This window comes from Salvia splendens, chromosome 2, assembly GCF_004379255.2.
Source record: "Salvia splendens isolate huo1 chromosome 2, SspV2, whole genome shotgun sequence".
Lineage (NCBI taxonomy): Eukaryota > Viridiplantae > Streptophyta > Magnoliopsida > Lamiales > Lamiaceae > Salvia > Salvia splendens.
This window is the reverse complement of record NC_056033.1, coordinates 41,111,553-41,180,672: the sequence shown is the minus strand read 5'-3', so window position 1 is coordinate 41,180,672 and position 69,120 is coordinate 41,111,553. Positions and strand designations below refer to the sequence as shown.

At 37.5% G+C, this 69,120-nt stretch overlaps 9 protein-coding genes and 1 pseudogene across 13 annotated transcripts; 2 read left to right on the top strand and 8 right to left on the bottom strand.

Annotated features, from left to right (window-relative positions):
* LOC121766794 overlaps positions 1-128 on the bottom strand; it is a 2,781-nt pseudogene extending 2,653 nt beyond the window's left edge.
* A 5,717-nt stretch (positions 129-5,845) lies between these two features.
* On the top strand, positions 5,846-8,910 carry LOC121766779 (probable enoyl-CoA hydratase 2, mitochondrial). 2 transcript variants are annotated; one of them, XM_042163030.1, is made up of 9 exons: positions 5,846-5,942; positions 6,019-6,213; positions 7,067-7,236; positions 7,453-7,527; positions 7,699-7,789; positions 7,870-7,921; positions 8,013-8,116; positions 8,194-8,270; positions 8,639-8,910. In XM_042163030.1, exons 2-9 carry the CDS (start codon positions 6,060-6,062, stop codon positions 8,813-8,815), a joined length of 900 nt encoding a protein of 299 aa, XP_042018964.1. In that variant the 5' UTR covers positions 5,846-5,942; positions 6,019-6,059; the 3' UTR covers positions 8,816-8,910. The 2 variants fall into 2 exon arrangements, with proteins under 2 accessions (XP_042018964.1, XP_042018967.1); XM_042163033.1 differs by having other exon boundaries at positions 5,885-5,926.
* Positions 8,911-20,154: 11,244 nt separating this feature from the next.
* On the bottom strand, positions 20,155-20,505 carry LOC121779984 (ribosomal L1 domain-containing protein CG13096-like). The gene has a single exon (XM_042177491.1). The coding sequence runs from the start codon at positions 20,503-20,505 to the stop codon at positions 20,155-20,157; it is 351 nt and encodes a 116-aa protein (XP_042033425.1).
* Positions 20,506-28,284: 7,779 nt separating this feature from the next.
* Positions 28,285-30,724, top strand: LOC121792869 (transcription factor TGA3-like). 3 transcript variants are annotated; one of them, XM_042190990.1, is made up of 7 exons: positions 28,285-28,437; positions 28,938-29,153; positions 29,258-29,317; positions 29,455-29,532; positions 29,618-29,947; positions 30,032-30,259; positions 30,359-30,724. In XM_042190990.1, exons 2-7 carry the CDS (start codon positions 28,947-28,949, stop codon positions 30,512-30,514), a joined length of 1,059 nt encoding a protein of 352 aa, XP_042046924.1. In that variant the 5' UTR covers positions 28,285-28,437; positions 28,938-28,946; the 3' UTR covers positions 30,515-30,724. The 3 variants fall into 3 exon arrangements, with proteins under 3 accessions (XP_042046924.1, XP_042046923.1, XP_042046922.1); XM_042190989.1 differs by having other exon boundaries at positions 28,285-28,541; XM_042190988.1 differs by having other exon boundaries at positions 28,286-28,506.
* Positions 30,725-30,798: 74 nt separating this feature from the next.
* Positions 30,799-33,863, bottom strand: LOC121792871 (phosphopantothenate--cysteine ligase 2-like). Its single transcript, XM_042190991.1, has 10 exons — positions 33,352-33,863; positions 32,947-33,107; positions 32,746-32,863; positions 32,615-32,659; positions 32,426-32,511; positions 32,212-32,264; positions 32,075-32,134; positions 31,631-31,732; positions 31,274-31,393; positions 30,799-31,094 (listed from the first exon to the last, which is right to left on the bottom strand). Exons 2-10 carry the CDS (start codon positions 33,089-33,091, stop codon positions 30,858-30,860), a joined length of 966 nt encoding a protein of 321 aa, XP_042046925.1. The 5' UTR covers positions 33,092-33,107; positions 33,352-33,863; the 3' UTR covers positions 30,799-30,857.
* A 256-nt stretch (positions 33,864-34,119) lies between these two features.
* LOC121792872 (ATP synthase delta chain, chloroplastic) lies at positions 34,120-35,187 on the bottom strand. The gene has a single exon (XM_042190992.1). The coding sequence runs from the start codon at positions 35,011-35,013 to the stop codon at positions 34,282-34,284; it is 732 nt and encodes a 243-aa protein (XP_042046926.1). The 5' UTR covers positions 35,014-35,187; the 3' UTR covers positions 34,120-34,281.
* A 969-nt stretch (positions 35,188-36,156) lies between these two features.
* LOC121766773 lies at positions 36,157-39,371 on the bottom strand. Its single transcript, XM_042163025.1, has 6 exons — positions 39,157-39,371; positions 38,643-38,775; positions 38,422-38,525; positions 37,641-37,812; positions 37,416-37,556; positions 36,157-37,334 (listed from the first exon to the last, which is right to left on the bottom strand). Exons 1-6 carry the CDS (start codon positions 39,204-39,206, stop codon positions 36,321-36,323), a joined length of 1,614 nt encoding a protein of 537 aa, XP_042018959.1. The 5' UTR covers positions 39,207-39,371; the 3' UTR covers positions 36,157-36,320.
* Positions 39,372-40,064: 693 nt separating this feature from the next.
* On the bottom strand, positions 40,065-41,031 carry LOC121779977. Its single transcript, XM_042177480.1, has 2 exons — positions 40,348-41,031; positions 40,065-40,241 (listed from the first exon to the last, which is right to left on the bottom strand). Exons 1-2 carry the CDS (start codon positions 41,029-41,031, stop codon positions 40,065-40,067), a joined length of 861 nt encoding a protein of 286 aa, XP_042033414.1.
* Positions 41,032-42,382: 1,351 nt separating this feature from the next.
* On the bottom strand, positions 42,383-44,715 carry LOC121766763. Of its 2 annotated transcripts, XR_006043035.1 has the most exons (6): positions 44,555-44,715; positions 44,036-44,211; positions 43,861-43,911; positions 43,411-43,462; positions 42,923-43,135; positions 42,700-42,837 (listed from the first exon to the last, which is right to left on the bottom strand). XR_006043035.1 is itself a non-coding variant. In XM_042163017.1 (5 exons), the coding sequence occupies exons 2-5, from the start codon at positions 44,159-44,161 to the stop codon at positions 42,701-42,703; spliced, it is 366 nt and encodes a 121-aa protein (XP_042018951.1). In that variant the 5' UTR covers positions 44,162-44,211; positions 44,555-44,715; the 3' UTR covers positions 42,383-42,700. The 2 variants fall into 2 exon arrangements, 1 of the variants encoding a protein (XP_042018951.1); XM_042163017.1 differs by lacking the exon at positions 42,923-43,135 and having other exon boundaries at positions 42,383-42,837.
* Positions 44,716-45,649: 934 nt separating this feature from the next.
* On the bottom strand, positions 45,650-56,821 carry LOC121792868 (acetyl-CoA carboxylase 1-like). Its single transcript, XM_042190987.1, has 32 exons — positions 56,561-56,821; positions 55,522-55,906; positions 55,144-55,350; positions 54,889-55,047; positions 54,680-54,772; positions 54,500-54,595; positions 54,239-54,412; positions 53,946-54,039; positions 53,667-53,854; positions 53,535-53,585; positions 53,411-53,450; positions 53,162-53,286; positions 52,954-53,070; positions 52,788-52,862; positions 52,650-52,706; positions 52,449-52,553; positions 52,224-52,310; positions 51,951-52,142; positions 51,688-51,876; positions 51,361-51,471; positions 51,188-51,274; positions 50,915-51,091; positions 50,758-50,835; positions 50,540-50,662; positions 50,113-50,382; positions 49,703-50,028; positions 49,356-49,593; positions 48,926-49,269; positions 48,632-48,845; positions 48,369-48,545; positions 46,136-48,283; positions 45,650-46,052 (listed from the first exon to the last, which is right to left on the bottom strand). The coding sequence occupies exons 2-32, from the start codon at positions 55,894-55,896 to the stop codon at positions 45,996-45,998; spliced, it is 6,774 nt and encodes a 2,257-aa protein (XP_042046921.1). The 5' UTR covers positions 55,897-55,906; positions 56,561-56,821; the 3' UTR covers positions 45,650-45,995.
* Positions 56,822-69,120: the final 12,299 nt, after the last annotated feature.

Below are 69,120 nucleotides of genomic sequence, written 5' to 3'. Positions count from 1 at the left end.
CTAATTATGAAGAATATTTCACAAGCACAAAATCATGTACTTACCAATATGCGTATAGAATGTAGAAAGAGAAACCTGGATAAATTTGGAGAGGGAAGAAGAAAGGAGCGGAAATGGAGGGAGAGAGACAGCGGGAATGGAGTGATGTTAATTGGAAAGATATTTTATTTTGGGTCTTAATTTGGGCCTATAATTAATTGGGCCGTTAATTTTTTAACAACTAAATTGGTCGTATTATATACCGGGCCTTTAAAATAAAGGTCTGATTTTAATATTTTTAAATGTTAGTAGTTAACTTTGGTTTATCAATTAATGCTGCATTTTCTGTTTGTGTTAACATATTTTAATTGGGCCGATAATGGTAACTTTTAACAACTAAATTGGGCCCATTATATTCCAGGCCTTCAAAATAAAGGCCTGATTTTGTTATTTTACTTGTTAGTTTACTTTGGTTTATCACGAATTAAAAAATAATAATGCTGAGTTATCTCGTCTGACTATATTTTATTTTATTCGTTTATTTTTTGTTTTTTGTGGTTCACTCATTTACATGGTCACAATAATACAAGATGAGAAAATTTTATGCATGTACATCAACTCAGCATACCATTTTTCAAAGAATTTTGGAAAGTTTGTGATTCGGAAATTCATAACATATAGTACTACGCATGAATTTGAAATATATAAAATCACAAAAATTGTGTTAAATATTTATATCCAACAAATAAATCAAGATTTGTATTGGAAAAATATAAGTATAACCAATCCTGAGCCTTGTATTTTAGTGAAGTAGAAAAGAAAAACTAAATTATTACCAAAGTAACCCTTTGATGTTTGAATGATCAAAATGTCTCGAATACGAGTCCTACAGCCAAGAATGAAGAGGCTAATTGCCGAGTCCCCAAACATAAGGTTGGTAGATGAGCTTGAGCTGAGTGTTGGAAAGCAAGGCTTGTGAGTCGAATTGAAATCCTTACTCCGTCCCTGCATATAGGAAATCTATCGACGTGAAAAACAGTCGTCGATCTTCGTTAACACTTCCTAAACCCATCCTCTCGGTATTACACACAGTAAAAACAAAATCCTCTTCTCTTCAATTTATGTTGTTTTCATTTTGTTCAGGAGTTTTAAGATACATAAATTGCCAATAACCTGTACATGCATGATTGAATTGAATAATATGTAGACAAATTGAACTTTGAGATTATGCTATTAGCATGATAAATACATGAATAACAATTGAGTTTATATAGATTTAAATATCAGGTTTGAGAAATGTAATGTGAACAATAATACATAGCAGGACAACTGCAACAGTAGACATGAGAGTGATTATGCAATTCTACCATCAGTAGCCTATGTTCATTTAAGAACAATTCTCAAAGTCTTCTATGATTCCTATGTATATTTAGCAGATGAAAAACTATCATGTCAAACATGTACTTTGATTTAAATGATTTTTGGTTGGAAATTATGTGTTGCATTGTACCAATTTTGTTACAATATGCTTTTGTATTTTTTTCATTGTACCCATATACTTATTTACAACTTATACCCAACATTACAACTCATTAAATATTAATAATAATGTGGGTGTCATTATCCACTAACCTTACTTTAATTACTCTTCACCTCATCTTTCTTACTTTATCAACCGCGCATTAATTCACTTGTTATTTCAAATGTACATATTTTTACGGGACAAAGGGATATATATATCTTGTTCAAATCATAGTACAAGGTCAATTGCTAATGTTTACATGCGAGAGAACTTAGACCTTGCGTATGCCCCAATACTGGTTGATATTGAATCCAACCAAGAAGATGAGTTCATTATATTGGGTTTGCCTTGGGCTATGGGAATTCGTTTCCAGTGAAGAAGTAGTTGATATGGTTGCAAATTTATCGCATCCAGCTCTTCCTCCTCTTCTTCCACATGTGTAACATCCAGCTCCTTCTCCTGCACATAATTCCATGTTTCGAAATTATCTACCTCAACTATGCCACTATGAGACTTTCAACTTGTTTCTCACTAATACTTACTTTTCCCAAGTCCAGTGCTTGAATATCAGGTGAATCATCCTTCACCGGGCTAGCTGGACTTAGAGGTGCCCAAGGTTTACGGTTCTGGTGGTTAACCGCGAAGCTGTAACCGGCGGGTTCCGAACCGGAATCATGATAATTTACCCGAACCGAAACCGTCGATTTTAGAATCGCGGTTCGATTCAGGTTCGAAAATTTTCGAATCGTAACCCGTTCTGGAACCGCCAGTTCTGGGAGGTTCCAAACAGGGCCGGCTCTGGGCATAGGCAACCAAGGCCACGGCCAGGGGCCCAAATTTTTTTGCAGCTTCTCAGGCCCAGCAGGTCAGCCCAGGTAACCCAGCCACCCAGCGATGTCCTTTGAGGCTTTGAGTTGCCAGCCTGCCACCGTTCCACCGAGAGTCCGAGACGCAGTCGCCAGTCGATCCATACGAAAACGAACAGGCAGAACAGCCCTTGACCTTGCCGCCTCCAAAAAACGCTGCGCCTCCGTCGTCTCTCAGATCAGATCGCGGCACGGCATCGCACCTTCGACGCTGCGTCCCGTCCCGAGTGCCGACCAGCAGGGACGCCTCAGCCTACGCTACGCCCTCCTGACCGCGGCCAGCAGCCCAACCTAATCACTGATTCACTGATCGAGGTTAGGTTATATACTAATAGGTGTCAAACTCTTATTAACTTTTTACTCAAATTTTTAGCGAATTCTCTTCTAGATTTCTGGACTTTGCATATCTAATTTCCAATACATAATTTAGGTGTTGGAATGTTGCCAAAGAAACATTTGTCTGGAGCTCAAAAAAGAAAAAAAAGAAAACAAGATGAATTGTTTGTTGAATCGCAGAGAGGTGCTTTAGACAAGTTCTTTTCAGTTTCTAGCAATGTTAGTGTTAATGAAGATCAAGGGCAGGAATCTGGTCATGAACAGGAACACGATCATAATTTAGCTGCAAAAGTTGAGGTCAATGAAGATGCTACAGCTCCAGGGGAACAAAGTTTAATAGCAGAAGTTGAGATCAATGAGGAAAAGAGTAATGAGGAAAATTTGCATACGGAAAATCCAAATGGTACGGCTTCACGGGAACCTTCTTTACATATTGAAAATTCAGATGGTCTTTTATCTATCGTTGATCCTAGTACATGGGAGTTTTTTGTTATAAGACATTGATAATTAGATGTAATCATAAATTTTATAATCCAGTATGGGGCCTTGACATCCAGCTTGGCCAAGGGCCCTTCAAAACACAAAGCCGGCCCTGGTTCCAAACCGGAACCATGAAAAACCGCCGGAAAACCGTAAAACTGAGTTGAAACCTCAAAATACCGCCGAAAACCGGTGGTTCGAAACCGTGAAAAACCATAGAAATTCGCTGGAAAACCGCTGGTTCGGAACCATTGGTGGATAATATCTCATCTTAAAAGTAATATTAATAACTAGTATATTGTTGAATATGTTGTGAGTATGAAAATTGTAGATAATTTGGTAAAAAAGTATAATAGATTGATGCATTAGTCGTGATATAGAGTGAGATAATATCTATAAATGAAAAGGAGATTAATTGTATTGACCATAGCAAAATATCAAAATGGGATTTAATTTGGGGCAGATATATGGGGGGAAAATGGCACATGTGGGGATATACTTGTATGTTTGGCAAATAGAGATTTGGTTGTGAGACATTTGATTTATTTGGATACTTTACCTAGTTAATGTGCACGTATTAATGCATTTATTACGTTCTACTATTTCATAATCACCGTCCAAAAAATAATCACACTCTTCTAGTTTGGTTAATTCATTAAATAAAATATGTACAGTATATATCTATTTATGATAAATTTCCTTTTTTAAAATATTATGAATCTCATTTTCAATAATGAATAATACTCCTAATATTTAAAATATTTTTTTTTCTTCTTATTTTAACATTTTGTATTAAAATTTATTTCAAGACAATTTTTTTAAACAAAGGTAGAGATCTGAATTCATGAGCGTGTCAACACCGTGAAATATAAATAACACCTAATTTTTCCTTTAAAAATATTGAAAGTGGATAAAAGATACATCCTCAATCCGCTAAATATTGACTCATTTTGTTATTTTTGGATATTCATGATTTAGACACATTTCAATTTATTTTTTAATAAGTACTCCTCATTAAATTATTATATGAGTAAAGTATTATTTTGGTCCTAAACATATGGTCAAAATACGATTTTAGTTCAGAACATTCACTTTTTGAAAATCGACTCCTAGATATACGAAAACGTTGTCGGTTTGGTCCCAAACATACGAAAACGTTGTCGATTTGGTCCTTTTTTTATGATTCCGTCAATTTTCTGACGGTCAACCGTGAATTAGCAAATATTTGACCAAATTAGTAATTAATTAAAAAAATTAAAATAAAATTTCTCTCACATCTCTCTTCCTCTCCCCTCTCTCGTCGGTAACACCCAATTCTTCACTCTCTCTCATCAATCATCAATTCTAAAATCTGAGATTTCTAGTTGTACCCCTAATTCCATCAAATTGCTTGGAACCTCCAACTCTAACTGTCGATTCTTCAATGGCGTTTCAACGATCTCCACATCCTCCCCCATGATGAAAGGATTTGATAATCCATTCCGAATTCAGCTTGCTCAGCTCACCCAAACACATCGCCACCTCCTTCATCGACAGCCTCCTTTCTCTGCACGACCTCACGCATTTCTCCGCCACCGCTGCCACCATCTTCCTTATCCTCGCATCCCAAGGCGTCGGAACCCTAGATCGTACACGCTCATGAATTTCCCCTTTCTTATCAGCTGCATTACCCAAAATCCACCACCAACGGGCGACGAATTCACCATATCCGGCTCTGGCGGTCTAGAGAGCTAATCGGATGCGGCGGGGCCAGGTTGGGGGGCGGGGATTGGTGTGGAGGACATTGTACAGAGTGACGTTGTACAGAGTGTCGTTGCTCATGAATTCGATGAAGAGGTGGCGACCGTGAGAGTTGGTGGAAAAGCTGAGGAGGTTGAAGAGAGACGGGCTGTAGAGGGGGGGGAGAGGATGCCGAACTCATTGTCGAGGTTGTTGGCGGAGGACTGGTTGACGGCGACAAGGCGGCCGAAGCGGAGTACCGCCTTGTAGACTCGGTCGTGGCGTCCTCGGCCAAGGAGCTTGGAGTCAGAGAAGTTGGCGGTGGCTAATTGGAGGTCTTTGTAGGTGAATTCTTGGATTTTGATGGGGTGGGAATGGGAATCGTATGTGGAGATGGAGGAGGCGGTTTTGCAGGAAAGGTACCACTTTAGAATAGATGAGGGAGAGATGAATTGGTGTCACCGGCGAGAGAGGAAGGATAGGAAGAGAGATGTGAGAAATATTTTATATTTAAAAAAAATATTTTGTTTTAATTAATTACTCACTAATCTAGTCAAAATTTGGCTAATTCACGGTTGACCGTCAGAAATTGACGGAACCGTATGTTTAGGACCAAACTGACAACGTTTTCATATGTTTAGGAGTCGATTTTCAAAAAGTGAATGTTCTGGACCAAAATCGTATTTCGGTCATATATTTAGGACCAAAATAGTACTTTACTCTTATTATATTTATATTTAATTATAAAACTACGGTAGTGTAAAAGTGATTTCCTCATGTGGCTAAGTAGTCTCAAATATTTTCCTTCCCAAAGTTCAATAATTTATCGACACTCTCAAACAGGGCCCTCGTATCGCAGGACCGATGCATAGTGGGCCGACTATATCTGTTAATGTGAGTTATCGGCCCAATCACAGGCCTAAATTTAAGACTACTTAAAATGACCATCTCCTCCCTCCAATCTCCATCCATTTCGCTACATCATCTTCCAGCTTCGCTCTCAAAATTTCCAACTTCACTGCGAGTATTAGTTCCGTTTGGTATTTGTTGAACTTATAAATTCAATCATTAAATTGAGCTGGAATTGCGTTTGATTCACTTGTGGATTTGGTTTAGGACTCCCACACATCCCTAGCTTCGTTGCTGGATTGGAGAAAATGGTAGCTTTTGCCGCTGCATCGAAATCCTTGAAGAATCCCAACTTTCAGAGCACTATTTCGCATCTGTTCAGATTCCAGAGTGCTAGAACGCTCTTGGTGCAGTCTGTTTCCGAGTCCGTGAAACTGCAGAAACTCGCTGATTCTGATTCTGGTAAATGTTTGTTATATTGTGCTACTTGATGAAATATTTATTGCCTGTTCTTCATTTTTGGTGTTTTTTAAATGGTGAATCGGTAGAATTTGTGCGCGAGTTTGATGTTGATACTATTATTAGTGAATTCAGTATAGTAGGTTTGAGCAGAGCAATATCTTTTTTTCTGGAGTGGTTAATCAACGGATAATAGATTACCTAGCCATGATTCATTTGAGATAGTCAATTTATGTTTAAGACGGTGTATTAATTCAACAGATTTTATGAATTTTGAACCAGATGTTTGCAATGATCAAATTTTGTGATTCTGAGTATATATTTGGGATATGAAGAACAATTGTGTTGAAGATTCCTATTGGAGAAGGGTGCTAGAAATGATCATTTTCTTAATGTGTTCACTAAGTAACATATTTTCTACAGTAAATTGATTCTTGTAGTAGTAATGTAGTATCGTGTTACTTTTCCTTGTCGAGGCATATGATGTCATACGAAGAGGAAGAGTGGAAGATGTATGTTGTATCAGTGAAATAATTTGAAAATCCGTATAAATATACTAGTATACTAGCAGTATTTAATTATGGATTGATAGAATAACTCCCGGTCTTTATAAGGGGAAAATGATGTACAAGTAGAATGGAATAACTAGAGTTCATATCCATTTAATGATGGAGTTTCCAAAGCTCTAGGGGAAGCAAGGATTGTGTATTTTAAATGCTGCATTACAGTCTTGAAAAGATGTAGTTTTGCGAAAAATTAAGCTGATGATTCATGGTCTTGAAGTTAGGGATGTTTTGAGCTTGGGTGCTTTTCTTTAGCTATTATTTGTCTTCTATCAGCCATCTATTACCTACAGGGATTTGGGAGGTTAACTTGGAAAGGCCTAGCTCGAAAAATGCTATTGGAAGAGACATGCTGAGGGGATTGAAGCATACACTTGAATCTGTTAACAGAGACCAGACAGCAAAAGTTTTGATGATCAGCAGTTTTGTCCCCAAAGTATTTTGTGCAGGTGCCGATTTGAAGGTAGATTACTTAATCTGGACCACATAAAACTTGTAAAAACTTAATAAACGGTAGAGTTTTAATTTGAAGTAGATTATGCCTTTTCTAACCTGAATTTAGAACTATAAGACTGTTTTTGTTGGTTGAATGAACTTAAGGTACTCTGCTATTTTTTTCGTATCACGATTCTGGTTTATATGCTCAAGAATTCACTTCCTTTAAAAAGTGAATTTGTAGGAGAGGAAGACAATGAGTCCATCTGAAGTGCGGGAATTTGTGAAATCACTGCGCTCCACTTTCTCCTACTTGGAGGTGATGCTTATCCTTCTTGTTCTTTCATGGCAAGTTATTTTCATAATATGATGGATCAGTTTTTCTAGTCGATTACTTAATATCAAGGCTTAGATTCAACCAAAGTGCTTGTTTGTGTGGGAGTGTCTATTGATCTCAGTCTCCCATCCTTTATTATCATCATCATCTCAGGCACTGTGTATTCCTACGATAGCCGTCATTGAAGGTGCTGCCTTGGGGGGTGGGCTTGAAATGGCTCTATCTTGTGATCTCCGGATATGTGGTCAGTCTGCATCTTTGCTTCCAAACATACACTGGAAAATTACTGCAATATCTTGATCATTTACGTATTGAATCGAACAGGGGAAAATGCTTTACTAGGATTACCAGAAACTGGGCTGGCAATCATTCCCGGGTATGACTCATATACATGGTGCTGTGTCATTTCACTATCACACATTTTTGGCTGCTGTTATATCTTAAATGCGGAGAACAACCTCTTTCAGGGCTGGGGGAACACAAAGGCTCCCTAGATTGGTTGGAAAATCGACAGCAAAGGAACTTATTTTCACTGGTCGGATAATTGATGGCAAAGACGCTCTGTCCATGGGTATGTAAATGTGAGTTAAGGTTTGAATAGCATGCTGCTCCAAAAATGAGGCATACTAACCAAAGATTTCATTGCAGGTCTTGTTAATTACTGTGTCCCGGCTGGCGAGGCTCACCTGAAAGCTCTTGAAATCGCTAGGCTTATAAATCAGAAGGTAACCAACCAATTCCAAACTTGATATTTCTGTCTCTTCTATCCATCATAGAGATGTACATTAAACATTCTCCTTCAGCCAATCGTGTTATGCACTGTTGTAAATACGCGGTACTTTGTCACTATGCCACTTCAAGAAACGGGCTTTTACTTCTATGTTAACAATACTGATGTCGTTGGATTAATAAATACTTAAAAACTTCATGTGGACCTGAGATTTTTTACCTCAACTATTAACCATTTTATCCCGAGGCCAACGCGCACACACACAGTAGGCCTCATACATTAATCATTTTACCACTAGGCCAACATACATAACTGAAGTCGTTGGATCAATGGCTACTTGAATTATAGTTTATCTTGCTGCAGGGACCGGTGGCGATAAGAACGGCAAAGCGAGCGATTGATGGAGGAATGGAGGTGGATATGGAATCAGGTTTGGTGTTGGAGGAAGAGTGCTATGAACAGATCATGCACACCAAGGATCGGTTGGAAGGTTTGGCTGCATTTGCTGAGAAAAGAAAACCTAATTATATAGGTCGATGAAATGCTTCTTGCACAACTATTGCTGTATAATTACAAATTGTTAAATCACAATTCATCATTTAAATCGATGGTTTAGACTGGGGCTGTTATGATAATCTCAAAATCTATAAAAATGCATTTCTCCTTCGAAAAAAATTACTAATAAGTTTAAAATTAGATTGCTGGAAATATTGCAGTGCATTTGAATATTTATTAAATTATCAAATTATTGATTTTTTTACATTATGTCTTGATTTATAGAAAATTATAGTTAAGTATTTTGCACTATCACAATTTTAACAATTATAGTACATATTTTCTTTTCTCATATTTCCCCATGATAAATACACCAACAAAGAGAATACAGCCTAAAGATAACAAGATAAACTACGACGATAAAAGGATAATTAGATTAAACGGATTTGCTTAAATGATTTATCAGTCCTTAATTGATGAATTTAAAACTAAATTGACGAGTTTTGAAGTTGATAATTTCGAAATAAGACCAATTTTACGAAAAATCACAATCAATAATAAATGTGGTATTATTATTTGAATTGGGCAAACCGGTCACCAAACCTATTATTGATCATAAATTGTCTTATTTAAGGGGCTATTATCGCCTAAACAAACAAATCACAACCATGAGTATGTGTAGTCGTGAATTAAAGTTATAAAATACGTTGCCCTTCTTAGAATATACTATGACTTAGATTAAAACTATATAGTAGAAAATATTCAATGAGAACAACACATGCAGAGTATTAATGATGCAAAATATTGTTCTCCTATCCAATCAAACTTCCGGTAATAATAATTGTAATAATTTTTAGATTTATTTACAATGAATTGTATCAAAAGTTGGAGGAAACGTCTGATTACAAATTGATTACAAAGGGATCATGTGTAAATGAAATGAAAGATACATATCGTACCTAAACATGTGAGATCACGATTTGCAATTACATCAAAATTTTCAAGTTGGATTATACATTTATACTTATCATCCCAAACAATAAAGTTTGAAATGCTGACTATATATATTTACGAGACTGTTTTTCTAAAATCCAAAATATATATTTACTCCAATACTAACCAGAACATTAATTATGGACAAGTACTGTTTTGTTAAAAAAATTATGATTAGAAATTTAACATCATTAATAATTCCTTAGTAATGGGTTCTAGTGAAATTGTCAACATATATTCAAGAAAGGAAAAAAAGCATTTGTTTTTTTCCCATAATTATCCTATCGTACGTGATATATGAAACATGTCGGAAACGATAATAAATTGTCTTAATAGGACAGTGAAAAAAAGGACAAAACAAGTTGCAGAATTTAATATTTCAGACACAATTATACAATTGGATAACAATAACATGATGAATACAAAAATTGATGACGGTGGTCATATATGGAACATTAGATGAAGACGAACCCACTCTAATTCGAACTTATCTATCCCCTAAATAAAATATTTCCAAATGTGTTGATTTTATTTCATTTTATTTTTTAAATGTTTTTGTCCCAATTGTAGTTACATGTGTATGGAAGGATCTATTCAACATAACTACTGCATGTGCTTTCAAAATAATTAAACGAAATCCCAGCAACTTGATAAGAAATAGTTTTCCGAGTTTTTGAAATACTACAACTAAAAAATTAAGATAATCTAACTAATACAAGTAGTATTAATTAACTTGGGCGATTTCAAGAAACAAGGTTGGCAAAATTGACCATCGATATTTATTACCAACATGTTAATAACATTTAATTAGCAGTCTTTAGTTGATCTATGCTCATTGAATAGTCGAAATAGTTTGCCTGGCCAATAACTAGTAGTACCATCATTTCCGATTTTTCTAGGAATTTTGATTTAATTAGTTTATAGGAGTAGTTATCGATTTGATTTCTCAATCTCATTTAGTACCATCATTTGAGTTCGGCACGAGTTTTAAGAAATATAAGTTGGTGAAAAAAATAGTGGAATGTGGATCTTATTTTTATACAATATATTATTTTTATAATAAAATATGAGTGAGAAGAGGTAAGTGGAATGTGAAACCCATTATCATTTACTGAATATTTCAATTGTGACTCCTAAAGTTGATTATTTATAGTGAGACAGTGAGACAGAGAGAATATGAAAGTGACTAGAATTTGACAATTTTCGTGATTTGTTTGATAATTTTTCTTATATAATTTACTTAATGTTTAATATTTCAATAATAATTTACTAAAAAATATTAATACTATAATCTATATATGCATAAGATACAACAAATTGTGAAACATACAAGAACCTTCCAATGAGAGGGTGCTGAAAATATATAATTTTCACTCTATGTACATTTTCCACCATTCTTTTTTCTTGTATTTAGACATGAGACAATTGCAAGGCTAAAAAAAACTACAACAACATCAATCAAGCAAAACTTATTTATTATACTAAATGACACAACCTAGAAACTTCTCCTCATAAAGTCAAATAAAACATACCTACTAGAACCCATACAAAACTCCACATAACACAAATAATTTCATAGTAACCATAGCTACTTTTCAACAATCAAAGATTACATTTCCCCACAAACAATATAAATAGAATCCCAAAGCATATTATTTTTGTTCATCCTAAATAAAATCAATCATGGGCGCCATAGCAAAACTCATCTCTTATCCCGACAAAATCCTCTCCATTTTCTTCCTCCGAATCCTCCCCGAATCCATCCACCTAGCCATCCTCGCCCTTTGCATCCTCCACAAGCACTACCAAATCTTCACCGCGCGCTGCGCCTACGCCGCCGCGGTGAAGAACAGCTGGAGAAGGCTGCATCCGCCGCCGGGCTCCGGCGAGTGCAGCGTGTGCCTGTCGGAGCTGGCGGCGGAGGGGGAGGAGTGCTGCGAGCTGGCGGCGTGCGGCCACGCGTTCCACCGCGGGTGCGTGGAGCGGTGGCTGAGCGCCCACGCGCCAACGTGCCCGCTGTGCCGCGCGGCCGCCGTGCCGGAGGAGGAGGCGGCGGAGTACCGGAGGGTGGTGGAGGAGGAGGAGGATGATTGGATTGAGAAGGAGTTTGCTTTGGTGTTGTTGAATGCTTTGGATGTTGGCAGATGTAATCATGGGATTTTTAGTTGAGTTTTTTATTTTATTTATTTTTTAAGAAATTGATGTGTAAAATTGTAAATGGAATTGGAATATAAATGAATATGGCTGGCAAGGAATCTAATCATTGAGCGACCTTATCCTTTTTTATCATTCATGAATATTTAATTGTGTATGCGCAATTATATGCATGGGTTTATTAAAATAAGTGATCACCAACGACCTCTCTATTCAACTTTATTTGATTAAGATTCGGTATTTAATGATGCAATTATGTAACTTTAATGTTTTGTACAAAAGGAGTAAAATCTAGGCGATGAAACACAACAAAATTTTATGAAATAAGGGTAATATTGTTGTTTAGATTTCTGATCAAATTCTAAGATTCCGTGTATCGTCTTTTTTCTAATTCTCAAAATAGTATTTATGTGTAAAAACATGTACTTTTTTTACTTCTTACTTTTGATGTCTTTTCACTAAATATTGATAAGATAATTGAGAAAGGGTAAGTCTAAGTGGCCACATTATGGCTGGCCATATTAGGATATTTTGGTCAATACACATAAAAAACAAATAATAAATTAAATAGCTCTCTTTAATGTTTATGTGTGTTTACAAAATAACCCTTTGCAATAAAAATAATATTAAATTAACAATTAGAGTATGGGAAATGTCGCTGGGAATGGCTTGAGTGGTTGGCAACATAAAATAACTTTTAGTTTAATCATTAGTTTAGCATAATTTATTTATATTTAGGCACTCTGATCGTACCGTTTAAAATCAAAGAACTTATAAACTAACTTATAATATTAGTATAATATTATATTTTAGTATTATCAATTGTTTAAAATATATATACATATAATATATGTATATATATTAATTTATTAATATACTATATTAATTTATATAGGTGTTACGTGTGTATAACTAATTAGTTATAAAAATTGTACTCCCCCGTCCCAATCAAGATGTCCATATTTTTTAATAGCGCGAGATTATAGAAATAGTTGTTAGGTGTAGTAAATAGAAAAAAATGTGGTTAAATATTTTAATGGGGAGAAGGAGATTTATTTTCAAGAATAGAAATGAGTGGGACAAACTAAAAATGAATGTAGACATTGTCTATGAGACGGAGGAGTAGTATAATGGAGTATTATATTAATATATCAATATTAAATTTTGTATTTATTTAAATGAATCAGATATAAATCAAAATTTTCTATATAAACCATCAATTTAATTGAAATTTGAAAATTTTATTCGGATATATTTTCACGTGAGATATCATTAATAGTTTATTCAAATTTTACAATTGTGAATTTCAATTTATATTATATTATATAATATTATATCAGAGAATTAATTGTATATATTATAATATTAATTGAGTTTGTTTATAACAATGAATATTATTTGCTTGCAACATCTTATTGTATTCTTATTTTATAAATGTAATATCACGTAGCTTCAAATGACAATTTAATTGGTACAATTTATTAAAAAAATTAATTTTTTAAATAACAATTATTGTTATGATTTTTTAACTTAAGGATTTGATTTCCAAATGTCTTAAAATTTGTCTGACATAGTCCAAGAGTGCGTACTAGAAAAAAAATACATAAGGCGTAATTGCATGCTTATGTTATGGGCTATTGAAATTTTGGTTGATTTCTACTTAGTATCTCAAATGATCTCCAGTTGAGGATTTAAATTGAAAATAATTAAGTAACTGAGAGTTTCTATTTATTTGTGGTTTTATTTTAAACAATTATGAATTTCAATTGATCATATTTCAGTTAATGATTCAACTGATTGTTGAAGATTTCAACCGATATTTTTTTGTTATGGACTACACAATAGTCCGTGTCACAATTTTTTTATGAACCATTCAAAATTTTAGTTTATTTTAAAGATATTTAATAATAATATTTATATATAAAAATAAATACTTTTGATATTTACAGTCTTTCCTCAAAAAAATTGAATTAATTTTATAAAATAGGTTGTACAATACAATGTTTACACCTATTATTTTATTTATGAGTTATTTAAATATTAACTTTAAATACAATATGTACTTTAAATTATTCCCTTCATAAGAGAATCTAAATACACAATTACCAATTATCGAATTTTATCATCATGAATATTCTAATTTTAAAAGTAATTTTACATATAACTAAATAACAAATTAACAATAGTATAGCAATAAATTAAAGTAAAAAAGAAAAACTAAAAAGAAATCGACACAAAAGAAAGAATTAAGGTGTTAAGTATTTAAAGTTTTATATTTCCAAGAGGATTCAAATCATTTAATGACTTAGTCTCTTCATTGTACTACATTTATCCATAAGGGTAGATTTGTCTCATAAAATTGATCCTTTTGAGATGAACTAATTTTAAGTAAATTAGCATTCAATGTAGAATTTTTTATTAATATTTCATGTTTTATGGTCAGCCACATTATGGCCATTTAGCATCACCCATTGAGAAAAGCTGAATTTCTGTAATTAAATAATGTTATTTTTGAATTTTTTATGATTAATTAGAATTTGATTAATGTAGTGATTTAAAGGATAATAGTATATCGTAAAATATCTGAATAGAAGTTCTTTTAAGATAGAGCATGTGACGACCGGAGCCCACGAAAATGAAATTATGTACAAAAGTTACAAAGAGGTGGCAGGATATTTATGATATATTCATATCATTTTCCAACATTTGGATAACATTTTGCATCATTCAAAATGTGCATATACTCAAATCTGGTCCAATCAAACATCCGGACAAATATTATTTTTCGGTATACTGCAATGAAGTGTACTAAATACGACAATAAATAATTACGAGATTTTTATTACTATTTCTGAAATTATTCTTCATACTATTACTAGGTAACTAGACGAATTAGGGCACTAACTAATTTATGATCGATATGATTCCCTCTTTGTACCCATTCAATTGGAGGAAAGTCGGATTCAGGCCACCGTCGATGATATCATGACACGGCATCATCGACAAAAGCCTTGTTTCTGCTAGCTAGGTGAATTTTTAGACTTGTGCCTTTTGGGCAACGTTGGCAGCCATGAAAAGCTCGTGGTTGATAAGTGATATATGCTCGAAATTATTGTACATTGTGACGGTGATGATGTTGGGAATACGTCTCACTAATTACTACTCCTGTTAAAATACTTTCTATCTAATACTCCCTCCGTTCCTTGTTAATAGAGTCATTTCTTTTCGGCACGGAATTTAATAATAGTGTGTTAAATGGATGGTCAAAAAAGTAAGAGAGAAGAAAGTAAGAGAGATGAAGAGAGAATAAAGTAAAAGGGAGAATTACTTTTTTCCAAAAATAAAAATGACTCAATTAACTTGGAACTTCTCAAAATAGAAAAATGACTCTATTAACATTGGACGGTTGCACATGACTAGATGGGTATCGGGTATGGGCAGTTAGGTAACGGGTTAAGTGGGATAAGGGATGTATTGAAGTGGGTATCGGGTTTGGGCTGCTAGGTAATGGGTTGCCTTTATGGGCTTTTAACTTGGGCCACAGAAATCGGCCCTCTGTAATTCACAGACGGTGATTGGTTGAATTAATAATTCTAGAATTCATCTTCTACTATTATGTGTATTTATGTAAATTTTAATTTCGTATTATTGAATGTATTTACTTTGAAATGATATATACTCCTATTTAATACTACTATTTAGCTAGTTAAACTAAAATACAAGACGTTAATAGATATTTTAATATGAGAAATTATATGTTACATGTTTTATGTGATCATTATTCTCGTTTAATGCATATTAGTATTATTTATTGCCAATATACATTTATGTAATCAAACGCAACCAAGTCTAATCAAATCGAGTCAAAGTAGATGGTAATACTGAGACATATTATTGGTATTCATATTTCTTTGTACTTATATTTTGTTATATGTAAACAAACTCATTGCCTAGGAGTACTAGTCTAGTCTACCATGGTGGCGTTCGGTTGTCATGACTAATATCACGAGACTATCCATTTAGGATTATGTTGTGGGATTATTTTAGTTGGAGGGGGAGACTATGACTAATTATCATGAGACTATCCATCTAGGATTAAGTTGAAGGGTTCAATCTTATGAACCAAACATGATACATATTTAATCATGAGATTTAATCTTGCCAACCGAAAACCCCCCATGTATTCAAATTTCAAGAATAGTATCAACATCGTTCCTTTCAAGGAGTGTGGTTGAGTAACATGGAATGCTTTCATTCTTAACGGAATGGTTAGTGATTTGATTCATGTCTATAGTTTATGACAAAAAAAAAGTGCCATCTATGACATGAAATCGGGGACCAAGATTTTTCTATTTTCAAAGATGACGATAAACTTCCTACATTTGACGAAGATATTCAAAATTATGGGACGATTTGAAGTTGGGACTTGAGATAGGCTACAATATATCATTGAAAACGTGATTAAAGTTTTTAAAATTTTGTATTACTAGTATTTTAAATTGTAATGTGAACGGCTTAATTTTTCTACTATACGGAGTATTATTTTTTTCGAGGGAGAGTGACAAATGTATAAATATAATAGCGATAAGGCGATCAGTAACATAAGAATTGACTTAGCAATAAATTAATTAATCATTTCAGTCAATCATTGTAATCCATTTAGGTCTGAACTTGGAAGTGTTTATTTAAAAAATTCCAAACCTGCTTATATATCTACTAGTTCTCAAACATCAACAAACATAGATTCCACAAAATTTATTTTGATCGTAAAGTTATGAGAGCTATAGCAAAACTTGTTTCATATCCCAACAAATTTATTTCGATTTTCTTATTCAAAATTATGACGGAATTAATCCATTTAGGCATATTAGCCCTATGCATTTTTGTCAAATACCATCAAATTTTCACGGCGCGGCGTCGCTATGCCGCGGCGGTGAAGAGCAGCCGCAGGCAGCTGCTCCGGACGCCGCCGGATTCCGACGAGTGCAGCGTCTGCTTGTCGGAATTTGCGGCGGAGGAGTGCTGCCGGCTGGCAGCATGCGGCCACACTTTCCACCGGCGGTGCGTGGAGAGGTGGCTGAAGGGGTACGTCTCGACGTGCCCGCTCTGCCGGGCTGAGGTAGTGCCGGAGGCGGTGGCGGCGGAGCACCGGCAGCTGCTGGCGAAGGAGGAGGATGATTTTGTTGAGAAGGAGTTTGCTCTCGTGCTGTTGAATGCTTTGAATGTTGGGAGTTGTAATAATGGATATTTTTTAAGTTGAAATTTGTTAGTTTAATTCTTTTAATCATTAATACATATATAGATTATAGAGTATAAATGATTTTGTAAATTAATGCATGTATTCACGGCAAAAAGTATAAAATAAATCATCGACTTATGTTTTTATTGTATTCGATTTTAATTTTAATTTTAGATACATTTATAATTGCATCAATATAATTTAATATAGACATAATATGAATATTTTGGGAACCGAATTGTTTTTCATGGTAGATGGTTTTCAAGTTAAATGTCTAGTTGGGTGAGAATGGGAAAAGGTCATTACGTCATATACTCACATATATACACAGATGTTGAAGTATTTTGCACACGTGTAATTTTTTAAGAATAAAATAAAATTGGTTATTCGTGCTAAAGAGTGTAATTGGGTTAGACTATGACATTTTCAAAAACCATGTTTTTCACGCACATTAATATTAGGTTTCATTTTATTTGTGATATTGCTAAAAAAAATCGTGTAGATATGGGTATATAATATGTTTGCCAATGGACAAAAAAAATGATACTCTTGTAGTACTAAAAAATTGCATAACGATTATGGGTAGGAACATGTACTACATAAAAATTACATGACAAATTAATTTTCTCTATGATACATGAATCCCAATAATTTGAGTTACTAGTGGTTATCAGTTTATACGCTACACTGTTATAAGTTCTTATGAAAATTGTTTTATATAGACAAAATATTTAGGAATCAATCTCGTATCTTTCCAAAATGGTTCAAAATGGAGAAGGTAGAATAATTACTAAGGCCCATTATTGCGTGGCCTGAGATCTTGGAAACTTGTGTTGATGCATATGTGATTCTCAGTAAAAGGTCGAGATCTTGAGAGATCTATGACTATGTGACCACTTGTATATTAGTACAGATATGTTGACTGAGTTTTGATTTATTTAAAACTAGATTTAAATACAGAAATGCAAAACAAAATCATACGTAGGACATTTTTAGATCATTTTAATAAAAAATGATCTAAAATGATCTAAAAATGACATCAAACTCAAATTTTATAAAATGACCTAAAACTGATTAATAATGACCTTAGTGTTCTGTATTTAAACACATACACTTGTTTGGATCATTTCTTTATGTTGTCTTCTTTAAGTTCTAATTAAGCTATATTGTAAACTTAGTTTAGTAAAGATATATAGGGATAGGGAGTAGTTGATAGGTTTATGTTGTAAGAGCATCCACAGCGGTGATCTTCCGCAAGAAAGAATTTAATGTATCTACTAAACTAGTGCTCCACCCCTATCCTTGTCTCAACTTGATGATGCAGATATCTTCCATTCTACTAAACTTAATTTCTGCTGTTAAACAGTGAATATCCACTTTTTATTCCTCGCCAAAGCTCAAGCAATTTCGGTGTAGCATCAATGAGTCCGAGAGGAGGCCTCGTTTAGATTCTTCCAGTGCTAGCTTAATATATTCTTTTGCTTCTGCACGCTCGGTTCAGTTACACAAGGATTTGCAGAAGGGCATATCACTCCTGAAGAGAAGTGTAGCATGCATAACTTCGAATTGCTGTAACTCTTTGTGTCTGGAGGTTCCCTCAGAAACCTCTACATTTGAGGCATTGGCAAAATTGTTGACGACACTATCCTCTTCAAACGAAGTTCGAAGTATTTTATCTCTAAGAATGGCATCATCAAGGTACCAGCATCCTCCGTTCATCTTATTTATTTACTGCGCAATTAATATACGCAACTTCATGTAAACTCCAACTCAAAATCCATTTTTCTCAACTACTTCGGCGGACTGTTTACTTGCAGAAGTTTATATGAATGGCTTTTTGAATTGGATATTAGTGCAGGTCCAAGCCTTGCCAACAACTGAACACATCCATTTTTCTCATCAAGCACATTGATGGAGAGTGCACATGCACTGCCTACAATGGTATAAATTTTAATTACTATGCAATCTTCTGTTTGTGCAATAAGCCGATAGTATATGAGTTTTCGGGTGTTAGGTTTTGTTTCAGCTCTCCTATTATGATGCATCATGCATACATAATGTTTCCTAATCATGTAGTTATTTTTTTCTTTATAAGCCATTTATGTTATGATTTTTCCTTTCTAGTTTGTTTCATTATTCTCTTGCTGGATCCGATATGAAATAAAACCTACTCCTATTTTGTTTTGACATTGCCTAAATCGGATATTCAGAAATAGTAAAAACCATTCATCCATCTTGTAATCATTATCTATTTTTAGATTTTGTTTTATTGGTGGTCTTCTTAATTGTTGTACATTGCGCATATTTAAAAGCACATTCCAGTCAGATATGCCATTCTCTCACTGAAAAGTTTTCTTATTTGCAACGTTTATTGATGCAACAAAGAAATGATTAAAACTGCCTTTCAATTTGGCAACAAACATCTTCACCGACAAAGGTCAAAAACTCTGTTGGTTTGGATTGTAGTAATAACCTTAGCTCATATTGTTTTCTTGTTTCTTCCTGTAGCATTACCAACTGCCAAACCATCATTCTTCACAGACAAGGGAGCGAAACATCAGCATGAAAAAGCTTCTCGACTGATTCGACATTTTGTGTAAATATACTACTATTTCGAGTAGGTGTGGAGATTTGAGGTAAAATTTCCATCTCTAGTGTGTTTTGTACATATGTGGCTAATCTGTATATTTCTAGCTCTGTACAGATGTGATAATCACATGATATTATATAAATCGCTTTTTGTTTATTATGTGACGAATTAAGGGACATTTCCCCCTTCTAAAAATATATCATTACTTGATATAAATAGTAAAAGAACAATAGAATAAAAAAGTTCAAAAACCTAATTCAAAAATATTCATTGGTTGATGCTAAATTTAAATAAGTTTTCCTAGGATATGAATAAAAAAAAACTGCAGTAAAATTAAGCAACTGAGCCAGTCTAGTGAAATAGATGGAAGATTAGATTAGGTCTCTTGTAAAATTAACCAACGCTGCTTCACTTATTTCTCTTCTTCGGAGGCTGAAGTTCTTCTTCGTCTTCATCCTCTGGCTCCTCATCCTCGTCCTCAGCTACATCCGGGTCGTCTCCGTCCTCATTCTCATCGTCATCGTCCTCATTCTCATCGTCATCGTCCTCATCATCGTGCCCGTTGGCAGCATCATTTTCCCCGTCATCGTCCTCTTCACCGGCACCTGCTCCCCCCTTGGCCTTGCTGTTGCTGTTGGCCTCGTTCTCCTGTTCGCCTTCGCCATCATCCTCTCCCGAACCACCGGCGGCAGCAGCTTCACCGTCGCTCTCCTCACCAGCTCCTCCCTCGGCATCAACAGCTTCCGATTGGCCTTTCATTGTGGTCAGCATCAGTAGTTTTGCAAAATTCTCCAACTGTTATATTTAGTTGCAATGTTATATTAACGCCAAGAATCTAGTACAACTATTTTTTTCCCGTAAAGTGTTCTAGTGATCAATTTATAATAGAGAGAAACCCAAAGGATAGGGTTGTTAATAAATAGTGTTATACATTGTGTAATTTTGTCAAGTTGTAATAACCATAAATAGAGGAAATAATAACCATAAATAAGGAGGAAATAAACTAAAGCTAGGATTGTGGAGGATGGGCCCAGCCCAGCCTCAACCAACCCGGAACTCAAAATACCACAAAACTTGAATTCTATTTTCCCTTTGGATTCCGTGACGACGAAAATTGGAATCCTTGTTGTACCCACTCTCTCTCGGCGCACGTTAGCGACCATGAAAACTGACTAAGACCATCAGCAGTGGGGTATCCTAAGGCGCGCCACGTCAGCATTTTTATCCTCCTCCACCTGCAGTGGGGCGCCCTAAGGCGCGCCCTATGGCGCGCCACATCATCAATTTTGTAATATTTACAAAATACATACGAATTAAAAAAAAAACTAAAATACATTTAAAATACGAATTTTAAAAACTTCATTCATTTAATAAAAAATAATACATTACAATGCAAAATAATAAAAAACGTAAACTCAGCGACGGCGGTTACGAGCCCACACTTCTTCAATCATGTCGCTCATGAGCTGCGCATGCTCCTGTTGGTTGCGCATTGAGGCCTGCCTAGATAAAACCTCATCGAAACCTAACGGTAACCCTCTATCGGGTGTCTCGGTCGATGTGCCGGCAGAGCTAGATGCACGGTCGTCGTCATTCCAATCGGTGATGCTTCCGCCTTCACTCTCGACTATCATGTTGTGCATGATTATGCACGCATATATGACATCGGCGATGACTTCCTTGTACCAGAAACGAGCCGGCCCTTTCACAATTGCCCACCGTGATTGGAGCACCCCAAATGCCCGCTCTACATCCTTCCGCGCCGCCTCTTGCTTTTGCGCAAATAAAACCCTCTTCTCACCAATCGGGCAGCTGACCGTCTTTAGGAAAACTGGCCACCGTGGGTAGATGTCGTCGGCCAAGTAGTACCCCATATGGTATTGGCGTCTGTTGACAGTGAACTCTATGGTCGGGCCGTTGCCGTTACATTGGTCGGTGAAGAGGGTGGACGAGTTGAGGACGTTGATGTCGTTGTTCGACCCGGCTACGCCGAAGTAAGCATGCCAGATCCAAAGCCAATAGTCAGCGACGGCTTCGAGGATCATCGTCGGGTGGCTGCCCTTGTATCCACTTGTGAATTGGCCTCTCCACGCCGTCGGACAGTTCTTCCACTGCCAGTGCATACAGTCGATGCTCCCGAGCATCCCAGGAAACCCGTGCGCCCTCTCGTGCATCTGCATCAGACCCTGGCAATTAGTGGCTGTCGGCTTGCGCAAATATGTGCCGCCATAGGCCTCTACTATCCCCCGACAAAAGTACTTCAGACACTCGCGGCCTGTAGTCTCCCCACAGTGGAGGTACTCGTCAAAAAGGTCCGCCGTGGTGCCGTATGCCAATTGACGAATAGCAGTCGTGCACTTTTGCAATGGTGTAAGGCCGGGTTTCCCGATGCCGTCCTCCCGAAACGTAAAGTATTCTTCACGTGAAGACAATGTACGAACAATGCTGAGAAAAAGGTACCTCGACATTCGAAACCGGCGGCGGAACACAGTCGGGCCACAACGTGGTTGTTCGGCAAAATAGTCTTCAACCAGACGTCTGTGAGCTTCCTCGTGGTTGCGTCGGACATACGTCCTATGTCGAATAGGACGATGGACTTGCTCAGCCGCCGCTGCAGCCGCCGCATTCTCGCGCTGCATTTGCGAATAGCATGCCGCCATGGCCTCTTCAACGGCTGCATCTAATGCTTCGTCAATCGAACGACCGGAATAAGACGAACTAGAATTATTGGTGTCTTCGCCGGGATTCATTTTCGTTGGATGTTGAGAGAGAATATGTTGAGAGATAGTCGATATGTTCGTATGCACAACTGAATGAGAAACGAGATTTATATAAAAAAACGAAACCGCATGCTATCGTCCGCGGCCTTCACAATGGGGCGGTCGATGGCGCGGACGATGGCCATCGTCCGCGGTTTAAGTCGCGCCCGAAGCATAGGCCGCGACTATTGTCCGCGGCCTATGCCACACACCCACAGTGGGGGCGGACGATGAATGGCGCGGACGATGCGCGCCATCGGGTGTGCCATCGTCCGCCCATTGCGGATTGCCTAATACTCCGTAGCGTAGTATTAAATTTAATTTTAATTGGTAGAATGAAAACGTTTGATTAATTTAACTTTGTAGTTCTATAAGTTTGTTCTGTAAAATTGTCAAATAATAAATTGGTTAATTATAGAACTATATAAATGAATAAAAAAATTTGTGTAAGAAAGAAACAGCTCAAAAATGTGTGTGTGTGTGTGTGTGTGTGAGAGAGAGATGTAGGTGAAGATAAAAAATGCGCCTCTCCACCTTTGTGCGAGCGTGTGTGTGAGAGAGAAAGAGACTACGTGTTATGTGTTGGTTGAAACTTGAAAGTGAAGGATGTATTTGAGTAGCTCAGTTGGTAATCTATGTAATAAGTCGAGAATTCCAGTATACTATTACGAAATAAATAGAGAACTATTGAGTGTGTAGTAGTTAAACTTGAAAGGGTTTGTTAGTGAATTGATTGAATGTATACTATGTAGTAAAGTTAAAAGAATTGGGGAATAGAATGTAATGCTTTGTTCCCAGGAATAGGAGAGTAAAGCAGGCGCTGCACTCGTCGGAATCCGGCGGCGGCCTGCTGCTGCTGCTCTTCACCGCCGCGGCATAGTGTTTTAATAAAGTAACTTCATTTAATTACTCTCATTTACTTGATTCAGATTATGGAGTAATTCGGTTCACAGTCTAGTCTAATCATTCAATTGAATATTGCTCCTTCCGTCTCATTCAAGATGTCCACTTTTTCTTTTTTACTTTGTCCCACTTAAAACGTCCAATTTCCATATTTGAAAAATAATTTTTCCTAAAACTTCATGCCACTCAAGATTGTGGACATCTTTGTATGGGACGGAGGTAGTAAATAATTGCAATGAGGTCGAATTAGATCTTATTTAGGAATGAGTATGTACGATAATATGTATTAAAACTGTCATATTGTATCCTAATCATACATTCATCTTATCGGCAATATACCATTTTTATAATAAGTTTTACCGAAATTAAGTGTATCAAATTTTTACAGTATACGAGATCTTAGTACGATATACCACCATACTGTTATATCATTATAAATTAGTCTTTATATAATTAATATATTCGGTATTCACAATATATATCACTTCTACAACATATATTGATGTCGAAATGTTATCATTGCAGGTGATTTGTTTATACTTTTTGCAAAAAAATCTTAACATTAAAATTATAATTGAAACATTTACAAAATATAGTACTCCTAGTAACTTAATTAAAATCGAATACAAAAAAATAAAAATAAAAGTACGGAGTATTTTGTTTTGTATTCTGTTCAATTAATCCATGCATATATATAATTGCACATCTATGTAACGGATAATAGAGCATGCACAAACTTTTAAATAATTAAAGTAGCAACAATAATAAGATTTGGCAATTCCAAACCACCACAAATTTCACAAAAAAATCACATAAAAAAAATATATGGTGTATATTCGTATATGGTTTGAAGAAGAATGGCGTCGTCGTTGTGGATGGAGGAAGTGAGAAGTAGATTTGCTATTTATATGGTGTAAATGTCTGTGTCCATTAGTTGTGAGGAGCGGTAATATCCAATTAATTGGAGTATAATTTGGGCTGTTATATTATTGTAGAATGTTTGGGCCAGGTGAATTATCTTTTCTAGGCCCATTATTATTGTATACATTTTGGGCCAGATGAATTAACTTTTGAGCCCATTGTTATTATAGATTTTAATTCTGATCCAATATTCCCACTTATTATAAATGTATAGAGGTAAAAGGAAAGTAAATCAAACTTTAACAAACTATGAAAAACAAATAAAGAATTGAAAAGATAAAAATTAATTTAATTTTTCATTCTTAATTCTGATAAAATATTCCCGGCATATTATAAATGGAAAGTAAATCAAATCTTAACAAATGGAAAATAAATAAAAACTTGGAAATTCTAACTTTCTTTTAATATTATATATTCCCTCTTGATTTTAATGCATAATTCTTAAAATAAGAGAATGAGAAAAAAGTTTTCAAAATTAAAAAAAAAGTTTGATTAAAAAGTTACAACCTAACAATTAATAGTATTATTTATTTATTTTTATAGGGTGATGATCTTATAATTGCACAATTTGGGAGCTGTAAATAATGTATTGAAAGCAATGCACTTGACTGTGAAATTAAAGCCCTAACCCTGGCTCCATCGCTTCAGGTACCTATTACTACTAGATATTTTTTGTGTAGTGAATGAATATAGAGATCAAATTAAATGCTTCTTTCTATGTATACAATCTTCGGCCACTGTCAATGTTTATGTTAATCTTATCTGTTGTTATTTTTTTCCCAGACCGACGTCCTTTCATCTCCATTAGACGCATCATAGACAAGCAGTGGCGGAGCCAGAAATTTTACAGTGGGGCCCCAAATGACCTTTAAAATTTGTGTTCAGTACTAATGACACGGAAACAGCTCGGATATGAGCAATATAAAAAGTCACGCGTGAGAAATGGATGATGAATTTTTTATAATATAACACCGATTTTACTAATAATATATAATATATATACATGGTCCTGTTAGGTTCAGATTTTTTAGCTTAATTGAGAATTGAGATGCATTTTCAGCCACTCATCCACAAAATTTTCGAAATTTCAACTGCAAGTAGATTATGTCAACTAAGGGGTATTATCGTCATTTCATTTCTAAAATGGCAGAAAAATAAAAGTTGAAATGTCAACAACGCAAAAATAATTCACAGCTTGTCAATAGCCTGCGCATCAAATGTCAACAACTTATAGCAAAATATCAACAACATGTCAATAGCCTGTATATAAAATGTCAACAACTTGTCAACGACTTGTATAAAGTGTCAACAACTTAAAAACAATTCTTGTAATTAAAAAATAACAACTATTTTATCTTAATTTTTTTATTTACTACTACAATTTTTGGAGAACAATGTTTATTCATACCACTAGTAATCGGTATTGGTATTGGTATTTTCTTACTTTTTGATACGCGCGGAGCTAATTCTACAAATTTATAAGTTTAGGATTCTTCAAAATCCCCTAAATCTAGCTTGAATTATTGTGTGGTTGAGAAATACTACCTAATTTCTAGACCTCATCTTCCACAACAAGCTCCTGATTATCTCATATAATTCTTAATTTCATAATAATAATTGATAAATTTTAGTTTGTAGTTTTCTATATGGTTATATAGTCTTGATGATTTACATTCAATGATCATAATAGAATCCTACTAATATTTATAAGCCAAGCCTAATCAATTTTTATAACATAATGTGTAATCCACCAAAACTAAGACACGTTTATATAATTCAACTTGTGATTAAAATTCATACAATTTTTTGTGCAAAAAGAAAAAAACTGCACTCCTAAAAAAACAGTTAATTGTTTGACTAAATGAATCAACCAATAAGTTTTATTATTCTGGTTTATTTACTTATTATGTATATTATGATTAATGTGTTAGGTTGTTTATACTTTGAATTTATTAATTGGATTGAATGATTTTTTTTATCGATTTAGGGTTTAGGAATTTATTTGATTGAAATGCCTGAAAATTAATTGTTAGTCTTTAGAACCACCGATGGATATATACCATCATCTTGAAAAAAATAGTTTGAAGTGAATTGATTAATATTTACAATAACATAAATCACAAAATAATGCATTAAACATGACCACCTACTTCCAGTTTTGCTCCTAGCTGAACTAGCCTAATTCTAATCTAGAAGAAATTACATTCGAAAATGACCTATCATGTTATGAACTTGTGTCCAAAAAAATGTAATCATTTTTATTGGTTTTTTTTTATTGAGTTCGAGTCATTCAATTCACAATTATTCAAATTCGTGTCTGTTCGTGGATGAATAGATTTAAATAGTGTTGATTTCATGATGTATGAAAGGTGAAGAAAGCAACAAAATAATACAACCTAAATTTTGGTATGACTCCAGCCAAAACTTCGGTCGATATGGATGATTTAACGATAGTTGTACATGACTTTTCAAATGTTGCAATTATAATTTTGTATCGTAAATTGATTGACACGTAGTAGTGTTATTGTATGCAAATTTAGCGAAGATTGTGTTAAAATGGGCAACTAAATATAACAAAAACATCACATCTCTTAAAGCATTAAAGCCAAAAGCAAAAACACCAAGTACCCTTTACATGTCATAGTGGGTTTCTTTATATCTACAAATTATCAACTTGAAAGATTAAAAAAAAAAGAAGAAGAAGAAGGAATGCGTACTCAAATCATGCAATGATGCAAGAATTTGCATTTCAAGATATTAATTTAACCAAACTGCCCATTTCATCAATCCAAATTATTCGCATAATGTCCCACATTATTTGGCTGCAACTTCCATGGAGATAATGCAAGAAAACAAATAATGATAATAATAAATAATTAAGTAAAAGAAGTAAGAAAAATAAAGTGTGGCTGCTACCACTATTCTATTGAAATGGCACCTAAGCAAAGCTTTCCTTTTTTAGGGTTTGGTGTTTTTTTGTCATCTTCACTCTTTCTGACATCAATTTGTGCTAATCTGATTCAGAATTCTTTTTATCATAGTCCCAAGTGGCAGCAGTCCAAGAAACTTGTTGATTTTTTAATTTATCATAATCTATCATATGTATTATTATAGGAGAAAACAAAAAAAGCACAAAAGCAAAGCTTAGTCACTAAGCTTTATGTAACAACTAACAAGTAGTAGAATATTCTTAATTATGTAAGAATCTTTGTTAAGATTCAAGTTACTAAATATTCCCTCCATTCCAACTTAGTTTATTTGTATTCCTTACCAGGACATGTCTAGCTAAACGAGTCATTTCCTTTGTCGGCAAAAATTAATCTATTTTTGGTTGATTTATTTTCTCTCCATTTATCTACTCCATCACCTCTCATAACATAAATCACTACACACCACTTTTGGTAACGAAAATAAACGATTTGATCTTGAACAAAGTTATTTATATTTGAGATTTAAACAAATTATCGCCTTAAAAGTTGTAAAGAATGTGAAATTCTTAGGATGGTAGTAATAAAAGTTGCACAACTTTTAGTCCAATTTCATTTTCAACACTCAACAGATCATTTTTGAAATTTCTGTCAGTAAAATGAACCCTTTTCTGTGTTATGCATTTTACTATTCAAAACTAACTGCATTATGTTAACCACACACAAAAAAGTAGTCGAAAATAAAAGTAAACCAAAAAAAAGGCATCCTTATCTTTACCAAACAATTTTAGCCAAAAAGAAAAACAAGATTCACAATCATTTAGCAAACAATTAAGCAAAACTTCACCCAAATTGAAACAGATTAACTGTTTAAAAAACAAGTAAAAGGGCAAAAGAGAGTGATGACTAACCAACTAACTAATTAAGGAGCATCACATTAATTCATCATTTTAGCTTAAACACATCACATTACTTTATCAATCTTTTCTTTTATAAATTTCTTGGTGATGTGGCACATGCTGATTAGCAGCTCCGACAACCATCAGCTGACTGTAACATAGCTATAAAAGTGATAGAAGAAAATGGTTGTCACGTTCACACCTTAATTATATAAATGTATGATGAAATTTTTGGGTTTGTAAAGCTGCTGCTTGGTGGCAAAGTGAATTCAAGTTTATCCAGTGAGTTTCACTAGGATAGAGTGGTGTGATCAGAAATCAAACAGAGAGGAAAAAAGAAGAGAATCTCTTGTTAGTTGTTACATTATGTATTATATTCAAAAGTTGTGAGTTTTTAATGTTTATGGTTTGATTCTTGTACTTAGCTGTCTTACTTTTGGCTGAATCTATTTTAGTACTAAATTCTCAGTTTTATTTTGTTGTCTGGAATAAAACAGTTGTTGAATGAGCTAGTGAGATATTATGATCTAGATTCCTTTTGTAGTTTCATAATTCTGAGGTTTTCTCTTTGTGACTAAACAAGAAAATATTTTCAAGAATTCAGAGAACAAGATGTGAAAGCTCATTCTTCTTCATTTATTAGTTCTGGGCTTTCTCTGTATATAGAAATTTTTAGGTTTTACACTTAGAAAAACATGATTAATGAAACCATGTGTTTGTTTGTTTTTTTCTCGTTGGCTCCTTTTTCTTACACAAACTCTCTCTTATCTTAAACTACTAAGGTTGTTGAAATGACTACTCCGACAACTCAGTTCGCGCCATCAAGCAGGTTGGGGTTGTACGAACCGATGCACCAGATGAGTATGTGGGAAGAAGACACATTTGATGGCAACATTAGCCCCAACGTTTGCAACATCAACGACGCAGACGACAAGATTGACTACACTTCAGACAAATCAGCTGAGGATTCTCGACCTTCAAGAGCCATCTCCGACAAGGTTCTACACATTACACGACTCAGCTTTTATAGTTATGAAACATCCAAATTCAATGCTGGTTGCTGCTTTTGTCAAAGATTCACAGCTGCCGATTTTTGTGACAGACACAGCGGCGCTTGGCTCAAAACCGCGAAGCTGCAAGGAAGAGCCGTCAAAGAAAGAAGGTGTGTGGAATTTTTTCCTTCGGTGAATGCATCTAAAAAAATACATGAACTTTTAACAATTGAAAGTTTGTGCATAAAGAGGTAGAAACTTTAGTTCATGTGAAATCATGATTGAGTGAATTTGCATTTTTTTGTAGGTTTACGTTCAACAGTTGGAAACGAGCAGATTGAAGCTAACTCAACTCGAGCTCGAGCTCGAGAGAGCTAGACAGCAGGTGAAGAAATAACACAATAAATAATATACTAATTCAAAGTTTTTGTGTGTGTGTGTGTGTTTGGATTCTGAATCTTGATTTTTAGGGGATGCTTATCGTGGGTGCAACGGCGCATATGGGCTTGTGTGGGAGTGTGAGCTCGGGAATTGCCATTTTCGAGGTGGAGTATAGCCACTGGCTAGATCAGCAGGAGAGGAAGATCGCCGAGCTAAAAAACGTGCTTCGAACGCCCTTAGGCGATCCGGAGCTAAGTGTAATGGTTGAGAGCGTTCTCAGCCATTACTGCAGCCTCTTCCGCATGAAGAGGGATGCCGCGAGGGCCGACGCCTTCTACTTGGTCTCAGGCATGTGGAAGACCTCAGTCGAGAGGTTCTTCCTGTGGATCGGGGGCTTCAAGCCCTCGGAACTCATCAACGTAAGAGTGTATTTGATGTTTGGTTTGCATGCCGTTGCAGAAGAACTGTTTTAATTGAGTGTGTTTTTATATTTTTGGTTGTAGGTGGTTATGCCGCAGCTGCAGCTTCTCACCGAGAAGCAAACAGCGAACATTAATATCTTGAAGCACTCGTGTATGCAGGCTGAGGACGCTCTGTCGCAAGGGATGGAGAAGCTCCAACAGACCCTCGCGCAGAGCGTCACCTTACCGGGCCCGGGAATAGGAAACTACTGCTCCCAGACCGCCTTTGCCCTCGAGAACTTGGAGTCACTAGAGGGTTTCATAAACCAGGTAAAAAAATAAACTTAAATAGCCTGGACTGTGATTTTGTAGGTTCGGAACTGTCCACACACTCCCTTGATACTAATGTGCTCGATGTTGGGCGTATAGGCTGATCATTTGCGACAGCAAACTCTGAAACATATGGCGAGTATATTGACTACACGACAAGCAGCTAATGGATTGGTTGCATTCGGGGAGTATTTTCAGCGTTTGCGGACGCTTAGCTCACTCTGGTCCGCCCGTAGCCCGGGCAAACCAGCATGATGTCGGGGTCGATGGAGCAGCATTAGATACAAGTTCAGCCACAGATATATAAATATATTGTAGAAGTTATGTAAATGAGATAAATCTACTAGTTTTTGCTTAGATGGGTATCGATTTATTGTGCTGCTTCTAGTTATGTGGCTGTGTACATATTGGTTAAGGACTTGAAAAATTAGTACTACTTATATATGACTGTGGCATTGATATTTATGCTCTCTGTGTTTTTTAATAATATATTACTTTTTTCTATAGCAAAAATTTTATTCATCTCATTGAGCCAATGCTGGAGAGAAAAAAGGGTTGATCATTTGCTGATTTTTGTATCTCACAATTGAATGAGAAGTTATGAGACAGAGCTTATAGATGCAGAATGCCGATCCACAATGAGTTTGATCAGCGGCTCCTCCACGTCAGCATCGGCCCGAGTTGTGTCTCGTTTAACGACGATGTTTCCACCCTTGGTGACGATGATGACCTCCTCTTTACGCGATAGGAGCTCATTAGCCACCACCATGTCCATGCTGTATTTCTCAAGAGCCATACCAGCCTTCTTCAGAAGAATATTCTTATCAGTCTCTAGCTGTGGAGGAGAAGAGAGAAGTATAGTGTTAAACCAGCCTTTCTTTAAACCATTATTGAAGCCTCCTTATAAATCAACTCAATAACAATTTTAGTCTGTTGGTGAAATGCGACGCATGATCCGCCTAGCTATTGGAATTTCCGGCACCAGAAATCGACGACAACTGCTGAAACAATTACCTTGAATGATATACAGAAGGCCTTGGGAGCCCAGTCTCTCCTCAGCACCAACAGCATCTTCGGAACCTGGACGAGTCGCATGTCCAGAGGACCTGAGCTGGATTGAATCTTATGCACTGCCTGCAACACATCAAACTTATTGTGAACGAACGGTGAATGCTATTGTCAACAAAACATGATGAAGGTCAAGGATAATACAAACATACACCCTTACTCAAACAGTCCATCATGTTATTGCTTAAATTAGTTTGCATCTACTGTTCATTTCCAGATGAAATATATTGTCCGATCAACTTATTATTTTCAATTATTATATCTTGAGATGCCGTTTTGAGTAGAAAATGATAGATACAGTACCATGCTTTCCCAAGGAACATAAAAGTCAGACACTGCTGCAGCGAGATAAAAAAGCGCCCGTGAGCCAATGCTACTCATTGATGATGCAATCAACTGCAAATTCTGCATAGCATACAAGAAAGTATCATAAGTAATTGAATCAATTTTTCATCCGAAGAAAAGACCAATGGAGGAAGAGAGAGACTGGGTGGAACTAAGTGATTTGTTAAATCTAATTGGAAATTATGTTCTCCCCTTCCCCAGTTAAGGGGTGTTGATTGAGTATTTTTATAATTTATTACTAGAATTTCTCCAATCCTACCCTCCTTCAATGGGATCAAATGATAGAAATTATCAAGGGCTACGAGATATCCTAACGTTTCAACCCGTGTAGGTAAACGCTCCCTTAGAGTAAAACCATGATTCCCAATAATAATTTCTGGAAAAGAGTGCGAGAGTAGCAACCTGAAGATACTCGAAGATGGTAGTGAAGGGAAGTTTCAACAAGGTGCCACAGCTAGTTGCCTGCGAAAGAGTCTCAATGTTGATCAATCAAGTCACAAAACGAGCAAAAACTTCACGAAAGAAGGTCATGGTCATACCGCATGACTGTTAATAATAGCTTCCTTGACCGTTTTCTCATATTGTGGACATGCTGAAATGTGAAATGACAGATGAGCAAAGATAGTTTTTACAATCAATGAAATTGAGCAAAGTGAGTTTTTACAGTCAAATGAAATCGAGCAAAGTGAGTTTTTACAATCAAATGAAATCGAGCAAGTTGGCCATTAAAAACATCAAGAGAGGCTACCCAACCTGCAATATTGGATTCCTTAGTAACTTGTAAACATTCGAGCAATGGATTGTTTGGAAGAGATGTGCAAAATGACTGGTAGGTTCCTCTGCACAATACACATTTCAAACAATGCTGTCATTGCCAATTAAGTTGGTTTCATCATCACCGCACACATTGACCTTCTCTAAGAAGAAGAAAGCATTACTCACTCGCGATAAAGGAACACCACTGCATATCCAGCTCTCAAAAAATATCTGTGCTTTCATAATCCAAACTCAAAAAACATAAACAAAAAACACAGAACATTTCAATAGAAACTAAACAACAATGGCAAGCTTACTCTGCTGAAGTTGCTCCTCGATGGCCTGAGCTGAAATTATCAATGTAACGAACACACCGTTGCTCCAAAGGAACAGTTGTCCCTCCAGAGGTCACCAACACTATCCTCCTAGGGTTTTCTGATAACAAATCAATATGAAACCTTGCAGCTCAAACAAGAGTAAAAATGTAAAAAAAATCGTGATTAAACGAAATAACTTGCCTGAATTCGAATTCTTTTGAATGAATTCATCAGTTTTTCTTTTGATTTCTGCAGCATTCTTCAGAGGAGGGGATGCATCGAAGAAAAATTTGATATCATCATCAGATGTCTTTTCAAAATCCTCCAAACCGTTCGATGCATCCATTGGAAAAGCTTGCTAGCTAAATAACAAACAAAACAACCAACAAAAACTTGATTCTCAGCGGTTTTTCATCAAACAAGTAATGTGCAACGAATTCAAAATTGCATTGTCTTCTCTAAATCAACATCTATCATCACAGCAAGTAGTTTCTGATTTCAACCGCATTACAAAACAGAATTTTTCAACAAATTCAGAAACCAATCAGCGAAACTTCCGATTATCTCTGAGATTTAAAAAAAGGATTACTACTACAATATTTTTACCTCACAAAATTGTACAGTGCCTGCAGATGGATTGAGCTGAAATGCTTGAGAAACAATACCAATATAAATAGGAAAAAGCGGTGGTAAAAGCTGAGGTAGTTGAAAATGAGTGCTTTGAAAAAATGATTTTGCCAGACCAGTGGTTTTCCTGTTAATACCCCTCTCGTTAGAGAGCATTAACCGTCCATTAAATATAAATCTATAAGGGCATAGATGTAATTTGGTAAAACATCGAGAGTGGCGGAAGTAATTTTGAAGGAGAAGCAGTTGAGGTAGTTGGGATTGTGCTGCCACGTGGCTTTTAATAGCTTAGAAGGCCGTTAAGCAAGAATCCGCCATTTTCACACTGTTACACCTTTTCTACTAATAAATACTAGTAATAAAAGCATAAAATAAAACAAAATTAAAATAATTAGACTAAATAGATCCATAAGTTGATTAAAGCAATAATAAATGTTTACATAGCCAAACATAATAAAATGAATCCAATAATTCATTTTGTGCTACTCAAATGAGTTTAACTTATTTCCTCAATTATTAGCATGAAAGCTAACGATTCACTATTCATTATATTTATTTAGTCTGCTTTAAAGGCAATAAAATTAAAATAATTACTCCATAAAGCACTCTTGAATAATTAATTTGATTGAAAGTATTTAAGTATATTAAAATAATTAACCAATAGCCGTAGTCTTTAATTTGTATCTCACGAGGATTAGTCGCGTGTCAAGTAAAAAAAAGGTTCGATTATACAGGCAGGATCTGACCTTACAAAATGATACTTACTACTAATTCATACTGAAAAGAATTTATCAAAGGAAAGCATTCGAATGAACACTCTTTCACATTTACAAATGATCAAAATATCGCAAATTCGCAATTAATTTCTTCCCCCAAATTAACACTCACAAAAATTCAACCAAAAACAAATTAAACAGCTAACTGAATATCACCGAGCTCCAGCTGCGCCGCGATCTCATCGAGCTGCTTCTTCACGCTCATATCAATCAGCTTCGACCCGGAATTCCCGTACCGGATCGTGAACCCGGCCACCAGACCCGGATCGATCGCCGTCCGGATCCGAACATTCCTCGCCCCGGTCAGCTTCTGCACCCCCCTCGCGATCTGCGCCAGGTGCTGCGACTCCAGCTTCACCACCGACGTCACCACCGCCACCTCCGTCTTAGTCAGATCATTGTACACCGTCTCGAACTCCTTCGCGATCTCCCTCACCAGATCCATCCGCCTCATCTCCACCAGGATGTTGAGGAAATTCGACACGTGCGGCTGCAGCGCCGAAGACCTCGCGATCTCCTCCACCACGCCGCGCTTCTCCGCGTCGCCGATCGTCGGATTCGCGAAGAATCGGAGGACGGAGTCGTCGGAGAAGATCGAGGCGATCTTCTCCACGTCGGCGAAGGTCTTCTCCAGCGTGTTGTTGTTCCTCGCCACGTCGGCCAGAGCGCTCGCGTAGCTTCCGGAGGCGGTGTTCGACATCGTGGCACCGCCACGGCGGCGGCGGAACGGTTTGATTGTGAGTTTGGGGGTTTTAAGGGATGAGGTTAGGGCGAGGCGCGTTGGCGGTTTGGAGTGGAATTCGGAAGACGAGCGGTGCTGGAAGGTTACAGGAGTCTGCTGCAAGGAGGCTGCAAGGACGGCCATTGTTGACGGCGGCGGCAGGTGGTGCTGGGGAGTGACGACCAGTGAGCTTTGTGGAATTCGGCTAAAAGGGTTTTGGAAGAGAATGGACGGTTACGATTTAGAGAAATTATGCGATGAACGGTAGAGATTAGAGACTTCATCAACGGAGCCGGAAGAATATTGTGTTATCTATATAGATAAAAAAGTTGACACGTGTCTATCTATCATTAGAGCATAAATTTGATTGGAAGAATTGGCTCATATTTAAATTTAATCACTCAACCAAAAAAAATCACTACAAGTCAAATTTCCAATTTAGAAAAAACACGCTTAATCTTTGTTACAATAATATAATTATCAAGAAAGAGTACTAAGGGGCAGGAGTATATGTGGAACAAGTAACTCCTAACTATAAATACTGTACACCCCTTTATCGAGGTGTTTATTGTTATTTTCCTAACTATAAATACTGTACACCCGAGTTTTGATCTATGCAAACTCATTCTTAATACAAAAATGCAGAACCAAGCATACAAAAGTAATTTTTAGGTCATTGTAAGCTTATTTTTACATCATTATAGTAAGGATGACATGAAATGATTTTATTATGACCTCAAACCCAAAGTTTATAATATGACCTAAAACTGCTTTACAATGGCCCTCCGTGTTTTTGTTTAATTATTGACCATTGGATTGTTAAATCTCATGGTCAGGATTTGGTCTGGATTTTGTATTGAGATCAAGTTTTGTATTGATCATTTTCCCTGTACACCCCTTTATCGAAGTGTTTATTGTTATTTTTCGAATGCATCGTACTTTTAAATTCTTGGAATATTCTGGTTCGATGGGCTAGCCCAAAAGGTCCACAATGAAGATCACCTATGACATTTTATACAACACACAAACATGAATGATGGATCCACCATCACTTATCATGTTTGTATGTGTAGTAGGAGATGTAGTAGATGATCTCCCGAGCCCCCCAGGGCCAAAACCCGAGTGGGTGCACGAATGATCCAAATAGAAAATAGCCGGGAACCAAACAAAATTGACCTAAAATTAAGTGTGTTGTTCAAGATGAATTGACATTCCTAGTGAGGATAACAATTAGTGATGTAATAATAATAATGCATACCACCACAAGAAATACGAGATACAATAGCATTATAGCATAAACACCATGAACTAAAAGAAAAAAGCTCAAATTTACAATATAGTTTTTCGTAACATGTAGAAACAACGCTTGTTCTTTCGATCCCAAATAAGAGATATGCATGTTTAAGAAGCTATGTCCAGATGAATACACATCAAAGTTAAGCAAAGGTTACTCACTTGGACTCTCTAGGCGATTGCGAATTAGCACTGACGTTCGGGCCTTGCGACGTGAACAAGTTTGGGTAGGAAAAATATGGTTCATCATCCATTGACGGAAGTCTCTGAGGTAGGTGAAGAGCATTGTCGCATGGTGGAGAGGAATTAAATGACGAAACAGGCGTTAGCTGCTGACTCGAGGTGTTTTGACAGGTATCAGTTTGGTTTGGGGATGTTGAAGCACAGCCAAAATCACCACCATTCGAGGTGTTGGTGTTGTTATGATGTTGAGGAGCTGAGAACTCGTTGCTCCCTCTCTTGGAAAGCTCGCTTATCTGGATCTGAGCAATGTCAGCAGCTGAACGTGCAGCTGCTGCAGCATGCTCGGCTGATTCAGCAGCTGAGAGTGCAGCTGCTGCAGCATGTGAATGTGCAGATGCTGCAGCATGCTCGGCTGATTCAGCAGCTGAACGTGCAGATACTGCAGCATGCTCGGCAGATTCAGCAGCTGAACGTGCAGATGCTGCAGCATGCTTGGCTGATTCAGCAGCGTCCCTAGCAGCAGCAAGTACAACTTGAAAATTCACGTGATCATCGAACATCTTTATAGCTGGAGGTGAACTGCTCTCTCTCACGGTTGCAGGAACAGTTTCTGATGATTGAGTTGGAGGGGATATGAATGGCACGAACTGCTTAGCTTCTGTAGCACCTGTTTGGATATTCAGTGGTGCATCTTCCTTTGCAACTGATTCCTCCTGACTCACATTGCCAGACTCTGGTTTGTCTGCTACTTCTTGATCATCGTCTGATAGTGCAGATTCCGGGAAATGCAGCATGACTGGTGTTGAGACAGCGGCCTTATTTGCCTGCAACGGTTGCACTGGAACTTCTGGAAAATCTACTATGTCAAAATCTGAATCCGAGTCAGATTGTTCGTGGGTGGCAGGTTCTGGTGCAGTGTGTGTTGTCTCATCGTGCTTCTCTTTTGGAAGGGGCACTTTTGAAGCACTAACGAACTGCGATGGCCCATTCTGGCAAGACAAGGGACGACACAAAACCATTGGTGAGGAGAGGACATAGAACTGCAATTGAGCAGCAGCTGTAAAACTTACCAGTAAATCTTCATGTGGCTTTAACAGTTCATTTTCGGTAGCACTAGGATCCCAATCGAGCTGATGCTCTTTGGCAATTTCCTTTAGAAGGTTAAGTTTTACATCGGGTGCAGGAGCTCGAATTGATAAAAGCTCCACCAACTGCAATTAAAGAATAATGTTTTGAGGAACTGAATGAGGAATGAACTCAAATGGTTAAAGAAAATCGGGCACAATTTGTCTAACCTGGCGATTGACACCACATTCGGGCATAAGCTCAGTTGCAGCAATTACGAATTCTTTGCCATATTTTCCTGTAAACAATTGTTGTGCCTGTAGCAACTCCGGCAGATCTGCACACCTAGGTGCTGCAAAGCATACACTAGAAATCGCCTCCTTCAAGTCTAGAGGGCATTCCCTACACATATCCAACAAGAACATGATTGTTATAAGAAGAAATCTCAGTCCCGAAACGAACATATAAACTTTTTTAGGAGAAATGATCTAATCTCTTGGAGAACCAAGACTCTCAGAAAATCAAGAATACTTTCTGAAATTTCCAAGAAACTTAATACAGTGTCCCTCTGACTACGACAACCTTCTTCCTTGCCAGCCCATAGGATTTCAAGAGAGACAGGAATAACAGACTATAACTAATTATGTCATCAAATCTTCCCTCCATAAAATCACCCTTTAATTGAAAGTGAACATGTTTACATACACTTGCAAGATGGGAATGAGAACCAAGTCATTGTTGTTACATCCGGAGAACGGAAAAGAAAAACAAACAAACACATCAAAACAATCAAGAGCTCTTATGTAGAATAGAGGTGCAACTAAAAAAAAAAAGAACCATTGAGTGCTTTCACAAGGGTCCAAGCATTCTTTTTATAGATTCATGTAGTAATACTTAACCAATAAACCTCATTGATTTATATTGCTAGGCAGCATAATATCGAGAACGATTACTATCATAGATAATGACTGATAAAGGCCATCATAGATGAGCCGGAGAGAGAACGAGTACCTTTGTGCTTCAATTATTGGAAGACGAACAGCAATGAGCTCACAAAAGAGCTCAACTATTTCTTGTGCAGCCATCATCTTCTCTTCTCTTATGATATGCTCTACCTGAACTCCAAAAACTTATAAGGCCATTCTTGCCTTATATAGATGAAAATAAAACAACCAAACATCCACACAGTCACAATAAAACACCCGATTGAGAGAAACGAACCACATCCATACCCGAATTCGAGCAGTGGCCTCTTGACCGGTTTCAAGCAGCTTGGCAATTTCCTTCCTCATCTGCTTCAGCTGAGCCTCTCTCCGATTCCTCAGTAACTTAATCCGAGGAATCGTGAGTTTCAGCAAAGTTTTACTGTAAAAATACCACAACAGCTACAATCATTACCACTATAACCCATTAATCCTTCATTCCCTAAACCACTAAGCGATATTACCAGCTAAACACGATTTAACCATTGCATCCACAAGGATTAGCATAAATCATGTGCTCGGAGTAAAATCAAAATCAAAATCAGCAATAATCCACTAAAATCACTACACAGTAAAACCTCCAAAAACAGAAATTTCCGAATTAATTTAAATCAATTCAACTACATCATCAGAATACGATCGAGATCAGGTTATCAAAAATTTGCGAAGCAGTAATAAATGAAAGCATAATTCACAAGATATTAGAAACTTGCAATTTAAAAAAAATCAAAACAGTTGGAGATAAAAGAGAGTTGGGGATCACCATTTGGCGGCGTTGAATCGCTGTTTGAAGAAGGAATCCGTCATCGACATGGAGGCGGAGCTAGATTCTCAGCTGGAAACGGTAATTTTGCGGGATTTGATGAGGCTGAAGAGTCGATGGCTATATATGCCAATGAAATGTGCAACTGCTCCACCACCATAACCTGAGAAGTCGTTTGCTTACCATCCAAGGATATTTTCAGAATTAATTAATTGGATTATAATTTTGTCATGTAGATAACATAATTTACATATATTTTCCAAATTAAATCAAATTACATTTATAACTATCGACTGTTATTTTATTGATATATCACACATAATTTGTGAGCTGGAAAACATGTCTAAACCCCTGATCTATTGATAGGTGGGAAAACGTAGTACCAACTTCCAATCTTTAGGTTATAGACTTAAAAGAGGAATTTAGCAACAACTACTTCCTCCGTTCCAAAAGAATAAGTATTTTAGATTCGTCACAAGTTTTAATACAAAACTGATAAAGTAAAAGAGGTAGAGAGAAAAAATATTTAAAGTATTAATAGGGCATTAGCAATAAGAGCTCATCTCATAGTCTATCTTCATTTTTTCTTGCCACGTCAGCAGGCTCATCCCAGAGCCTATCTCCATGTAATGAGAGCTCATCCCAGAGCCTATCTCATTTCCACATCATCACTATTTTATTTCACTCTTTTAATTTTTGTTGATGTAATAATAATTAAAGACAACGTAAAATATACGACAAAAAACATATTTCATTTTAAAAACTAAACAAAGCATAAATGTCTAAATAATATAAATAAAATTACATAATAAATTCATTCTTCGATATATTACAATATTGAAAAACAGAATACAACGAGAAACAAATTTAAATAAAACATCAGCCCCTCCGTGACCAACGTTCTTCAATCATATCACGTTGGAGTGCATGATGGGCTTTGGCTTGGCGCATGTCAACAAATGCCTGAAGACGTTCATCATCGTTGTATGGTAGACCCTGACGATGAAACTAGCTTGCAACACCGTGGCTTGGTCCAGCAATGTTTTCATTGACGACGTCTGCGATTCCTTCACCTTCATTTTCGACTATCATGTTATGCATGATGATGCATGCATACATGATATCACCGAGATCCCCAAGATAAAATAGACGCGACTGGCCTTTAACTAATGACCAAAGCGATTGGAGCACACCAAAAGCCCGCTCCACATCCTTTCGAGCGGCCTCTTGCTTTTCGGTAAAATAAGCCATCTTCCGTGAAGTTGGGCATCTGATCGTGTTCAAAACAACGGGCCACGACGGGTAGATGCCATCAGCCAAGTAGTAACCCTTGCACTGCTGATTGAAGAGTGGCGAGGACTGCACGACGTTGAGGTCGTTATTCGACCCGACAACACCGAAGTAAGAATGCCAAATCCAGAGACGTTGATTGGCAATGGCTTCGAGTATGATGGTGGGGTGCGTACCTTTGAACCCGGTTGTATACTGGCCTCTCCATGCCGTTGGGCAGTTTGTCCACTCCCAGTGCATACAATCTATGCTGCCCAACATTCCTGGGAAGTTGTGCGTTCTCCCGTGCAAATCCAACAAGAACTGGCAATCAGCTACAGTCGGCTTCTGCATATAGGTGTCTCTGAAGGTCTCTCTCACTCCCTGACAGAAATTCTTTAGACGCTCACGTCCAATCGACTCGCCGACTTGAAGATATTCGTCGAACATATCGGCAGTTCCTCCGTAAGCCAACTGTCGTACGACAATCATGCATTTCTGCAGCGGCGACAGACTGATCCTACAGGCGGCGTCGGTGCGGAGCTGAAAGTACTCATAACGCGCCGAAAGCGTATTTACAATACCCAAGAAAAGCTCCTTCTGCATTCTAAAACGCCGCCGGATAGCGTGGCTTCTCGGCAAAGTAATCCGCGAGCAGCCAATCGTGAGCTTCGGCGTGGTTACGGTGAATCGTCCGACGACGCCGGATTGGCCTAGGGATTGCCACCTGTACCTGTTCCCGCAGCTATTGTTCAGCAATCTCCGATACGTGCTCCCACATCTGGACAATGATTGGGTTGCTTTCGCCGACGTCGGAATCGGAATCCGAATTATGGGTGAAATTAAACATTTCTAGTGAGAAAAAATGTGAAATAAAGAAGGATGTGGGTGTGTGAAATGATGAGAGGAGATTGAGGTATTTATATAGGAGAAGAAAATTAAAAAATAAATTAAAAAAAGATGAAAATTGGCTCCGCCATCGGCCCGAGCCTCCGCAATGGAGGCTTATCGCGGGCCGATGCGGAGCCAATAGGGGCATCGGCTGAGACCATTCATCGGCGGAAGGGCGAAGGCGTTGGAGAAGGTCGATCCCTCCCTCCGCAATGGAGGCCGATCGGCAGTGATGTGGTGGCCGATCGATCGGTTGTGGCGATCGGCCACCATTGCTAATGCCCTTAGTGGAAAACGAGTCACATCTCAATAGAGAGAAAAAAATTTTCAAACTTAGAAAGTACATATTCTTATGGGACGGACTAAAAAAGAAAGAGTGAATATTCTTATTGGATAGAGGGAGAATTAGTTACTCTAATTATAGTATTTTATTTCAAGGAGAATTAGTTACTCTAATTATAGTATTTTATTTCAATATTATTAGTTATTACAAGAATAAGATTAAAGTAAAAAAAGTAAAATATATAAAAAAAATTTGAATGTGGGAATGTTAACTCGAATTTATAGGCCGAAGACTTGAAGGAGAAATATATTAGTACTACTAAGTTGTGGATTTTAACCTAAAGTCTAAAGTTGCATTTTATCATCAACAGGTTGAACCTATATCATTTCTCTCGCTTTGTTTGGTTTTCCTATTTTTCTCGATTTTTTGCAATTTACCTCTAATATTATACTTTTATTGTCCACCATCAATAGTCTTGATAAAATTAGTCAAGTATAAGACTGATCGAGAGAGAAATGGTTAAAGTGTAGTAAAGAACGAAAAAATAGGACTACCGATTGTGGATGGAAGTAATAAAAAATACTGCATTGAACACTCAAAGTCGGAAGTAGTTTTCTAATCATACGATGGCACATTCATACCCAAAATTTTAATCATATTTTATAGTTAGAAACCCCTTTTAACTTTAGACATATAAACATCCAGAGAAAGCATAATATCAAGGTGAGTTGAAAAGTGGCTTGCAAAAGTTGAGCAGTTATATATTAACAACGAGGTAACAGCTTATCAGAATTGTAAATATTTAAATCAACCAAAACTTAGGTATAAAAGTATACTTTTCAATACATATATTACTCCTAATTAAAGTGATTAGGCTTCAACAACGAAGGACGGAGAGATAGAATGTACATGGCGCTGAAAGCATACACATAAACATGAACAAACAACTAGTCATGCAGCTGCAGATAGCTGGGAGGAAAAAATAGGAACAAAGTTGACAATGTTTTTGTTGTATAAGACGAGGTGAGGTTCCCTGGATGATCGGAAGTCTTGTAACATAGAACGAGAGGGATCAATCACGAGTCACGACAACAATTGTGGTCAGAAGATCTTAACTCGTAGGTTCCAAGCATAATTTGAATTTAAGAACCTTATTGAGCTGTGTCCCATTGGATTAACCTGCTTAGCTTGGGTTTTCTTGGCCTCTGATGGGCCAGCCTCTTGTTCACACCCCACGTCTATAAAAGAGAAAAGAAAAACAGATCAGATCGGGAATCACACAACATTTATGGTGGTGAGCAAATAGATCAGTTTAGGAATTACACAGAATCATCGCCTTCTAAATTTGCAAATACAACACCCACAGAGTGCTTTGGATTCTGTGGTGGGGTTGTAAAAGTTGCAGGGAAATTGGAAATTCGAGCGAACATCGTATCAATTCCAAGGAAATAAATAAAAACTGGAGAAATTCAGAGCCTGTCTGTCTGTCACAAGCCTTTCAGGCAGAACATGTTGGGTAAAAGGATAGGAACAACACTGAAAAGCATAGGTCTAAAATGAAAATGTAGTTTCATAAATTTGATGTATTTCTTATGAGAAAAATAGAGGACAGCAAAAAAATTTAATAGGCATATTTTTCTTGAACATAGATTATTTAGAATTGCATCAGCTTGAACCTCCAATAAATAAAAAAACAGCAAAAGGCTTCTATAATAGTAGCATCCTCTAAAGTAAAATACAGCTAAAATATAGTGAAAATCTAATAGTCAGATTCATTTTTTCACCATTAAAAATCAGTCATGAGTACTCACCACTTTCACCAAAAATAAGGCCAGTCCCAATTGTTTCAGTGTATTCTCCAATCTGAGATTTTTTTTAAAAAAAATAACCAAAAAAACTGTCATTCGCTCAATCAGCTGAACAATGTAAAAATCATATATAGTACTATAAAGAACTCTATCAAAACCTCAATTCATGGAATAAGTTTTATCTGTCAACAAAGAAAATCAAACCCTTCATATTGCAAAACTACTCTAAGAAAGTTAATCTTGAAATCTAGAATGTCCAAAAAATCACACGGCCATTCCAAGAAACATGCAGAAACAGTTGATAGTAGCTGAAAAGAAGAGAAGGCATTCGACACGTAGTTTATCACTGACCTTAAGAAAGAAAATCACGAGAAAAAACAACCAAAATAGAGAAACAAACTTCAAAGATACGCATTTTGTTGGCCAAGGAGACCACACAAATTCAATACATACCAGCTTGATATTGTTATCTATCACGAGAATCGGGTTTAGCGTGTCCAGACCCTGCATTAGTCGTTTAAATAGACACAAATTCAAGTAGTAGCAAAAGATGAGGACCTGATTATGACTTTCAAAAACACAAAGCCAGTCTGGTCATATCCTTCCACCTATGACACAAACAACTTACAGTGAGCACGTATGGTGCGTTTTCTGGAATACGAATGTGGGGAGCTACGCTATCCAAATCGAGCAGGACATATTCTTCTTCATCTTCTTCTACCTCCTGTTGTTGCTCCTTGGCTGATCCCCCCATTTTATCTTAAAAATAGAAGCTTTTTCACTTCTTTTTTGATTAATTTAATTCTGATCACACAACAAAATTGTCAAAACCAGCATGGTAAAGTTCACAGCATAGACAAAACTGAAATACAATTTTCATGAAGCTCTTACAAAAAAAACAAAAAAATACGAACTCAGATAATAGTTTCGGCGATGATAACACTAAATTATAAGGAAAGATGAGGTGGAAGGGGCTAAAGGGAACATAATTTCTGCAGTTTGCAATTTCAGTGAGTAATTTCATCAAACACGTTATGTGCCAAAATTTGGGTTCAAAATTTTAATAGAGCCATATTCTTTTACATATTCAAACCCTTAGATCTAAGCTGCCTTGGATTCAAGAATACGGATTTGACGATATTTGTACCTTACAGAAGGAAGTGGAAGGAGCTCAGCTTCGGCGGCGATGGCGGCAAAGCGTTCGGCCCGAAAACTCTTAGAACGGAATGGAAGTTATGAAGCGAAAGCGGGCCGCCCGGGTTAACTGAACCGGAAAATTGTTGCATTTTTTTTAATCATAATTTAATAAAGGGTAAATTTATGGGCTTGCCTTATTAAAATAAGATTGTGATTAGCGAGCCTATAAATTTAATATTCTTATTATATATTTTTATAAGCTTTTAGTATATTTATTCCTATATATGAATTCAAAACTCAAAGAATAATTTTTAAATGTTAGCTTCATTTATTTGTTATAAATAATATTGCAAGAAAAAAACATTGATTGGATACATATCTATGCATGTTTTAGTAGTATATTAATTAATTTTTAATAGATAGTAGTAATGGACTTTTCTAACAAAATTGATGTATAGGAATGAATTTTTCCTTATTAATTAATTAATTTATTTAAAAAATATGGTGTAATTTTTATTAACTTAGTAGTAGTAGTCGTCATCTCACACACGAACAGTTTAGTCTCGACTCGAGCACTAGCGATTATATTTAATATGACCTAAATTATTAATGTATTATTATTAAAAATAAAATAAAATATGAAATTGAGAAGGCACAAATGAAGAATTTAAATAAATGAGAATGGATAATTGTGGAGATACCACATAGAACCTGGAATTGAAAAGGAGTACTAGGCTTCAATCCATTTTCCATACTCTCTCCGGCAATGAAATAATGTCTCATTTTACTATTTTGAGATATCTATGATTTAAAGTCCCATTCGTTTCTTTTTTGTTTTAGGTAAGGGGACTTACCATTACTTAAATCATTACACTCATAAAGTTAAACAATTACTTAAAATTCATGACGAATGAGACTTTAAATAGTGGACGGATACATATACTTATATAATCAATCATGAGCACTACTTTCATTTAATTCCACTAATCCTTATTTTTAGTTTGTATACATTTATTTGTATTCTAAAACATCAAAATATATTATTAAAGTTATTAATCTATAAAAAATTTAAAAATTCGATTGATTTCAATTATGACACCATCAATGCACTATCACTCTATCAGGGACAATCCATTGCATTAGGAGGAACAATTACAACTCGAGCTTTCCATAAAATCTCTGTTTTTTTACCCTCACCTACACAATCTTATTCATACTATATTTTCGAGGGAAACTTTTTGTTTATAGTGACATACTTAACCAAAAAATAATAATTTCATTTTACAAATGGAGAGTGCTCAAGCAATGGAGCCTTGATTTACTCTCAAGATCTCATATAAATAGCATATCACATGCCAAGATTTACCCTCCTTTAGCTCATCTAATCTTGCAAGAGAAACAATGTCCTGTCAAGTCGAGGTCGAGGGCCGGCTGCAATCTCTACGTCTGAATCAGTCAAGCGCCTTCCTGAGTTCGTCTCTCAGCTCGTCCCTCGTTGAAATATCCATCTGCAATGGTCCACCACGATTTTTTTTCTCAGTTACTATGATGTTAACAATGATATCGACCTTGAGTTCGTCGCATTTTTTACCTTTGCTAGCAGCGCAGCGAGGGCTTGAGGCAGTGCTCGTAGATCCTCAGTAGAGTTTTCGAGCGTGGACAGCTGCTGCAGCATCTTCTGCACGCGCAGATTCTGCAGCTTCTCGTTGTAGCTTCTCATGTCATCCTTCCATGAGAAGAAAGCATTGTCGTCTTCCCACGCACTCTCCTTGCCTCCAGCAATCTCCGAGCTCAAGAACCACTCCTTGATCATGTCCCTAGCAGACCCATATTCGAGATGATGGCCAGCTGCGTCTCTCAGAGTCTTGACTAGCTCATCCTCGCCTACTCGCCTGTGCAATCTCTGGTAGAAGAAGGAGCGTGATTTCGGCCAGTCGACGACTTGATTGATCACCCCTTTCGCAGCCATTCGAAGCGAAGTGTCGTGCAGCTCTGCGAATTTTGTGGCTATCTGGGTGTATAACGGTAGAAGCTTCTTTTCTCGGGATTTAATCTGACTGTGTATCTCTTCCGTTCCGGGCGTGCCAGAGTTTCTAACCTCCTGGAGTCGAGACTTGAGATTGATGAGCTCTGGGTCGAGCCGGCCCATGCACTCGAGCAGTTCCCTCGTTCTAAACTTGATCTCGATCAGACCTTCTGGCTCAAGCACGTTCCCTCTAGCGGTTCGTTCAGCATACATCTCGATGTGGTCGGGGTTGATCTTACTGTCCACGACCACCCACGCTCCACCGCGGAGCTCGCCCATCATGGGTATGTAGATGAAGACGGGCTGTCCGAACGTTCTAAGGTTCTCCACTATCGTGGAGCCTGCTTGTAAAATACCTTCGAAGAGATCCCGTTGACCGCCGGAAAAGCCTCTCCAGTTGGCAAGAATGAAGAGCGGCAGCTCTTCCTTATTGAAATCCATCAACGCTTGAGCAGTCTTCGTCGCGGAATCGGGAAACCATACCTGCCCGGCTTGCGGAACGACCCTCTCGTGAGAATCGAGCTGCCCCGGGTCAGCAGGGATGACTTGCATCATCGTTTGAGTCTCGACAGCGACGATCCCTACTGGTATTCCTCCGAGCTTCGCACGTCCTGTCACAACCGTCCTCGCCCAGCCTTCCAATGTCTCGATGAAGCTATCCCGATCAAACATACCTCCCTGCCATTTCCCGGCACCATCCACGGCACCACAAATAGCAGCACGGGGATCACATGACGTCTCTGGTAGATATTCGACTAGCCTCTCGGGGGGATCTGACGGGCTCAAAATTGGAAGCGGACCACCGGAATATGGTGGGATGAAGCTTAACCACTTTAAAATCGCTGAAACGCCCTCGAGATCGTCTGAGACTGTGAGATGAACAACTCCGTTCGTCGCCATGATTTTAGGTCCGCCAAGTTGCATGTTGGAGCTATACACCTCCCGACCGAGAAGCTTGTTTAGCGCAGAGAAACCGGTCAGGATGATCGGCTGATCGAGTCTTTGTATGCAACGCATGCCAAGACGGGCAAGATAAGCACCGATGCCAACAGTTCTTCCTGTCACATACGTCACCGTAAATGTTTCATGATAGGCCTTCGAATACACACTCGCGATTGCACCACTTCCCGTCAAATTCTCGACTCCTAGACCATCCTCCTTCCCTACAATCGTATCAATCACCCATCGAATTTCTCCACTCGGAAGCTTCACCTCGTGCGCTATCACAGATGTTTTGATACGAGCATAATCCTCAGGGGTCAGATAAACATATTGGAAACCACGCTCGGGGTTGGTTTCATCAGACCAACCAACTTTAAAGCAAGACTTTACTTCCTCAGCTACACCGATACGGGCCCCTGTATTGGCTGCGAGATAAATAAGAGGCAGTCTCTGAGCACACGCAACGTCAGTCACTGCCTTGAAAAAAGCATCTTCTCTTGGACCAAATGAACCATTTTTAAAGGTAACATCATTCGATACAATGAAAATTTTCCTTCCAGAAGGAAACTCGGGCGTCGACATTTCCATGCGCCAAGCTACCATCCCAACCTCGTTAAGCCCAGGCAGCCGCTCTTCCGGAATGAGAGGAGTACCCCAAGTACCCTGCTTATCAGAGAACGTCAACTCCGTCACCTTAATTAATGGTTTATCGATAGGCTTGCTAATACTCGGATGCTCGGACCATGATTTGTTCAAAGCCGCCTCAAACGCCTGCGAAAAGAGAAATTGTTGAGACATGTGCAAGCATCGGTCCTGAATATGTGAAGCACAAAAAGGTAAAAACTAAAAACTGTACCAGTGGGAAATCATAGCAATAAGTCGTGTTACTCTTCCGGGCTAGGAGACGTTTCTGGTCGAGAACTCCCAACGGTTTGTACGGTGCATTCACAGGCAGCCCGTGCAGTGGACCTTTTCCTGAGATCGAAGTGTAGACTACTCTGTCCGTGGTGGAATCCTCTACTTCTCTGTAGGTCTGATAGTTGAAACACAACTCATTAAATTTGTACAACTTCGGCAATGAGAAGTCTAATTCAAATAAATAGTGTAGCACCGACTTACATTGACAATGCAGGTGTGACCAGTCACATTCGTGACCACAACTCTCCAAGCTCCGTTCGCTTCTCCATTTGACGATATCCAAAGCTTCACTTCCCACTCACACACACCTAAACGATGCATTTTGACGCCAACCGACACATTAATTTCCTTCGCTAGCTCATCCAGGATTTTCTCAACAGCAGCTTCTTCTTTGCCCGCGGCTATGTCAGCCCTTCTGCAAAATAGATTTTAAAAACAAGGTCAAACCTCAAGCTAACGAGCACATTCTCACAAAAAACAGGCATTTTGTCTTACTTCTGGTAAGGTAAAAGATCGCCAATCTGTTGCTCTCGCAAAATATAGAGGTACATATGTGCGTGGTCGGGTTTGAGAGCGGAGTTATGGGAGTTGAGTTCGAGCTCCTCCATTGCAGATATTATGGATCTTAAAATGCTCCTCGACGTGAAGGATAGAGTCCACAGAGACTGAGTCGTGACCTGATCCAGTACCGTCAGACCTTCGTTCGATATGGGCTGCCTCACGAATGTTCGCAGGAACATTCTTTGGATTGGACGCGGCTTGTCTGTAACAGTATAGAGGTGCCACTGACGATCCCGAGAAGGAGTGTACCTTATGTTTTCGTAATCTTTCAGTTTATCCTGTTCGTAGTGGGAAAAATATCAATATAGGTTCAATTTAGAACAAGTGAAGATGCAGAAAAAGAAGTATATACGATAAGACAGACCAGCTCGAGGTAAATGGATAGAGGTGGCTCCAAGTGGCGCAATAGAGGCTCCTCCTCGTAGTAGAGTTTTTCGTCGGACCAATGGAATGAGTGCCTAATTGGTCCCCTGCCTTCGTCTCTCTGTATAATACAGCTGACAACGCCAACCCCGGCTTTTCTCAGGCTCGAGCTTACTTCTTTCTCCTTCAGAATTTTCGCCAACTTGTTGACTCTCTCCTGAGCCTGATCCTCATCACCACTGTCGAGAGGCATAAATGATGAAGCAAACAGACAAGGAAGAAAACCACCGACTGATTTTCAAATAATTGAGCTAAGAACAAGTACAGTGATTATTTTGCATATTTTACCTATCTTGAAGTAGACTCATTGGCTTGCTGATGCCAGCCAACGCAATGTGCATCATATTACCATTGCCCGAGTGAATCGAGTCGCTGGCACTTTCAGCTTCTGAATTATGTGTTGCTTCCCTCAGTGCTGCTGTTATAATCATGGGCAAGAGATGAAGAGATTTGATTACAACCATCGCTCCCCACTTCCTAATGTTCGATGGCTCATCCAAATTCTCGTCTTCATATACATTCTTCCGCTCTACATGCTCGTCCAAGAACTGCCATGATGCAATAAGTCCGGCTCTGTGCCACTGCATCCTCACACTTCCCTTTACGAGATATGGCTGAAAATAAGTATCGACGTCAGTTAGAAAAGTCCACAAGTGGGCCGGTGATGGCATTCGAGTCCGTGAAGAGTTAGTTAGTACCTGATACAATCTGCGAACATAAGTCTCGACGACCCTGCGTTGAAGCGTATGATCACTGTGATCGAAAAGACCGACAAGAGCATCTTCAACAGCCAAAGGGGCATTGACAAGAGCTTCCATCCGTTCGTTTATTGCACTTTTCCTCTTCGGAGTATCCATGTTCTCTCCTTCTTCCGTGAACATTTCTAACTCCGAGAGACTTCTCGCAATATTTGAACGAAGCTCACTAAGTTTAGTCTGCTCGAGCAGTTGACTAGCCTTCAGTGCTAACTGTATGAATATAGAGTGCGGGTCAGATTAAAGGAACCAAGTGAAATGAGACGACTTCAAAATTTTAAAAAATTTGTCGAAACTTCTTAATGACGCATCATTAAACACAAAAATCCTATAGAAACATATGTAGAAGAAAATAAAAGGAATTGCAAACCTCGGAGTAGTTTGTATGGTTGAGTGACGAGAAGCGGATTAGTTGATCACGATATGCAGCGGGGTTTGGGTACACAAGTTGTTCCATAAGACGTAGTATCAACTTATTTTTGCTCCTGATGCCCTAGAATATTAGTACAATTTGTCAAATAAGCTTTCTCGATAGAATGATCAATTATAAGACAAGTCAACGGGCACGTGATTAAATCGGAAATATACCTGATGAGAAAGTACAATGTCGACGATTTTGAGGAGATCTTTCTTGTATTGGAGTCTTAAACGTTCGATCACATCAGCCTGAAAAGCATATGATAGCTCAACACGAATTCCAGGCGAAGGCAAAACCTTACATGGCTTTTTCGAATAAATAGTTTACCTGAATATTATCATTGAATAATTCTTCAACAGATAAATAGTTTTCGAAAAGGCCCTGGACTATGATGCGGGCATGGCCTTCTCGGCCTCGCTCGTAAGATTTGACGAGACTCATCAGAGGCTCGACCAACCGTTCTTGGGCTACTTTCTCTTTCTTGGGACAGTAGCTCAAATGCGCCTGAAGAGTTATAGGAGACAGCACGTTGACAAGCTTAGTGAAAAACTTGCTACGCTTCAACTTTGAATGAATAGGACGAAGTGATCAATAACTAACCTCGAGAATCCCACGTAAGACTTTTGCAGGGAAATCAGCATTTTGCATATTGGCAATTCCCTCAAACTCCCTATAGCTCGTTTCCAACTGCGAGTTTGCAAAGAAAAAAGTAAACCCGTTTGTCGACGTAGCATAAAACCAGTAATAATTTGAAATGAGCTACTGCTATAAACCTCGTATCTAAGCTCTTTAGCTAGTCTGTTTGCTAGGACAGCAAAGCATTCTTGCCACTGCAAGAACGGGAGCTCGGGATTGTCCAAGCAACTAAGCAAATTCTGAACTACCTGTAATGGAAAATCAAAACGTAGTATACAAGCACATGCAATATAGACTACAGGCACATTGTGTATGTAACCTCAAGAATTGTTAAAACTTGTGTATATCTGATCTATACGGTACATTCACCTCAATTAGGGTTCACCAATCCCCAATTAGGACTCATTATTCCATAATTAGGGTTTATTAATCACAATTAGAATTCAATTAGGAAGAACCCTTACTTCGTCAATCTTATGCTCGTATCCAGCAAGAACCATCCGAGCTGCATTCAAGCTTGCAGCACACCTTTGGTGAACTTTACCGGATATGGCTGTTGGAGGTCCGAGAACAGGAAAGCTACCATCGAAGGGTTCTGCTTTCCTCACAGCCGAAGGGTCATCCAAGTCGAGTCTTGCTATAAGCTCCCCAGCCTGGAAACAATCAGCCTTAGTTCTCGAGAGACAACATAGCAGAACGCAGAATGAGGCTCTCAAAACTAGCTTACCTGCATCGCTTGGCCTTCGGACATCTTGAATTGGATCTTTCCGGAAGCAGGCGAGAGAAGGGGCATGCACATCTTCATGACCTCGACTTCCGCATAAGGTGTGTCGGCATCGACGTGGCTGCCATCTGTGACGAGATACCGGAGTAGCTTGCACGGTGTCTCCGCAATCAACTTGGACGGGTCGTGATCGTTCTGGATTAGCAGCCAATTGGTTAAATCTCTATCGACACAACTTGATTTAACTAATCAATGATAGGTGGTAAAATGTCACACCTGAAGCAAACAAGTCCTTCCATCGATGAGAAGACGGGTCCCTGCTGCCTCCTCTTCAGCATATATCACGTGACTGTTTCCATCAAGCTGCAACAATCACATTAGGTTACAATCTCAAAGTAGAGATATATTCAAGAAGCATAACTACAAATAAACTCTTCTAATAAGTAATAACAAAAGCAATCAATCATACACAATTCTCAAAGTAGAGAATTTGCTGCTTGCCTGCATTAATAGACCTCCATCTCGTAGTGTATGTATTTCAGCTTCGATCTCGGAGCTGTTCATCATTAGTCTATAGCTTCCAGGTCCTCCTCTAACCATATTAATCTAAATAGAACAAAATAAACAAAATAATTCAAAATCAAAGCAATGTCAGGCGATACGACAAATCCAGTCTCACAATTCTACATGTTTTAAACTTACTGTATATTTGCTTCCTTCAATATTCAGTGAAACTTGAGAATTGACCAGCGAAATATGCTGCAAGAGGGTACCCATGTCAATGTGTACAATGTTAAAAAATAAGAACTAGATCCTAAATTACATGCACCGGTGAAGTACCTTGGGAGGAATCTGTCCTTTTTCAAGATAACCAACGTATTCCGAAACTGTGGCTGCACTACTGGTAGAAGCTTTCTGGTTTCCAAACAAAGGTTAAAGTTTTAATAAGGAAATATTACAAATTTACAATTACATGATTTTACGACATGAGTGTATATAAACTTACGTAAAGAGCTCCACCAACGACTGAAAGATACCAAGGGGGTCGTTCTGCTCTGACCCTCATTGCGATTCTGCTATCAAGCCACCCTGTATGGATTTTGTTTTCCTTGTAATCTACGGCCTGCGGAGGTTAATGTAAGAATCTTCACCTCTATAAGGAGAAACTACGTTAATAAGGGACTCAATTGAGATTTGATATTTAAGATTCTTACATTTAAGAGATCAATAGAGTAATCCACGTTTGTACGAATTTCTCCTCTAATCTGAATTTCTTTAAGCCCAAGAACCATATTCGAGATGGCCAAAGCTCGAGACTCTCCAAAAGCAAATACATGTCCTAAGATGAGAGAAAATAATGAATCTTACTCAAAACAAACATGATTTCTTCTTCGAAATTGATGAGTATATATGTGACCTTAAAGAGGTGCCTCGGACCGTAAGAACTATGCTACAAAACTTACCAAATTGGGAATCTGAAAATTCATGAATGCCGCCTCCAGACTGCGATCATTAACAAATTAATTAGACGCAGAATTTTACTTGAGAACAGAACTTATTATAGCAAAAGATATATATTATTCGTACCTTGACAGAAAAGTATGCCCACACATTCGGCTTACTTTTGAAGCTCAACTCCTGTTAAGAGTTACTTGTGTCAAAGAATGATCTTCACAAGGCAATTCATAAATAGAAACTTATCGGTGGGTGATTTCTCACCTGTACTCTTCCGCTCGTTGGCTTGAAACCATCATCAGGATCTTCACTGGTCACACGAACCGCCACACAGTGACCTTTAGGTCTCATCGACTCAGCCTTGTCAAAATCAAACGGAGTGGCAGAGCCAGACGTTTTCCTCCAAGAATCATATCCTCCGCCATGTTCCATCCCATAGAATCTCCGTATCTCTGATATTAGCCAGAATGAGGATAAAAGCTAATCAACAAATATGATATGCAACAAAAGTTGTGAATGGGATAATACAGTTCCGACCCAAACCTGGAATTTGCCAGAGAGGGATACCCATCCCAACCACGACTTGTGCAGCGGGAAGATTTATCTCAGCTATCCACTCTGTGACGGGGTGCTCCACCTACGTTTGTAGATCAGAGCTGAGTCTCAAGTAACAAAAAATGGTTCCCAAATTGTCGAAGCATAGTTTTTTTATTTAGAATAAAAAAATCTAGCCTTAGAATCCGCACAACTCTACAAATCTGATGTTCTTAAACATTAATACAAAACAATAAGCATCAGATTCATCATTGTCGATGTTGAAGTTGAGAAATAAAAACCTGTAGCCGCGGGTTTAGCTCCAAAAAGTAATATTCCCCTGTTTCCATACTGTACAGGTACTCCACAGTTGCGGCACCAACATAATTTACACTTTTGGCCAACCTTCTAGCAGCCTGCTCGAGTTTCTTTACTGTTTCGATGGGAGCCACAGTGATTGGGCCCTCTTCAATGATCTATTTAACATCACCAGACAAAGAAGTAAACAACGAGTCAGCTCAATGAAGGGCGAGGGATGAACCACAAAATGGAAGCAAACCGACTTTCTGGTGTCGTCTTTGGACACTGCAATCCCGGCTATGCAAAGCTACGACATTTCCATGTTGATCACAGAGCAGTTGAACTTCGAGATGTCGGCTCTAAGCAACAAAACAGGCTGGTATAAGAATAGAGACTCAGTGGTTTGTCTCCCCAAAAACATAAAAAAATGTGAATTCTCTAACCTGTGAGGCAACTTTCATTATAAATATGGGGGAGCCGGGAACTTCTCCCTGGACTTGCTTGAACAAAGCCTTGACCTCGTCATCGTTGTGGACCTGAATAGTCACATAAGTAGTCAAACCAACAGCAGAAACTTAATCACGATCTAGTTGCCCGCTTACTTGAAATGAAGGGCTTAGTTCTATTACAAAAATATAGTCGAAAATTAAACCTTTCTTATGCCTTTGCCGCCTCCACCCCAAGATGCCTTGATCATTGCGGGGTAACCCACAACCTGACAGCTAGCAATGGCTTCTTCGGTTGAATGAACACATGCTTCTTGATAAATCTCATCTGGAATCGTGATGCAGCTCTCTTGAGGAATTTTTACCTAAAATGGAACACTTACATATAAATATATATTTGTATATATATGAGAGAGAAAACTTAAAGAAGAGCAAGAGCTTCATGATAGAGTGCACTATACATTAGAGCCACTCCATGGAAGAGTCGGCACAGTTGCAGCTTGTGCAATCAAAGATGATCCTATTTTATCTCCCAATGCAGCCATGGATGCAGCTGGTGGCCCAAGAAATATGATGCCTTTTGCACACAAAGCATCGGGAAGCTCTGGATTCTCGGATGCATGACCCCAACCAGGCCACACAGCATCAACGTGTGTCATCTCTGCCATCTGCAAAAAACAAAAGTGTAGCTTTCGTCATTTTTCCGCTCAATGTGCTACATTCATCTCTGTTTTTCCTTGCCATTCTTCCGAACCAGTTCCCTCGACATTACTAATGATATCCACCATGCCCCACACTTTCCCGTCACACAAAATGCAGTAATGTGTAAACTCACAAACCTCGACTATGAGCTGTACGTTAGCATAGTTGTTATTGTTAGTTCCACCGGGAACTTCTACAAACTGATCGGCTATCTTAATATGCTCCGCATTGATCCTCATGTCCTCGGGAGTAGCCATTGCCACCAGCAAGATCGCCTTGTCAGTGCCAAACGTCTCATACGCCCACGTCCTAATACTACTTATAAACTTCACAGCCGCCATCCCATTGTTGGCAATCAAGATACTATGAATCGCCCTCCTTCCTCCGAGGGCTTGACAGAACTCGTCCACCTCAGGTATCACGGTGGGAGACCTCAATGGAATGGCTCCATTTACATACCCGTTAGTCGGCCTGACACTGACCCCGATTGGCCGCCTCTGCGCTTCTGACATCTTGTGGCCTCTGAAAATAACAAACGAGTTACAATTCAAAAGATCTTGTATCATTCTTTCACACATTCATCTCACATAGTGTAAAAACACAAGTAACTAATTCACTACAACAAAAGGAAATCATCAAATCACTCAGTGGGCCCTACAGATGCAAAATTCTCATCATTTCGAAACCCTTCTTTCAAGAAATTCAAACAAAAATCAAAATTATCAAACCAACCAAATCAAAGATACATCCTAAAAAGCAAAACAGCTAAAACTTGACATTGTATGAAAAACCACCAATTAGCTCATAAACCAAAAAAATAAAATTTAAGTGATTCAATTCCCAAATTGACTCAAAGCTAAAATTGAAACCTTAAATTTAACCCCAAACCTATAAACACACACACAAACACACACATAAATACAGGATCATAGTCAATGATCCACCAAAGAAACACATCAAAAACAAATCACCCCCCTCCAAATTCAACTCAATCAACTCAGCGGATTCATCACCACACACTCTCTCAGCTTCTCACCGCCGTTTTAAGTTGAATTTTCCGCCAAAATCAAATAAACAATAACTCAATCTTCAGCTCAAATTCCAGCACCGAAAGAAACAACAAACAAACCCCTTTTCCACCAAACAAGAGCAACACCAATTGGAGAGAAGCAGTACCTAAACAAACAAGCCCAGAAGGGGAAATGAAGCAAAATACAATCTTTTTATTAGCAGAAGTGGTTCTCTTGTGCCATATAAATTTGAAGAAAAATTTATTCCGCAACAAAGGGGATTTAAGAGAAAAGTGGGAGACTAAATTCAGCAGAGTTAGAACATGCAAATCTATATGCAGAGTGAATTTTAAAAGAAAAAATTAGTTGCAGAAGCGTAGTAGATGAGAGGGGGTGGCACACAATAATTATTTTAATTGAATTTAATTTTATAATTTTGGTTTTGCAGTTTGGGGTTTGGTTGGGGATGGTTGGGGACCAAATAATAAATACCATCATTATGAGGGGCATCTCGCACGTGGTAACCACCGATTTTTCGTTGTAGCAAATTTCATTCATAATTTTCATCAAATATTAACATATACTAGTTTGACTCACTAATAAAATAAAATAAAATAAAATAAAATAAAATAAAATAAAATAAAATAAAATAAAATAAAATAAAGTGAAATTAGATTCCATTAAAAAAATTTATTTCTTGTATTCATAGTTACTATTATTAATTATTTTAGAAGGAATGGATTTTACACAAATCGGAAAGATTAGCATGAACCTACTCATTCGATTTCTTTCTATTTCTAAAAAACTGTACACGTTTATTTTTCTAGTTAAGTATTGAAGGGACTATGTCACTATTATCTTTTAATATGAATTGTTTTATTGTGTTCAGTTTTGCCTATGAGTGGACCTAGTGTGCAATTTCCCCTGATTTTAGTGACAATTATGGAAATCATGAACACTTATTTCACTTTTGATGATGTTATTATAAGCTTTAATAGTGAGCGCTATTATTTGCACTTAATAAGCAACAATAAGTTGGATGAAAAAAGTGTGAATTATACCAATAAGAAATGTATGTCCAATGTTCCTACACATCATTACCAATGTTAAACGAGTGATCTTGTCAAAATTAGATGATTATTTTGAGGTAGTTTTCACTATATTTATACAAGACAAATAAAAAGCAAATAGTAAAATATTACCTAAATAAAATGGACGGAAGCAAATTCATTATCGATTTTGCTGATTGTGGGATTGGTCGACTCTGCAACACCATTAGATCCATTGCTGATATAATAGAAATAACACAAATTTGAACATCATAGTTTATCGAGCAGATTTATAATTTTGAAATCGAGTAGCTAAGTAACACTATCTAAAAATAACACAAATTTGAACATCATAATTTATCGAGCATATTTATAATTTTGAAATCTAGTAGCTAACACCAAAGAGTAACATTATCTTCACCTTTAGCCATTAGCCGTGATAATAATATTATCTGCAAAAACTATATGCCAAGTTAATTAGCTTCATAGATAATAATAAACCAATAACAAACATGATCTGCTAGCTTTTTCTTAATAAATCGATAACAAACATGATCTTCTAGCTTTTTCTCAGTATTCAGTCAAACACTTTTTTACAATCAACGTATTTGATTTTCACAAGAAACTATTGGAATAGTAATATATAAGTATATGGAGTAGTATATAATCTATAGTAATGGAAAATGATTAATTAATATGTCTACTCTTGTTTGAGGGTTTTTCATGTAATGGAAATATAAATTCCTTTTTCTCAAATAAGATGCATATACCATCTACAATTACTAAAAGTGCAAAACATAATTAATTCTTGTTTAGTTGGCATAATTAATTCTTGTTTAGTTGGCATATTGAAGAAGATTTTTATTTTATTTTATTTTATTTTGTTTTGTTTTGTTTTGTTTTTTCAAGTTAAATAGTACTACTACATTTCACAAGAAATTGGATGTTATGCGTGTGTTGACTGTGACACAGGTTGGTAGTGTAGTCCACCAAACCTTCTCTTATTTTGACCAAATGATTCCAAATTATTTAGAAAGGTTGTTCATCAAAATTTTGCTTTTAGCATGGTTTTTCATTTACAAAAAATTTGTCATATTCATATAAATAGTGCAGTAAATTTACACAGATATCAGTATCAATATAACTCGATCATAATTATAACCATAGCTTATATTTACAAATCAATGAGTGAATTGAATTGAACAAAATATATAAATTATATATTACCAAATGGGTCTAAATTAAAATCTATATATGCTACTGAATATAAATATTGTTTGTTATTTGGTGACTTAGGTCGTGGATTAGAAGCTAATGTCCAAATTTTTTTTATAACAGAATCGCCGAGTGATCAAATGAGCAATATATCTGAGAATGAAGTTAATATTGGTACTGAATTTATCTGTGCTTGTGTTTTTGTGGTGCGAGCTAACTAAAATGGAATTCGGTATGTTTTATTTTGTGTGTGATTTTTGTTGATTGCTGATGTTTGTGTTTTTCTTATATTAATTAGTTGTTTTTTTTGCGTTATTTTGCCTTTGCTTATTGTATGCTAGGTGGATCATTTTATCTTAATAAGAAAAAAGTATTGTCATGCAAATCTTGGCTAATCAAACCATTAATATAATTTTTTGTCCAAAATTCAAAGAAAATAACTTATCATAGTATTGCGAAAATAAATTGTTGCGATTATTACTGAAATTATAAGAGATAAACAAAAACCGGGGGTAATACAACCCAAGAAGGAAGAACTGAAACTGAAACTACAATGAAACTGAAACTGTAAGCTGGAAATCAAACTTAGCCGAGTCGAGGAAAGTCCTCTTTCCGCAAGATGAGATACGCCCCGGTAGTGCTCTCGGTTATGGCGTGTGTCGTCCCCAAAGATAAAACGGCAACGTCTCTGGTGAAGCAACACCACTATCAGTAGAGCTTCGGCGAACTGGAAGAGGAGAGGGCAGAGCTCCGGGAAGAAAGACTATGCAGAGAGAGTATGATGTTTGTGTGTAAGTTGTATTGATGCAAGAAATGACTAGCCTATTTATATGCCTAGTCCACTGCAGGGGTCATCCCAGCCTTGATGGCTGTCATCATGGCTCATCATGGCGTGACTGTCATCATGGCTCATCATGGCGTGGCTATAACGGATGGCCGTTACGAATTTGAAAGCTGGAGTGGTCGACGATGAATCTAGACGTTGTACACGCCCAGTTCATCCGTCGCATGTGGACTTCGTTACGTGGCGGCCTCGTAGACTTTGACTGCGTCATAGTTGACGATGTGTCATGCCACTGGTCTTGCTGACTAAGCGTTGGTCCAAAATATTAAGTTTGGGTCCAGGTACAGGCCCAAGAACCAAGCTCAAAGACCAATTGCCAAGATCCAAGTCCAAGAACAAGGGCACGGGCGCGGCTCGGCGCGCATGTGTGGGCTCTTCAACCCATCTTAGTCCACTATAATTATTAAGTGTAGTAAAGTCACTTAATAAATACACATTAAAAAATTTGTCTCATCTCATATGTAGGATAATTAACACTGGTTAATTACTCTATAAGCTTTAATATCATAGCTTTATTAAAAGCTACAATGTGACCAACTTTAATCCAATTTTTCTCACTCACCGAGAATCGAATTTGAGAAAATGAATATGCTACGGTCATCTACGCGGACGTAGATCGACGTTATATCATTTAATTTCCCAAAATTAAATGTCTCGTCACATTTATTATTAGTCAAATTTCATTGACCGTGCATCTTAAATTTAAGATTCCAATATAAATTTGGGGTATACATAGGTGACTAGCTGTAAGCCTGTGTAGATCTTAGGCGATTGCAAGCAAGAAAAATAACCAGGAATCACGACACGAAATTTACGTGGTTCGACGTAAAAGTCTACATCCACGGTAAAGTATTTCTCACTATATTGATTCTCTCTTAGTGGTGGTGAAGATTACAAATACAAGAAAGGAAGAAAACAACAATGACACCAGACGAAGAATTCTTTAAGGACTCGAGCTCACAAAACGCAGTGTGAATTGATCAGTTCCAACACTCCAATCTCTCCTTGGATTGAGCTGCTGATCTCTCTCTCTTTTTCCCTCTTTTCTTTTCTCTGTGTTTCGGTTTTGGTGGAACTTCTCTTTTTTTTTCTCAAAATGAGCTAACACCAACTCTTATAGTCAACATCAACGACTCTGATTACAGGATCTGATCCATCCAATCTGGGTCGTCCATTTTAAACTGCCTTTAACCAACTTAGTCGTTGGAGCTCTTCCAGAAGGAGTTCAGCTTTGAATCAACTCATTTTGTGATCACTTCCTCAACAATCTCCACCTTGAGAACCAAATGGTTGATCATACTTTCCATATCAACAACTCCACCTTAAAGAGAAAGCACACTCACCAGTTTCAGACAATGTCTGAATTTCCTCAGTCCCTACTTTCTCCACCTTGACTTCTCCCTTATCAATTATGTCTCTGATGAAGTGTAGTCTGATATCTATGTGCTTTGTCCTCTCATGGTGAATCTGATGCTTGGCAAGGCATATGGCACTGTTGCTATCACACAGCACAATGACTGATTCTTGAACCACACCAAAATCCCCCAAGATCCCTTTCAACCACATGGCCTCCTTGATTGCTTCAGTTAAAGCAATATACTCTGCTTCCGTAGTAGATAAAGCCACAACAGATTGAAGTGACGATTTCCAGCTCACTGCACTGCCATAAAGGTTAAAAATATATCATGTATAAGATTTCCTTGTGTCTATGCTTGATGCATAATCTGAGTCAACATATCCAATAAGAGGTTCTTTCATCTCCTTGCCTTTTCTGTACAAGATCCCTGTTCTCTTGGATCCCTTCAGGCATTTCAACAACCACTTTAGTGCCAACCAATGTTCCATTCCATGCTCCTTCATGAATCTGCTAGTGACACTAATAGCATGAGCCAAGTCAGGTCTGGTACAGATCATGTTGTTCATAATGCTGCCCACTATGTTTGAGTAAGGAATAGCTTTCATCTCCACATGCTCTTGAGCTGAACTCGGGATCTGATCTTTGGATAGCTTGAAATGTTGGGCAAGAGGGACTGACTTTTCTTCAAAGTCTTGCATCTTAAATCTGCTAATTACCCTCTGAATGTAGTCACTTTGGTTCAGCCATAACTCCCCAGCTTCTCTATTTCTGGAAATGTCCATCCCCAATATTCTTTTAGCTTTTCCCAAGTCTTTCATCTCAAAACTCTTCATCAATTTTTCTTTTATCTGCTTCACCTCATCCAGAGTCTCTACACCCACTAGCATATCATCAACATATAACACTAAGTAGGTTGTCTTCTTCCCATGCCTAGTCCTTACATAAACACAGTCATCATAGTCTGATTTCAGAAAACCAATCTTGGCCAGATGAGAGTCAAACTTTCTATACCACTGCCTGCTACTTTGTTTCAAGCCATAAATGCTCTTCTTGAGCAAGCAAACTTTGTCTTCCTTCCCTTTAAGTACAAAACCCTCCGGCTGCTCCATAAATATGGTTTCCTCGAGGTCTCCATTCAGAAAAGCTGTCTTTACATCAAGCTGATGCAATTCCCAATCCAAATGAGTCACCACAGCCAACATTATCCTAATGGAACAATGTTTCACAACTGGAGAGAAAACTTCATTGTAATCTATTCCTTCTTGTTGTGTATAGCCTTTTGCCACGGGCCTTGCTTTGAACCTTATCTCATTGTTCTGTGCAGCCTCAATTTTCTTTTTGAAAATCCACTTTGAGCCAACTATTTTCTGAAGTGTTGATCTGTCTACCAGAATCCATGTCCCATTTTTAAGTAGAGAATTTATCTCTTCCTCTATTGCTTTTATCCACTGAGCTTTCTCCATGCTCCTCATTGCTTCCTGGAAGCTTGATGGCTCATCATAGATAATAGCCTCTGCAACACAATGCATAAAATGACATATCATAGTCCTTGTACTTTTCAGGAAGAACTGCATCTCTTCTGGGTCTATCTCTGGCAAGCTTATAGCTTTGCTCAACACTCCTTTGATCAGCTTGATGGTCTGTTGCTGTGAAGTCTGATGGATCAGTCCCAGAATCTGATAAGTCCTTGCTCACAAGCTCCACCTCAACACTTGAACCAGCTCCATTCTTCTCTGAACTTGATTCATGATAGGGCATTTTTTCTTCAACAAAAACTACATCCCGACTCAACATAAGTTTCTGTGATTCTTGATTCCACAATCTATACCCCTTCACACCATCTTGATATCCTAGAAATATGCATTTGGCTGCCTTGGTTTCCATCTTAGATGCCTTCACATGAGCATAGGCTCTACACCCAAAAGGCTTCAATTTACTGAAATCTGGTTCCACTCCATTCCACCTTTTATCAGGAACTTCAAAACCAATTGCTGAGGAAGGACATTTATTGATCACCTTTGCTGCTGTTAGGACTGCTTCCCCCCAAAAATGCTTGGGCGCCCCTGAGTCCAGAAACATACATCCCACCCTTTCCAATATAGTCCTATTCATTCTTTCTGCAACACCGTTTTGTTGAGGATTTCTTGGAACTGTTTTGTGCCTTCTAATCCCATTTTCTTTGCAGTAGTTATCAAACTCGGATGAAAGGTATTCTAACCCATTATCAGTCCTCAAACACTTGAGTGTGGTGCCCTTCTGCCTCTCCATCTGTATGTGCCCTTCTGCCTCTCCATCTGTATGTGCCATTCCTTGAAGTTTCTGAATGCATCTGATTTCTCCCTGAGCACATAAATCCATAGCTTCCTTGAGAAATCATCTATTATTGTCATGAAGTATTTCCCTCCACCTAAAGTTTGTGGTTGTGTTGGACCCCACAAGTCACTATGTGCGTAATCTAGTGCATTCTTTGATGTGTGCTTCCCTTTAGGGAAAGGAAGCTTCTTTCCCTTTCCCATTATGCACTCCTCACAATTCTGGAAAGACTCCAAATCTGAGCACTGGATCAATCCCTTCTTATCCAACAATTTCAGCCCCTTCAGACCAACATGGCCGAGTCTTCTATGCCAAATGCTGGTTTCCATTTTCAGAGCTACATGACTCTCTCCTACCACAGCAGTAGCATCTAGATAGTATAGGCTCCTTTTCCTGATAGCTGTCATGAGGAATTGAGGCCCTTTGTATATTTGCAAATTTCCACCCAGGGACTTAAACTTATATCCTTTTGACTGTAAAACCCCTAGAGAGATTAAATTTCTTTTGATGTCTGGGATCAGTCTGACTTCAGTGAGTACTCTGATTGCTCCATTTGCCATCCTAAGCCTGATCTTCCCAATTCCATGAACGATACATATCTGATTGTTTCCCAAAAGGACTGAACCTTTTGCTGGCAAGATCTCTTCAAACCATTCACTGTGAGAGCAGATGTGAAAACTACAACCCGAGTCCACTATCCAACTACTCCCAATATCATCATCTGCTACGTTCATAACGTGCATATCTACTGCCTCCTGAGCCACATCTGATGTACCTTGCCCCTGAGCCTCATCCTCTTGCTTTCTTTTCCAAGAGAAACAATTCTTCTTGAGGTGTCCCGGCTTCTTGTAATAGTGGCAGGACCTAGTCTCCCTTTTATCATCTCTATCTTTAGGCTTTGTGAACTGAGATTTAGGGGGCTTATACTTGCCCTTCTGCTTGATTTTCTTGATGTTCAGCACATCCCCAGGAGCATCTTGAACACTCCCTGACTTTTGTAAGTCCTTTGATCTCAAAGCAGATTCCACCTCCACCAAACTTATAGCATCTTTTCGACCATACAACATAGCATCACGGAGGTGCTCAAAAGATTTTGGAAAAGCATTTAGCAAAGCAATAGCCTTGTCTTCCTCCTCCAGTTTTGCATCCACATTTTCAAGATCATCCAAGATTTTGTTAAACTGATCTAGTTGATCCCCTATGGCCTTTTCATCAGTGAATCTAAAATAATACAAGCGTTGTTTGAGATACAACCTGTTGGCAAGAGATTTGGTCATGTACAGCTCCCCAAGTTTCTTCCAAACCGAAGCTGCAGTTTGCTCCTTCGCAACTTCCCTTAGCACCTTGTCATCTAGATTCAAGAAGATCACACTTGTTGCTTTCTTCAAAATTTCCTGTTGTTTCACACTCGGCTTCTCATCGAACTTTGTCGCATCCAGAGCATCATCCAAACCCTGATGCGTGAGCAGAGCCTCCATCTTCACTTTCCACAAACCAAAATCATTCTTACCATTGAATTTCTCGGCCTCGTACCGTGCCATCGCCATCAATCTCGAATTCCCACAGACGGCGCCAAGTGTAGATCTTAGGCGATTGCAAGCAAGAAAAATAACCAGGAATCACGACACGAAATTTACGTGGTTCGACGTAAAAGTCTACATCCACGGGAAAGTATTTCTCACTATATTGATTCTCTCTTGGTGGTGGTGAAGATTACAAATACAAGAAAGGAAGAAAACAACAATGACACCAGACGAAGAATTCTTTAAGGACTCGAGCTCACAAAACGCAGTGTGAATTGATCAGTTCCAACACTCCAATCTCTCCTTGGATTGAGCTGCTGATCTCTCTCTCTTTTTCCCTCTTTTCTTCTCTCTGTGTTTCGGTTTTGGTAGAACTTCTCTTTTTTTCTCAAAATGAGCTAACACCAACTCTTATAGTCAACATCAACGACTCTGATTACAAGATCTGATCCATCCAATCTGGCCCATCCATTTTAAACTGCCTTTAACCAACTTAGTCGTTGGAGCTCTTCCAGAAGGAGTTCAGCTTTGAATCAACTCATTTTGTGATCACTTCCTTAACAGCTTGTAATTAGGAATATGTGTATGTGTATATAGGTGGGCAGTATTAATGTTGTATTGGTGTTGAATTATGGTTGGAAGTTAGGTGTATTTATTTATTCGTCAACTTTTCTTCTTAGTTTAAAATTTCTTGCCATATTTAATTGTGAATTTGTTGGCCGTATACGTATTTTACATTATTGAACGTGCTTTAATTCTAGTTTTTAAAAGTATGTAAAACTACTAATCTCTTTTTTATGTTGAAAAACTCATAATTTTATGTTGAAAAACTCATATTTTTTAAAAATAGTACTACTACTATTCTCTTCTTCCCTTTAATATAGTAGTAATATGTTTTCTATTTAGAGTATATCCCAATTAATTGCAAGCTCCTTTCTTAATTAAGCGAATAAAATACTTTTTAACAATTACGAGCTAATATTATCTTTAAAGCTTGTTATGTATGACATTCTCTCCATCCTAATTCCTAACTTAATTAATTTGTGTCAATTTTTTAAAATTTTCCTCTTTTTATATCTTATCTTTTGCTACTTTATTCTTACTTATCCCTTATGCTTTATTATTTCTTCTACATTATCTTCTCATTGAACTCACTAAAACGTTTTCTTAACCTTGTGCCAAATTCAACGCAATGTCTGGCTGAAACGAAAGAAATAACAATTTTTATTAAAATTCATGACTCGACATTATACTTATTTTTAAGGGATGAATGAAATACATATTAAATCTTGAAAAACATCAATTTTGCTCTAAAGATATAAACATGAATACATTAACGTCAAAGATATACACTTAAAAAAGCAAATTGATTACTACATTTTTATGTGGCAAAAGCAAATTAATTTACGGAGAATTAGAAATAGACGCAATGTAAAATGACGGCCGTTGATTGGGCGAAGGATATGGCTAATCTGCGGCCGCACATTCTACCTAATTTTATTTTCTTACGCACACATATTCGGTATACGCATGTCACATGAATATTTGAAATTGTTATAGAAAATTTAGGTATGTCACACATTACATAGGCATCTCATTAATTCTCTCGGTATAACTATAAAGTCATCTTCGCTACATATTCAAAATGGTAAATTGTCAGAAAAACTATAAGCTTTAATCAAATGGTGGTTTGTATCACCATTTATGGATAGTGAAAATTATGAATTTTTAAAGTTTTTTTATTCACGGGACCTAATTAATTTGGGTGAGATCCGGCATTCTTCATGTTGAAATTTAGGCCACCTCGGATTATTGAATAATTTTGGAATTAATATGGCATGTTGACTTGCCAAAAAAAATTATTGATACATTAAACGTGTATATGGATGGGACCAACCGAGAAAAATTTAGTGGTCCGGACTCATTGCTACGGTTATGTCTAGCCAATCATAATTACATAAAGAGAGACAAAAAAAGAAGAGAGAAAATATTTCTGCAATTATGATAAACTATACCTACAGCATAACAATATGTCCGAACCACTAAATTTTTACACCAAAACAACCAAGAGAAAATAATAGCCCAAAAGATTTAATTTGTTTTAATAATAGTGGACTCATACTTTAGCCCAAAATGAATATGGGCTGGGCCCATGTATATAATTGGGCTTACACACTTTAGTAATATAGTGTATTGCTACTATATTGTAACTTGTCAATTAATCGATGTGCGCACTCAACTATTTTATGGGCCTAAAATATTTTAAATAATAAACGTTTAGGGATGTAGGAAGTAAAATATGGGACATTTTTTTCCTTTTTGGCAAAATATACTGTCATTGTATGGCATATTATGTATTTAATCCCAATTGCAGCAGATATATTTGATGCTACTAATTACACTTCATTTATTTGCATTTCCCCAACAATATTGCCCAATTTAGCATAAATTATTATAGTACTTTCATTCGTCATAATTGAAAATGTCCCGAATTGTGAAAAGGTGTATCCACAATTAAATGTCACATTCTATTTTGATATTTTGAGTAAGTTATTTATCACTCAACCAAATAAAATTAATTTGGTATTATATGATTAATTGATATTACACGATGAAACTTGATATTACACGATTTAAATCTATTTTTTCAATTTGATTTCCAAGATAAAAACAGATTTACATGACTTAGATCTAATTTATATAAACTTAAAGAATAAAAGTAAAGTAATTTTTTTGCAAAATAATAGTATCTATATCTTTTAATGGATTACCCGAAATTGACGGATTTCTAACTGAGTCAGCCCTATAAGGACATGATAAGTCGTTTTCTAGGCCTCGGTTACTGGTCAGTATAATAGGTTTGAATGATTATATTTGCAAAACAGTTGCTCAAAGTGTGCAGGATAAGTGTTCTGGCCAGTAGGGAAGTTCCGGAATGATCAGGTGGAAAAGGCGCCAGCATGATCTCATACTGATCTGTATACTTGCTAAAGCGGCTTGAGATGGAGAAGACGGATAGCTGGGACGAATTACCCACAACTAAGGGCAAAGAAGTCAAATTGCAACGAGGATTTACCCTAAAATCAAGGGTAGCCTCCCTATAAAAGGTAGCCAAGTTGGAGAGAGAGAAGGGGGGTTGTTCACTTGAATTCATCACATCTTTAGGTAGAGAGCTCTCTTCGGTGATTCCAGTCTTTCAGCCGTGTCGTACTTCTTGCCTCGCCGAGCAATGATCACCTGACGTTCAGAATGTTCCAGAAGTTCCAGTCATCGTCCGTTTCAGAAAGCAAGACCGTAGTTTAGAGTTTCATCGCCCGGAGTGGCAAAACACTTTACTTTGCTTTCGTAGTTTAATTTTCTCGTTTTTTTCTTTGCGTTGGATTTCTGTTGCCGTTGGATATTTTTCTGCTTTTGAAATACTTTGTTGAAGTTTCGATCGTGTTTTAATGTATGAAGTTGACTTCCGTTTTGTTTATTGCGTCGCTTCCTTTTCTACTTGCCTAGCTAGTTTAGATCTAAATTTTCTGGTTGTTTTGAGTGCTGAATCTCTAATTTCCGTTTAGGTATTAAGTTTCGCTAAGTTAGTGTGATCTGGTACTGTTTGATTGCGTGGAAATTGTGCATGCAGTTTAGTTTTGAACTTCGAATTGTTTCCTATGTTGACCAGCATGCGGTGTTTCAGATCCAGTGTTTGATTTCAGATTTGGGGTTCCTAATCGTGGATCCGTGTCTTGAGTTATTGATCTGTGTTTTCCGTGATGAATCTGAATTTGTTTTCTGAATTTTGGATGTGTTCGTTGAGGAAGATGATGTCCTTGTCGCTTGGAGGGGACCATTTACCTTTTTAGTTGCTTTTTGCTTTTGTCCTTTACTTTTAGTTAAACCTTGTCAGCCCAGTCACCAAACTTCCACTACTTTCTGAATATTCCGTTTAGACCAAAATAGGAACCCTGACCCACCGAATATTTTCTGTTATAAGATGTTTATCCAAATCCACGTACACAGCTGCCATCTAATATTTCTCCACCATTCTAGTCAGTAGAGCTTAGCTTTTAATTTCTCGCCTAGGTAGAAATCTCAACCCGAGCGTGGTAGCTAACCAACCATTCCAAATTATCCCGCAGTAGTTTTAACGCACCATCTCCGTGGGATTCGACCCTTACCACCACCATACTACTCAGTAGAAGTGGGTTGAGGAATTCTTTGAAAACCAGGGTCTAGGCTTAGTTAGGATCCTTATCCTGATCAGTAGGATACATCCTTGCTTGAACGACACCTACGCACCCTGTGGGGGAAATAATCCACCTTTTCAAATGGCGCCGTTGCCGGGGATGGATAGCGTTATTTGCAGTTACTGTGAGTGATACTTGGTGTATATATTGTGCATAACCGTTTTTTTTTTTTCTTCTTTTCTTTTCAGTTTAT

Coding starts and splice junctions, on each gene's coding strand:
- LOC121766779 (XM_042163030.1), top strand. CDS start 6,060: ATGGTAGCTTTTGCCGCTGCATCGAAATCCTTGAAGAATCCCAACTTT. Junction 7,528..7,698: donor CCACTTTCTCCTACTTGGAG/GTGATGCTTATC, acceptor TCATCATCTCAG/GCACTGTGTATTCCTACGAT. Junction 7,790..7,869: donor TTGTGATCTCCGGATATGTG/GTCAGTCTGCAT, acceptor TGAATCGAACAG/GGGAAAATGCTTTACTAGGA.
- LOC121779984 (XM_042177491.1), bottom strand. CDS start 20,505: ATGAAAGGCCAATCGGAAGCTGTTGATGCCGAGGGAGGAGCTGGTGAG.
- LOC121792869 (XM_042190990.1), top strand. CDS start 28,947: ATGACTACTCCGACAACTCAGTTCGCGCCATCAAGCAGGTTGGGGTTG. Junction 29,154..29,257: donor CAAGAGCCATCTCCGACAAG/GTTCTACACATT, acceptor TTTTTGTGACAG/ACACAGCGGCGCTTGGCTCA. Junction 29,318..29,454: donor AGAGCCGTCAAAGAAAGAAG/GTGTGTGGAATT, acceptor ATTTTTTTGTAG/GTTTACGTTCAACAGTTGGA.
- LOC121792871 (XM_042190991.1), bottom strand. CDS start 33,091: ATGGATGCATCGAACGGTTTGGAGGATTTTGAAAAGACATCTGATGAT. Junction 32,864..32,946: donor TCAAAAGAATTCGAATTCAG/GCAAGTTATTTC, acceptor ATTTGTTATCAG/AAAACCCTAGGAGGATAGTG. Junction 32,512..32,614: donor GTGGTGTTCCTTTATCGCGA/GTGAGTAATGCT, acceptor TGTATTGTGCAG/AGGAACCTACCAGTCATTTT.
- LOC121792872 (XM_042190992.1), bottom strand. CDS start 35,013: ATGGCCGTCCTTGCAGCCTCCTTGCAGCAGACTCCTGTAACCTTCCAG.
- LOC121766773 (XM_042163025.1), bottom strand. CDS start 39,206: ATGTCGATGACGGATTCCTTCTTCAAACAGCGATTCAACGCCGCCAAA. Junction 37,813..38,421: donor CCAATAATTGAAGCACAAAG/GTACTCGTTCTC, acceptor GGATATGTGTAG/GGAATGCCCTCTAGACTTGA. Junction 37,557..37,640: donor AATGTGGTGTCAATCGCCAG/GTTAGACAAATT, acceptor CTTTAATTGCAG/TTGGTGGAGCTTTTATCAAT.
- LOC121779977 (XM_042177480.1), bottom strand. CDS start 41,031: ATGCAGAAGGAGCTTTTCTTGGGTATTGTAAATACGCTTTCGGCGCGT. Junction 40,242..40,347: donor ATGTGGAGCGGGCTTTTGGT/GTGCTCCAATCG, acceptor ATAACATGATAG/TCGAAAATGAAGGTGAAGGA.
- LOC121766763 (XM_042163017.1), bottom strand. CDS start 44,161: ATGGGGGGATCAGCCAAGGAGCAACAACAGGAGGTAGAAGAAGATGAA. Junction 43,912..44,035: donor ACGCACCATACGTGCTCACT/GTAAGTTGTTTG, acceptor CGACTAATGCAG/GGTCTGGACACGCTAAACCC. Junction 42,838..43,410: donor CCTTATTTTTGGTGAAAGTG/GTGAGTACTCAT, acceptor TCTCTTTTATAG/ACGTGGGGTGTGAACAAGAG.
- LOC121792868 (XM_042190987.1), bottom strand. CDS start 55,896: ATGTCAGAAGCGCAGAGGCGGCCAATCGGGGTCAGTGTCAGGCCGACT. Junction 52,707..52,787: donor AAGGACAGATTCCTCCCAAG/GTACTTCACCGG, acceptor ACCCTCTTGCAG/CATATTTCGCTGGTCAATTC. Junction 50,663..50,757: donor ACATTGTACTTTCTCATCAG/GTATATTTCCGA, acceptor CTAATATTCTAG/GGCATCAGGAGCAAAAATAA.